The sequence below is a fragment of the Vanacampus margaritifer genome, chromosome 2 (genome assembly GCF_051991255.1).
Source record: "Vanacampus margaritifer isolate UIUO_Vmar chromosome 2, RoL_Vmar_1.0, whole genome shotgun sequence".
NCBI lineage: Eukaryota > Metazoa > Chordata > Actinopteri > Syngnathiformes > Syngnathidae > Vanacampus > Vanacampus margaritifer.
In genome coordinates, this window is record NC_135433.1 from 25,092,450 (window position 1) to 25,163,225 (window position 70,776).

At 42.9% G+C, this 70,776-nt stretch overlaps 3 protein-coding genes and 1 long non-coding RNA gene across 7 annotated transcripts in view; 2 read left to right on the forward strand and 2 right to left on the reverse strand.

Annotated features, from left to right (window-relative positions):
- The first annotated feature begins 5,719 nt into the window (after positions 1-5,719).
- LOC144043183 (myosin heavy chain, skeletal muscle, adult-like) lies at positions 5,720-28,154 on the forward strand. The gene is made up of 38 exons (XM_077556480.1): positions 5,720-6,705; positions 6,921-7,064; positions 7,251-7,407; positions 8,573-8,600; positions 8,694-8,808; positions 8,885-8,977; positions 11,492-11,555; positions 12,523-12,621; positions 12,698-12,801; positions 12,896-13,034; positions 13,120-13,238; positions 13,312-13,461; positions 15,059-15,229; positions 15,543-15,849; positions 15,932-15,999; positions 16,661-16,748; positions 16,807-16,924; positions 17,388-17,511; positions 17,576-17,712; positions 17,935-18,190; positions 18,608-18,850; positions 18,934-19,110; positions 19,179-19,324; positions 19,606-19,696; positions 19,990-20,379; positions 20,449-20,575; positions 20,856-20,974; positions 21,241-21,437; positions 22,016-22,199; positions 22,834-22,999; positions 23,079-23,203; positions 23,310-23,618; positions 24,823-25,026; positions 25,569-25,694; positions 25,763-25,933; positions 26,109-26,213; positions 26,279-26,374; positions 27,308-28,154. Exons 1-38 carry the CDS (start codon positions 6,505-6,507, stop codon positions 27,449-27,451), a joined length of 5,802 nt encoding a protein of 1,933 aa, XP_077412606.1. The 5' UTR covers positions 5,720-6,504; the 3' UTR covers positions 27,452-28,154.
- LOC144043187 (uncharacterized) lies at positions 16,465-35,070 on the reverse strand. 2 transcript variants are annotated; one of them, XR_013291061.1, is made up of 5 exons: positions 34,970-35,070; positions 32,293-32,347; positions 17,574-17,683; positions 16,821-17,467; positions 16,465-16,745 (listed from the first exon to the last, which is right to left on the reverse strand). It is a non-coding gene; the product is annotated as an uncharacterized LOC144043187 (long non-coding RNA). The 2 variants fall into 2 exon arrangements; XR_013291060.1 differs by having other exon boundaries at positions 16,821-17,683.
- Positions 35,071-50,361: 15,291 nt separating this feature from the next.
- Positions 50,362-63,381, forward strand: LOC144043184 (myosin-4-like). Of its 3 annotated transcripts, XM_077556482.1 has the most exons (39): positions 50,362-50,565; positions 50,841-50,984; positions 51,067-51,223; positions 51,314-51,341; positions 51,428-51,542; positions 51,608-51,700; positions 51,930-51,993; positions 52,067-52,165; positions 52,247-52,350; positions 52,432-52,570; positions 52,651-52,769; positions 53,000-53,149; positions 53,225-53,395; positions 53,468-53,777; positions 53,859-53,938; positions 54,028-54,115; positions 54,200-54,317; positions 54,391-54,514; positions 54,583-54,719; positions 54,800-55,055; positions 55,121-55,363; positions 55,449-55,625; positions 55,701-55,846; positions 55,915-56,005; positions 56,083-56,472; positions 56,547-56,673; positions 56,747-56,865; positions 57,268-57,464; positions 57,530-57,713; positions 57,801-57,966; positions 58,034-58,158; positions 58,239-58,547; positions 58,630-58,833; positions 58,912-59,037; positions 61,280-61,450; positions 61,548-61,652; positions 61,731-61,826; positions 61,942-62,076; positions 63,205-63,381. In XM_077556482.1, exons 1-39 carry the CDS (start codon positions 50,362-50,364, stop codon positions 63,226-63,228), a joined length of 5,835 nt encoding a protein of 1,944 aa, XP_077412608.1. In that variant the 3' UTR covers positions 63,229-63,381. The 3 variants fall into 3 exon arrangements, with proteins under 3 accessions (XP_077412608.1, XP_077412607.1, XP_077412609.1); XM_077556481.1 differs by lacking the exon at positions 63,205-63,381 and having other exon boundaries at positions 61,942-62,147; XM_077556483.1 differs by lacking the exon at positions 63,205-63,381 and having other exon boundaries at positions 53,877-53,938; positions 61,942-62,147.
- A 1,914-nt stretch (positions 63,382-65,295) lies between these two features.
- Positions 65,296-70,776, reverse strand: part of LOC144043321 (myosin-1-like) — a 14,918-nt gene continuing 9,437 nt past the window's right edge. The window contains exons 29-39 of the mRNA XM_077556815.1: positions 70,134-70,317; positions 69,888-70,053; positions 69,204-69,328; positions 68,822-69,130; positions 68,542-68,745; positions 68,359-68,484; positions 68,111-68,281; positions 67,733-67,837; positions 67,014-67,109; positions 66,807-66,938; positions 65,296-66,066 (exon numbers count right to left, since the gene is read on the reverse strand). Coding sequence (XP_077412941.1) covers positions 66,046-66,066; positions 66,807-66,938; positions 67,014-67,109; positions 67,733-67,837; positions 68,111-68,281; positions 68,359-68,484; positions 68,542-68,745; positions 68,822-69,130; positions 69,204-69,328; positions 69,888-70,053; positions 70,134-70,317 — 1,639 coding nt within the window. The 3' untranslated portion in view covers positions 65,296-66,045. The remainder of the gene's footprint in view (positions 66,067-66,806; positions 66,939-67,013; positions 67,110-67,732; positions 67,838-68,110; positions 68,282-68,358; positions 68,485-68,541; positions 68,746-68,821; positions 69,131-69,203; positions 69,329-69,887; positions 70,054-70,133; positions 70,318-70,776) is intronic.

Sequence of the window (70,776 nt, forward strand, 5' to 3'; positions counted from 1 at the left end):
GGATGATGTGGTTCAAGCCGTGATCTTCAACTCTCAATAGAGCGGTTCGCAGACGAGTGTGAAACAGTTGGGATGAAAATCAGCACCTCCAAATCCGAGACCATGGTCCTCAGTCGGAAAAGGGTGGTGTGCTCTCTCCGGGTCGGGGAGGAGATGCTGCTCCAAGTGGAGGAGTTCAAGTATCTTGGGGTCTTGTTCATGAGTGAGGGTAGGATGGAGCAGGAGATTGACAGGCGGATCGGTGCAGTAATGCGGACTGTGTATCGGTCTGTTGTGGTGAAGAAGGAGCTGAGTCCAAAGGCAAAGCTCTCGATTTACCGGTCGATCTACGTTCCTACCCTCACCTATGGTCACGAGCTGTGGGTCGTGACCGAAAGAACAAGATTCTGGATACAAGCGACCGAAATGAGTTTCCTCCGCTGGGTGTCTGGGTTCTCCCTTCGAGATAGGGTGAGAAGCTCTGTCATCCGGGAGGGACTCAGTGTCGAGCCGCTACTCCTCCGCATCGAAAGGAACGAGTTGAGGTGGCTCGGGCAGATTCTTCCTGGACGCCTCCCTGGAGAGGTGTTCCGGGCATGGTCCACTGGCGGAAGGCCCCAGGGATGACCCAGGACACACTGGAGAGACTATGTCTCTCGGCTGGCCTGGGAACACCTTGGGATCGCGCCGGAGGAGCTGGTTGAAGTGGCTGGGGAGAGGGAAGTCTGGGCTTCCCTGCTAAAGCTGCTGCCCCGGCGACTCGACCCCGGATAATAGATGATGGATGGATAAACAATTCAGAGTTATTCACAGAGGATGGGGACGGAACCATCTGTGAGAAACTGACGCACCCCCTGAAAATGGTTCATATTTGCCTGTAGGTTGCTACATGCTAAGACATCCTGGGAAGTCTGATTTTCTATGGCTGCCAGATTGGGTGGTTGCTATATTTGCGCGCACACAAGCACACACACAGCTGTTAACATCGATCATTAACGTGTATTATTGTGAAATCTAAAGTATTTGGCGGATTTGCCAACTGATCTAAAACAACAATACCAGCAGAAAGTTACTCTGTGGAGGAATCGACCCATACATGCTGTCCAAGGCTGATTTCTTTGGCGGGGAAGGTTTGGCCAAGTGTGTCTTATTCTGACATTGTTAACTACAGCTTTATTCCATCCAATTTCAGCAGCAAATCGGTTTGCATTTCAGTGGCAATTTGCTATGGAATTTTGGTAGTGGGATAAAATGTCAGATCTTTGCACGTGTAGGTGTGCACCTGCTGCTCACTCACACACTCCTCACTTGCCTTCTCTTTTGCTCCTGCCACATGTCATGTACACATCACATCAATCGTAGATTGCATACTACCAAATAATCTGGTAACGCTTTGTGTTACTGCCTTTACTCCTTGCATCTTATATAAACAGTAGCAATTGGGGTTAGTTGGACTTGTCTGCTAGCTCGCTTGTACTGCTCATGAATCCAAAATATAAGCGGCTTCCAGTTTTGTATTAATATGACACTTTTTTAAATAGTAGTCTAAATAAAATAATTTCTTATATTGTTAATTATTGCGATTCCAAAGGTAAACAAACTTACTGCTCACAAAGTGATCGCTGCACACTCAAACCCAAATTATGGATTGGCCATTGAGGTCTTCAAAGGTCTTCTCTTTCCAGACCCTGGTGCTTTGATTTAGAATAAGAAAGAAATGTCAATCTTTTTCTTTTTTGGCATTGAAAACACTCAATGACATAGCAAGAGTGCATCATATTAACTCATTTGCCCCCCAAAACATATAAATACGTTCTATTTAAATTTTTATTTTATTACCATGCTCCCAAAGACATATTTATGTTTTTTTTTTGAAGACAATGCTTGAAACAATGGTAGTTATTAAAAAACGGCCAGCACGTGACAGCAGAGTAAAAGAGATCAGCCAGGGCCATGTTGCAAAAAGCTCTTTCCCCCACTGTTTTAAACAGATTTGTGAATAATGATGAAACTTTATATAGCTATATTCTAATGCTAATTACTACAAAACGGAAACAGATACAAACAGACTTTTTTTAGGTACCACTTAATATTTATCGATTCATTAAAAATTTCAGGGTTTATTATTTCATGTCAAAGCAAGAATTCTTTCACATTTGAATATGAGGTTATATTGTTAAACTCAGTGAAGATTTGTGTGTGTGTGTGTGTGTGTGTGTGTGTAGGGGGGGGGGGGGTCTTGTTTTTGCTACATAGTGGGGCCAACATTTCGGGATTTCACAGAGTTGTGGGGCCCAGCCGTCCATGTGGGGCCATTTTGCTGGGCCCCACAAGTTTAGACTTCTTTTTGAGGGTTAAGACCTGGTTTTAGAATTTAGGTTCCAAGTGAGTTATGGTTGAGGTTAGGGGAAGGAATAGGGGAAGGGAATCATTTTTGATGGTTGGGGTTAGGGGAGGGGGCTAGGAAATGCATTATGTCAATGAGATGGCCCCACAAAGACAGTAAAACAAACGTGTGTGTGTGCGTGTTGGAAAAGTAATGATGATGTAGTTGTAAAATGCACATTGCAGAGTTGAAAGCAACTGGACATGGTTTGCTTCTGAAAGTCTGAAAAGTGAAGGTGATGTCATAGTTTCTAAAAACCTGTCTGCCAGGAATTCTGATGTAAAAACAAACAAAACAAGAACGTTTTTAGTCCTGTTACTGTTCCACTGTTGAAGTATTAAAATAACCCGACGGGTTGCACAGCTGCTACGTTCCTCTTCTGGAAGGCGGATTAGTAAGGCAAACATTCTCTTTTTCGGCCATGACCCGACACGGAGCGCCTCAACTTCTGAACTAATCACCACCTTTCAAAAAGTCATTCTCACTGTCTGCCGGGCATTCTGCATCTAAGTTGCTTCAGTCATTAGAACAGACGACTCAATGGGTTCACATGCCACTCACTTGCAGTATGGCTGGGAAGTAACCAAGTAGTTTGGTACTGTACTTACGTCCATTTTTCAAGCATCTGTCCTTTATTTTGGGGACGACAAATTCTTCCTTGTTTTTGTTGTTATTCCATGCAAATTAATGTAAAGTTGCAAATTTTAAGATTGAATATTAAAACAGTATAGTGTATGTTTGAGAATAAGCTTACTAGATTTCATGCATTGAGTTACGGGCCTTTTTGTTTTCTCTTGTGAGCCAACTTTGTTGCTGTACTTAAATCCATTTAATCTGTACTTTTTTTGACTATCTATTTTTCAGACAACCTTTTACTAGGGTTGCAAAATTCCAGCAACATTCATATTAATGAACTTGCCAATGAAATTAATGGATTTTTTTTTGGAATAAACCCGGAATTTTCAAAATTTTGGTTGCCTTAATAAAGGGGAAACTGCCACTTATATTTTTAATATGTATTCTTACTCCAACTGGACTTCATGCAATGACTGTGGTATCTTGACTTTAATTTGTTAAGAGCTATTGCTTGGTCCATTTTTGTTTTCAAATCTGTACCTGCAACTTTCAGGAATGTTTTGTTTCTGTTTTGAAACGCTTCATTGTCTCAAGATGACCAATGATGTTCACTTTGAGGTGAAGTGTGTGATCAGGCAGCAGACTGTTGTGTGTTTGTGTGGATGTGGTGGTTGGGGTTGGGGGGGGGGGGGTAGTTCTTGCCTGAGAGCGACACAATCATTGCAGCTGTCATCAGACCTTCAAGTGACATTAGTGACCAGTTGAATGACAGCCACTTAGTGTCTATGACTCCCCTCCTTACACAACATCATGTCACTTTACTTCATGCCATGTCATGTCATGTCATGTCATTGAGGATCATGCCACCTGAAATGGTGACATATAACATGGTGACAGATCTACAGTAACATCATCAGTTGTATTTTCATTTTCATCCTGTTGTCTATAATGATATTTAAGATGGTGTTTTCCAGCATCCTGCCATTTAATGTCATACTATCTAATGTCATTTAACACTCGACTTACTTAAAGTTCCTTGGTAACAAAATTACACCAAAGCACTGCTTTTGTCCAAATGAAGCACCTCAATTGACTTCAACATAGTTATTTTGCACAAGGGGTGCACACAATGGCACCAATGTGCTAATTTCGTTTATATGAAGCTTCTCAATTTACTTCAACACAATATCTTGGTACCAAGACTCCACAAGATGGCATCAAGTCATTACGATTGTCCAAATAAAGCTCCTCAACTCACTCCAACATACTGTAGCTCCTTGACACCAAATGTCAGAAAATCACTACTTTTGTCGAATTCAAGCTCCTCAACTCAAATCAACAGTTTCTTCCTCTGCCAACCTAGTGCTTTTATTGCTTTGGTTCGAACACTCACACATTGGTGTGTTTTTAGCAAATAACAGAGGACATGTTGAAAAAGAAAAAAAACTTTGTATTTTGTTTTTATATAAAATAGAGCTATTTACTTTATTAAGAACACATAACAGAAAAATCTATTTTGGGAGGGCTGCAATGGATGAATGGAATTCCGATTCAATTTAAGAGGCCTGAATTCATTTGATAGACTGTACCATTAAACTGAGTTATGACCTCAGGTATGGAACGCATTAATCTGGTAAATCAAGGCACTAATGTAGCACTAATAATAGTGAACTGATAACAATAAGCATCTGTTTAGGATCTCTCATGGACGACCGTTTGGTGATTGTTAATGTGTGCGTTTGACTTGATGCAGATGACCAACATGTTCAGACGGTCGTCTTTGGGCAGCTTAGGCCAATCAGAAGCCACCGCCATGAGCAATCAGTGAATAACTGCCGACCACCAGCCGAGTCGCTCCGTCTGGCTTTGACAGTGACGCCCCGAACGATGCCCTAATCTTTCGTGAGCCCCCCCAAATGAGGCCTGTAAGCCGGGGCCCTGGAGTGTTCATTGCTTTTTAATGCAGGGTGTAGAGGGTTAAAGTGCTTAAAAGTGACACACGTCGGCTAAACATAGAGAAAATGCACATAGTTGTGCTCCAAATATAGCAGAGGAAGGATGACAAAGAGGCGAGGATCCAGTATAAAAGCGACCCGGTGTCTGATGAGCTGGCGACTGTCGACAGATTGTGGTTACAACCTTCACGACTTCGTAAGGACTTCTTCAGACAGCACTCGCGTGAGTATGACATCATTTGCTTCAGATGCTTGGGAGTGAAGTCAAGTTTCCTGATGATGTGGAAGAAATGACTCGTTTGGATGTACGGTCATTCCTTGCCAAATCGACATTGACTTTTTGCCATCTCACCGTATTGCAGATTCTTAAATCATACATGTATAATTTTATGTTGCAGATTCTTCAGGGATTATTTTTCCACACGGATTAATATGACTTCAGACTCAGGCACCAATTAAGCGCAAGCCAGGAGGAAAGAGTGCAAGACAGAACATCCAGTGTGGATCATTTCATACTTAGCTCATTTGCTCCCAAAAACGTATAAAAACATATTATTTTAAATATTGCCATGGTCCCAGAAACGTATTTATACGTAAAAAAAAAAAAAATAAAAAAATAAAAAAAAAAAAAATAATAATAAAAAATAAATAAATAATAATAATTTTATGCTAGAGCATTCAGAAAGCTTTGATGCAGCCTCTGACCTGAAGCGATCACTTAAAGCAATGGTAGTGATTACGAGAAATGGCCAGCAGGTGGCAGCAGAGTATAAGAGATCAACCAGGGCCATGTTGCAACAAACTATTTTCCCAGTGTTTTCAAAAGGTTTGTGAATAATGATAAAATTTAGCTATATTCTAATGCTGATTGCTGCAAAACAGAAACAGATACAAACATACTTTTTTCCCCCTGTTAAAAGAAGAGACTCTAATCTTTCTTTTGGTAGGTTCCATGTTTTTATAGCAATAGGACACAATATTCTGTGGGGCTTGCAAAATCAGTCAAAATCCAGTAAAACAGTCGGGAGCAAAGGGGGATGCTTCAGTGGAAATGGCTGGGAGTGAATGAGTTAAAAAAAGAAAATAAAGTGCAGCGTGACTACTGCAAAGCAGAACTGTCTTACACAATTGTATGTTTACAGTAAACATTGTGAGCCAGTTTAAAATAGCCTGCCACCACTAGATTGTAACTGAACAAATGGTAAGAAAATAAATACAAAACAAGAACGGTGAGCCAGCCGACAACTTCAAGATTTCACTAGCCGATTCCCACGTTACTCACTAGGCTAGGCCCCACCTTTTCAAGAACACACACATTCAAAGTCATAGACGCAACAGTGTAGAACACGAGGATGTTGATAATACTGCACATGACATTCATATTTTGTCTGGTATGATGCATACAATTTAAAATACAGCATCTAAAAATAATAAAAAATAATATCTAGTCAATACTTCATGGATTAATCATCTATCTGGGGATTCTGGAATGTAACCTCCGCAATAAACGAGGGACATTGTTAAATTTCACCCCAAATCACTCATCTTGTAAGTATAGGGTCTAACGTTTTCTCTCATGTTGAACCCACAGGCATCTAGAGCGAGAAGATGAGCGACGCAGAGATGGAAGTATTCGGGGTGGCCGCCCCCTACCTGCGCAAAACTGAGCGGGAACGAATCGCGGCCCAGAACATGCCGTTTGATGCCAAGGTGGCCGTCTTCGTGCCCGATCCCAAGCACGAGTACGCCAAGGGCAAGATCAAGAGCCAGAATGGCAGCAGTGTCACCGTGGAGACGGACGGCGGCAGGGTGGGAGAATTAACCAGTACTAACCAGTTCGTTGTTCGTCTTTATGTGCCGTGACAGTGACTGGCGACCATTTTATTGTTTGTCTTATATGTGTCATGACGTTGACAGGGGATCAGTCAGTTGTTGTCAATATATGCCCTTGTTATGAAATAAATTCCAGTAAGTTCTAGTTAAACATTGGCAATATCTCAAGAGTGCAACGTTGTTGTGTTCAGGTGCTCACGGTGCACCAGGACGACCTCCGACCCATGAACCCGCCAAAGTTTGACAAGATAGAGGACATGGCTCGTCTGACGCACCTCCATGAGCCGGCCGTGCTCTTCAACCTCAAGGAGCGATATGCCGCCTGGATGATTTATGTGAGGACAAATGCCTTGGGAAAGCCATTTGAGCATTTAGTCAATATTCCGAAAAGTCTTTGTACTCGCACACTTTTATCTTCACTAGTAATGGACCGTGGATATCAAGAAAAGAAAATACAGTATATGCTCATATGAGCCGCTATCAGAGTGCTAATGTTTTGTGTGGTCCTTGTTTTTCCGCAGACATACTCTGGTCTTTTCTGCGTGACCGTCAATCCGTACAAGTGGTTACCCGTCTACAACCCCGAAGTCGTGGCGGCTTATCGTGGGATGAAGCGTCAGGAGGCTCCCCCACACATCTTCTCCATCTCTGACAACGCTTACCAGTACATTCTCACAGGTGAACTCCATCAAAACACATTTAGGAAGAAGGCATACTGTGGACCAGTGATGGGCAACTGGTGGCCTATGGGGCCAAACGGCTCCTCGATTCATTCTTCCCCAATTAAAAAAAACAAAAACATTATTATTATTATTACTATTAATATTTATATATTTAAATTGTATTTATTTATTTATTTTACGTGCCCCCAAAAAACCTTTAAAAAAACACTGAAAAAACAAAATATGAAAAAAAAAAATTAAAACAAAAGAAAATGTGAATATGCAATCTGCGGATGCGGCACTGCGAATATTTAAGGGTCGACCATAGGTTTTACTTGTAATATCACCAATCACCACTAGACAGCAGACATGTCTTTAGCTGTGCTGAGGCTGACACATGGTCTTATACTGCCCTATACTACAACATGAGTATGCCTATATTTTTGGGATATTTTTCTTAAATATTGTTTATATATTTTTTGTGGATTTGGAATGATATGCATGGACAAACATAGTACCTCAATAATAAAATTTTGAGTTAGTTGATAAAAAAAAAAAGAAGTACAAAATAAGATGTTGCACATAATGTTGGTTTCTTGTTTATAGATGTATGTCATCCCTGAATGGTAATTTTTATGCAAGATAGTCCTTTGAACTGGAAAGAAAATGGCAGTATATGGTTATTTTGTTGTTTGTGTTATGCCCTTTGTTGTTGGGTTAAGATAGTGGATTGAAAAATATACTGTATGATCAAAAAGGAGATCTACGTATTTAAGAGCACATATTTTGCACATATGCAGGTATTTTGTCCATATATAAAATAACTGCAAGTGAATCCTTTTAGTTCTTTCCAATATGAGAACAAGCACTAAGAAATATGTTAAGTGTAAATGTGTTTAATAAAGCATGTGGGAGGGCTACAATTATATTAAAATGAAAACACGGATGGGGATGGGTCTCAAATGTGCGTATTCTTAGCAGGGAATTTAGGTCACTGTACCCAAAAATCTTTTAACGGAACAACAGAAGATCAACTACGTGTCTATCTAATTAAACCTAAATTAACTCTGCATGATCAAGCAAATTTCTCCACAGTGATTAAGTTAAAAATCTCTTCTGTCTGGAAGAAACAGACTGCGTGAGTATGCCTCGATTAGTAATCACGTCATTTATTTTTACAGATCGAGAGAATCAATCTATTCTTATCACGTGAGTTGTGAACAACTTTATCAGTCATCTTTTCTAAAAATGTCCCATTTGCCCACTTCTGGTGGCATGCTCATTGTCTCTTCATGATCTTAGAGGCGAGTCCGGCGCAGGCAAGACAGTCAACACTAAGCGAGTGATCCAATACTTTGCAACAATCGCATCAGTGGGAGACTCCAGCAAAAAGGAGCAACTTCCTGACAAAGTGCAGGTGAAGCCCATTCACGTTTACAAATAGAGAAAGCGTGTTCAAAAATGTGGGCTGAGTTTGATGTCTTCACTGCTAGGGAACGCTAGAGGATCAAATCATCCAAGCCAACCCTCTACTGGAAGCTTTTGGGAATGCCAAGACTGTGAGGAATGACAACTCTTCTCGATTTGTGAGCTCCGACTCCACCTGTTTCATATGAATCATGTCAGAATGTGACTCTGATCTTATAATAATAATAATAATTAAACATTCATTCATCTACACTACACATACTCAATACTACAGTATGGAAGCATATCTGTTCCATTAGAGTTTGAATTGGCATTTACAACACCATTGTTTTCACCAACCAAATCTTCAGGGTTTAAAAACAATCAATGGACATGTCAAAAATTTACCACCTTGTGAAAATTGTGTTTGAAAAATCAGAGTCTTAAAAAAAATTGATCTAAAAATAATCAACATTTAAAATTAATTTAAAAAATCTGTCTAAAAATGTCAACATCACTAGAAAATGTAACTAAAAAATGCAATATCCCCCCAGAACATGTAAAAAAAAAAAATCTCTAAATGTAACATCCCAAAACAATTCAACATCTAAAACAATTCTAATAAAATTCCAACATCTCAAATAATCTCCGTATTAAAAACATCTAAAAAAAATCTCAAACACCTCAACATCATCTCAAAGATGTCAAATAAATCTGTTTTAAAGGTGCATTGTGAAGTTTGTCTCCTTTTTACTCACGACTGCCACCTCTGGCCTAAACCGTAACTACAGCCTCTGTGTCAAGCTTGTGCATGGTGCACCCCCAATAAATTGTGGAGTGTTCACCCCAAATACTACATACTGAAGGGAAGATGCAAGCTGAGAGGCGCAGTTGCAGTTAAAACTTCAGGGCCCTTGGTGGAGCAAGCATGAGCTAGAATTTTTTTTTAACTCCACAATGCACCTTTAAACAATTCCAGTTCAGTAAAAACTCTGTCTAGTAAAAAATATCTGTATAGTGTAAAAAATCTATGTAAGTGTTATCTAAAGAAAATCTGTCTTAAAAAAAAAGTATCTGTCTAAAAAATATCAACTTCTTTTTTTTTTTTTTTTTTTTTTCTGGGAGATCTCAGTATTGATCATTTGAAATGTCATCATCATTGTTCTCCCTTTTTTTTTTTTTTTTTTTTTTTGTATGTGTGTTTGTGCGTGTGTGCGTGCGTGTGTGTGTGCGTGCGTGCGTGCGTGCGAAAAAAAATAAAAATAAATAAGAATTCCCATACCGTTCACCTAAACCGAACACTTCAAAATCCAGCCAGAGTCGTGGGGCCGCCAGGAGACCCAAAGGGGGACCAAAGAAAAGAAAGAAAAGCGAAGCCCAGCACCGACCAGACACCACCCACCGGGCCACTAACCTTCACCAACCCCAAAGACATCCCAACTCCAACAAATCAGGGAAACCTCAAGGGCCCAAAGGAGAAACTGAGGAAAGGTAGAAAGGACAGACGAAGCAGAGTGAGATCCACAGACACCAGCCTCCACCGAATCAATGACCTGAGGGAGAAACAAATTGTGTCTGAGTCTCGATAGATGCTGGTGTGGTGGATCTAGCATGCATGAAAATCTCCACCAAAGAGGGGAGCCGTCGACCTCCGCCAGGACAGAGCAAGCGCAACACCTCAGGGCCCCCCAGGCCGCGGCCGCGCCAAAGGACGACCCCCGGGCCCCGCAGGGGCCACCGGCCGGAGAGCAAACCCCGGAGCAGGAGCGCCCCCCACCCCAACGCGGCCCGCGCCCCCAACCCAACGCAGCAGGACGGGGCACTGCAGGCCCACCAGGCACCCCACCGGCCCACAACCCCCGCTCCCCCCGCGACCCCCCCCGCCCCCCACCCCCGCCACCCACCCCAACCCAGCCCCAACCGCCCCCAGGTCCCCAAATCCCCAGACACCCTCCCCACCCCAGCACCCCCCACCCCGGCACCCCCACCACCACCCCCCCACCAACCAAGCCGCCCCCGCCCCCCGCCCCCACCCCCACCAACCGACAGCCCCCCAGCCCCCGACCCCAGACCCCGGGGACACACCGCACCCAGGCATCCGCGCCGAAGAGGGGGCCGGGCAGCGGAGCGGAGAGGGCACCCGCGCCCACCCCACCACGCGGAGGGACGGAACACCAGGGGCAGAAGGGGAGATGGGGGCACCGGAGGACGGGCGGCATCCCCGAACCCCAGGCCCAGCGGGGAGAGGCCCCGGTCGTCACCCCAACGATCAAAGTGAAAAACTAACCCTGTTACTAAGTTCGCCAGCTCGCCGACTGGCGAACTCTACCCCTAAACCGTGTGTGTGACCCCACCCAGTGTATATACATAAGTGTGTGTGTGTGGTGCATTAAAATTGGGGGCAGGTGAACCGGAGCAGAGGGAAATGATATCCCCCCCTGCTCCGATCCATCCGCCCCCCAGGCATGTCAATGAGCGTATGTGGTGCATTAAAATAAATTAATAAAAATATCAACTTCTAAAAAAAAAATCAACATCCCCTCACCCCAACTAAAAAAAAGAAAAGAAAAATAAAGTCTGTTTAAAAATGTAAATTGAAATCCTAAATCAAGTGGCACAGATATGCTTCCATAAATCACAAACAACACCAGCAATTAAACAAAGCTAATTGACAATTTCTAATGTTTCTGCAGGGGAAATTTATCCGCATCCACTTTGGGACAAAGGGCAAGTTGGCATCAGCTGATATCGAAACATGTACGTCTGCGCTTATTGTCCATAAAGTGTAATACAGCAAATCCCCTTTCATTGCTAGCTTAATGCTAACATATAACACAAAACCCCAAAGGAAGGCTAACATAAATTAGCATATATGTCATTGCTAGCTTAATGCTAACATATAGCACAAAACCCCAAAGGAAGCCTAACATAAATTAGCATATATGTTATTGTGATTTGAAAGATATTATAACATTTTTAATACCTAATTTCATATATCAACTATTGTTACACATTATGAACATTCCAATTCTTTATATTTGTCGAAATATTTTGTGTCCTGTGCAGAGCAGATGGTGTTGATTTCGGTATAATCTGACCTTAAACTGGGTCATACTATTTAGTCTAAAAAAGTTCCTTCTCAGCGCTTTGTACACGCACATTTCAGTCTTGAAAACAAAATTTGCTTTGAAATAACACACACACACACTCTTTACTTTCTTCATCAGTCACGGCCACCGTAAATTTGGTTCAACTTGTTTGTGAGATTTTGTTATGGGGAAAATAGAACCTTCAACTATATAACATATTCAGTCCCGAACACACACCCAAATCTGACCTTGTTTACGCCACTGCTCACGGAAAAGTACCAGAGAGTATGTTTAGTCTATAAATGAAAAGGAGGAGGTCTTTTTAACTATAAGAAGCTATTGTACACGTAGAAGAGCACATTTGACGCTCTGAAATCCCACGTTTTTTAAGTGATGTAATCGGAAGCTGTTATCTGTCCAGAGATCTCTGAAAGATTAAAAATCATTTTTGCAAAGGTGTATTTTTCTTGCATTAAACCTATCTTCAATTTTGGAACACGCAAAGAGGACAAAATTCCTTTATTCCTCTTCAGATTCTAACTCAAACAACTGCGGCTATAACACACATACAAACAGAACATGTGGTTCAGTGTACAAAAGGATCACCAAGTGAGTTTGTTGTTTGTTTGATATAGATCTTTTGGAGAAATCCCGGGTGACCTTTCAGCTGCCAGCTGAGAGGAGCTACCACATCTTCTACCAGATCATGTCCAACAAGAAGCCTGATCTCATTGGTAAACAGTAAACACTCACTTTGGATGACGAGCTGTGATTGCGTGAACATTAAGTTGCTCTTGTTCCCTAATTCAGAGATGCTGCTGATCACATCCAATCCTTTTGACTATCCCTTCATTAGCCAAGGCGAGATCAGTGTGCTGAGCATCAACGATGCGGATGAGCTGATGGCTACAGATGTCTGTTTGGAATCTTCGTCACGTGCACTTTTGACAAGTGCTAGATGTTAACTAGTAGAATTGTATGGCCTTAACTCGATGTCATCTTCCCCAGAGTGCCATTGACATCTTGGGCTTCAACGCCGAGGAGAAGCTTGGCATCTACAAGCTGACCGGAGCTGTGATGCACAACGGGAACATGAAGTTCAAGCAGAAGCAGCGTGAAGAACAAGCTGAACCTGATGGCACTGAGGGTAAAGTCTGACATTGTTCTAATGTTTTTCTATCAGAAGAACGGCAAATGACCACGAGACTACATGTAATTTCACATGCCAACAGTGGCTGACAAAGTTGCCTACCTCATGGGGCTGAACTCCGCCGACCTGCTCAAGGCTCTGTGCAATCCCAGAGTGAAGGTCGGCAATGAGTATGTCACCAAAGGCCAGACGCCTCAACAGGTACACTTTTACATGCTCTCCATGTCAAACTACTGCTAACCCACCTAGATTAATTTCCTGCTATGGTTCTCAGGTGAACAACGCTATGGGTGCCCTGTCCAAGGCTGTGTATGAAAAGCTCTTCCTGTGGATGGTCACCAGGATCAACAAACAACTCGATACCAAACTCCCGAGGCAACATTTTATTGGCGTGTTGGATATCGCCGGGTTTGAGATTTTTGAGGTAAGCACATGAAATCCTCTAGGTAACACATCTAATGTCACAATTCACCATGATGTCAGGCATTCTTCCGGGTGGCAAAAGCCAAAGTGTTTCCGATGGCACCACCAATAAACAAACCCTACCATGTCATTTGACCAAGGCTGAGTCATAGAGAAAATGGATGAATTGGCTTGAACAAATGATTTATTTGGTGGTACCGTGTGTATACAAAGGCAAGCCTTTCTGATTTGCTAGTCTTCTTGTCTACAATCATAATTTGAATATAAATCCATCCATTATTTGCACCGCTTATCCTCACGAGGGTCACAGGCGTGCTTTGTTTTTCCGCAATGTGAAACATCCTGCGTTGCCCCACGTTTTGTTCCTTAACATTGACCAATACAATAATTTGACAGTGAGTGAAACGCCTATCACTCTCTGACCAGCACTCTTTTCTGCACTCATTTGTCCTGCGGAGCCAAGCTCTATCCCAAATCCGCACTTGTGTCTCGCCATCCTACATAACGCACAGACATTTTCCCTGCTGCCTGGACTCATTTCTTTTTGTTCCGCTTTCGATCTGTGACGTCAAACCGTGCTCTTGGCGGCAGCGCGCGATGATTGGGTGGAGTTTGGTCAGACTTGTAGCCACCGATTCAAGACAGAGAATGCATTTTTGGCACCATTTCTGGTAATCTGACATAGTGATGAACAACAAAAAAAGTAGTATAGTATGAGCTCGGCACAATTCGACTCCATACTTAAGTATTCAAACTGAACAAATATTTTGGATTTAAAGGTGAAACGTCTTCAACAAACAAGAAGAGTTTAGTTGCCTCTATTCATCTTTGCGTATCACCATGATGATGAAACCATATCTGGTGGGTATATCTGGTGACGCAACCCGCACAACAACCCGTTTTGTCTTGGGATCAGTTTATGATCACCAACAAAGTTTTTGACTCTGATCTCTACAGTAGCCGTCTGGAATTTGAGTAACTCATATTCTACCACCCGGAAGTATATCTATGCCTATTATTTATAAACAGGGTTGGGGAATCCAGGGGTCTATTTCACAACAAACACCAAGACTAACCCTGAACAGCGACTTGACATACACTGAGAGCGGAAACTTAGCGTTTTCGGTTCTAGGACAGCTAATTTGAGATAGTTATATCAACGCAGAGTAGTTTCACCTGGCGTTGCCACTACACTAAAAAGACCACATCAATGGAACCCCGATTCGTCGAGTCACCATAGCAACGGGGAAGCGCAGAGCGCGGCGCCGCCCTCTGCTTCCGTGTTTATTAATTTTTTTACCCCTCTCAACTGAAAATCTTAATGCAGTCATATGGCAAATTTGAACATGTTTTTAGAAAACAAGTGCAACACCGCAGCGGCTTCCCAAAGAGGAAGGCGGTGTGAGATAACGATGCTGCTTGGGTCAGAGCGTAAATTTAAATGTAGTCCTTTGCAATCACAATAATGTTACAGCCAAAAGCTAAAGCCAATCGGTGGCAGGGTTTTTACTTTGTGGACCTGGATTCCCCACCCCTGTTTATGAACGTCATGGATTGGCCTATTCTCACTGTTGATGAAGTACTGCTGTTGAATTCAGATGAACAGTCTGGAGCAGCTATGCATCAACTTCACCAATGAGAAGCTGCAGCAGTTCTTCAATCACCACATGTTTGTGCTGGAACAAGAAGAGTACACGAAGGAAGGCATCGAATGGGAGTTTATTGACTTTGGCCTGGACTTGGCAGCCTGCATTGAGCTCATTGAGAAGGTCCACCATCACATGTTGTCCCATCAGTTGTATATGTAACCCTCATCACATAATAGTTTTTCATTGTTGACTTCCTGACTTACTAAGACTTAGTTGTTCTACTTGTACACTGTAATGTCTTACTAATAAAGACAAAGAGCGTACTAGCACACTGATCTTATTTATAGCCTATTCTAAGAGAGGGAATGCTATTGAACTGTCAAAATAAACCAAATCCCATCTAAAACAGGAGAATCATTCAAGTATTACAGTAACCCTGTTGCATCTACATAATATCAAAATGTCAATGAATCTTCAACTTTCCATCATGCAGCCAATGGGCATCTTCTCCATTCTGGAGGAGGAGTGCATGTTTCCAAAGGCCACGGACATGTCCTTCAAGAACAAACTTTACGACCAACACCAGAGCAAGAGCAGCATCTTCCAGAAGCCCAAACCTTCCAAAGGAAAGTCCGAGGCTCACTTCTCACTGATGCACTACGCCGGCACGGTGGACTACAACCTCAGTGGCTGGCTGGAGAAAAACAAGGACCCACTGAACGACACTGTGGTGCAGCTGTACCAAAAAGCCTCTGTCAAGCTGCTCTCTCAGCTCTTTGCGACATACGCCTCAGCAGATGGTCAGTTCTCTGCCAGTGAATCACAAACATATTCCAACTAAAATATAATCTAAAGTCATCACGTGTTTATTTGTCATCATAGCTGATGGAAGCAAGAAAAGTTCCAAGAAAAAGGCTTCATCTTTCCAGACGGTCTCTGCACTTTTCAGGGTAATAAGAGTTTAGGAGAAAGTGACATCTTGTAGAAGACCCTAATGTAGTGGTACCTACAGGTGCCACAATTGACAAGTTTTTCGAATTACGAGCTGTAGTTTAGGTAATTTGCTTTGTGAGCCAAAGTTTGAGTTCCGAGTGAGCTTCAGATAGATAGGCTGCTGCTCGAGTGAAGTAAAATGAAACTTGGAATAAAAGGTCACAAACGTCACATGGCTAAACCCAGAAAACAGTTTAGGTCAATTACCTAAGCCCCTAGGCACTGTTATGCCATTTTCAATTGACAAGTGGCAAAATGGCAGCACACTGAGATGAAAAAAAACAAGTGATTTTTTTGCGTAATTCATATTCAAGATTGAATATTAAGCAAAATACGGTGTTTGACTAGTGGAGCCACATACAACATTATTGTAAAGAAAAGTTTGGACTTGACTTCCTCTTTACGGCACTGGAATGCCAAAGTCACTGATGCACTTTCAGTTTATTATTAGACAGGGTTCAAACTTGGTCACAGAATGAATTAAACTTGTAAATCAAGGTATGAATGTAATTTGATAAACAGTTTATCAACCTGCTGTACTAAAAAATGTTCATTTTAAATCAATGTTGTTAACACAATCACATCGTAGATGTTTTCTTTGTTTTCGCCTGCCTGCAGGAGAACCTCAACAAGCTGATGGCCAACCTCAGGTCCACACATCCACACTTTGTCAGGTGCATCATCCCCAACGAGACAAAGACTCCTGGTAAGGACAAAAAGATTGTCAGTGTGAAGACAAGCTAATACCAGGATTGTCCTCACAGGGGCAATGGACCACCATTTGGTTCTGCATCAGCTTCGTTGTAATGGTGTACTAGAAGGAATCAGGATCTGTCGTAAGGGATTCCCCAGTAGAATCCTCTATGGAGACTTCAGACAGAGGTAGTAAATCTGTTATGATCATACAGTGAATCTCCGTTTATCATGAGAAATACCTTACCACACATAGGACTGTTTTTGGTGGGCAGAGGCTTCGCTGTAATACATACTTAATGCCTGTCATTTTGCTTCTCAAAACAGTACCTCTAATATGGGGATAAATAGTTGGGTTTTCCCACCAGCCAACAGGCTAGATCCGTCCGATCAATGCTGCATGAACTGAAGAAGCCTGCTCAGATGAGAGGTGAAACCAAATCAGTCCAGTTGCAATCGATCCAATGCTCTGAGAATGGAACCCTGGCAATAAAAAGGCCTTGAATACATCTTTTTAGTGGGGTATCGCCATTGCGGATTTTTGCTATTCACTGTCTGCAAATAGTGGATGAAGACTGTATTGAAAAAGACAATAGAAACAATCACGAAAAATTAAAAGCTTTGATAAAGCGTTACTGTACTTTTACGGCAGGTACAGGATTCTGAATGCCAGCGCTATCCCTGAAGGACAGTTCATGGACAGCAAGAAGGCGTCCGAGAAACTCTTGTCCTCTATTGACGTGGATCATGCCCAATACAGATTTGGACACACAAAGGTATCTGTTAGAAAGCTTGTGGTTGTTCTTTTGCTCCAATGATGATGCTCTTAACTCCCTACAGGTCTTCTTCAAAGCGGGCCTTCTGGGTCTTCTTGAAGAGATGAGGGATGAGCGTCTGGCGGTGTTGATGACCCGCATCCAGGCGGTGGCCAGAGGTTACGTCACCAGGCTGAAAGTCAAGGAGATGGGAAAGAAGAGGTATTTGAGAGACACACTCATTTCATGTCCAAAACATTGTAATCCTATAATGGTCGCAGTGCAATGTGTCTTCAACTGAAACCATGTGTGACTGCTGCCCCAAATGGCCACAATACAAAAACCGTGACCCTCACTGATGTAACAGTGAATTTTCATCTCCATCCATGTAAAAAGTTGCAGTTGTTTGCTACTATAATGATGTTCACGGTTTGCGCGCTCCAGAGATTCAATTTTCATCATCCAGTACAACATCCGCTCGTTCATGAACGTGAAGAACTGGCTTTGGATGAGGCTGTTCTTCAAGATCAAACCTCTGCTGCGGTGCGCCGAGGCTGAGAAGGAGATGCAGAGTGTGAGAGAGGAGCTTTTGCGCTTAAAGGAGGAGCTGGCCAGGACTGAGGCTCGCAGAAAGGAGCTGGAGGAGAAAACTGTGGGGCTTGTCCAGGAAAAGAATGACCTTCATCTTCAAATCCAAGCAGTATGTCAACACATGGGGATCATTTTGGGATACATCTTAAGAGTAAGTCATGAAACTGGTGGAGGTCGACGGCAGAGCTAGAGGACTCCGGTCACATGACTTGACTCAAGCCAGACTTAAGTTGCCAAGACCTGCCTTCAATTCGACTTGATAGCCAGAAGATACCGTTTGCGAAGTACAGTAGCTAATTTGTGAATTTGCGACTGAGCAAGTCTGTATGACTTGCTTTACTTAAGTAATGACTTCACTCAACTTGCTTGACATTTATTGTAATCTCGTCTTGAATTGCTTTAGTTTTGCCACAGTAACTTGGGACTTGCTTAAAACTTACTTAAGTCTTACAGTATTTTGTATGTGACTTACTCTCACCTCTGGTAGAGAGTAACACATTAATTCCAACTAAATCTTGCACTGCAGGAACGAGAGAACCTGTGCGATGCCGAGGAAAGATGTGAAGGTCTGATCAAGAGGAAGATTAATCTGGAGGCTAAAGTCAAAGAATTGTCCGAGAGGTTGGAAGAGGAAGAGGAGATCAATGCGGACATTATAGCTAGGAGGCGAAAGCTGGAGGATGAAAGTTCTGAGCTCAAACGGGACATTGACGATCTGGAATTGATTATCACCAAAGTCGAGAAGGAAAAACATGCTACTGAAAACAAGGTTACCAATCCCTCTGAAAACCCATCTTCCATTAAGCTTGCAGCTCAGTTATTTCTTCTTCTTCAATTTCTTTGGTTCTGTAGGTCAAGAATTTAATGGAGGAGGTAACCATACTGGAGGAAAACCTGATGAAGTCCTCCAAGGAATACAAAGCCCTGCAGGAGGTTCATGAGCGGATGTGTGATGACCTCCAGGCTGAGGAGGATAAAGTCAACGTTCTGATGAAGACAAGGATTAAGTTGGAGCAACAAGTTGACGATGTAAGTTTCAGACAATTTCGTTCCTCGTTAGTGTCTCGATGAGGTGCAGAATGATTTGTCTGTATCAGCTGGAGGGCTCACTGGAGCAGGAGAAGAAAGTGAGAGCTGACTTGGAGAGATCCAGAAGAAAGCTGGAGGGAGACCTGAAACTGAGTCAGGAGACTGTTATGGACTTGGAGAATGAAAGGCAGCAGATTGAAGACAGACTCAATAAGTACAGTGTCTAATGCAATATGTCAATTATTTATTATTAGGACTAACCCCTTGAGATATTAGATTATAGATGTTATCTGACAATTACAACCCTGGACTACAGATGAAAATGAGCATAATGCTAAATCTGGTGCAGCCATATTTTTAATGTTACTGCACATTGTCCGTTAAATAAACTAAATTCAAACTCGAACTGCATGTGCTTCAAGCAAGAATAAATGAGTTGCTAACATGCCAGAGTCAGCTCACCTGAGAAAAATCAACAAGAATGTTATTTTTCAGAAAAGATTTGGAAATCAGAAACCTGCAATTCAAAGTAGAGGATGAGCAAGCCCTCGCCACTCAGCTGCAAAAGCAGATAAAAGAACTTCAGGTTTGCTTGCAGACAGTACACATTCACTACACACAAAAGGTTTGGGATATTTGAGGTGACATTTGGGGTTGGCCCTAAACTAAAATGCACTATATTTAATTGGACCGACTTTTGAATGCACGTTAAAGAGCAACAAGCTCTGAAATATTGAACATTCCAAAGTTAAGAGAAGGTCAAATTCATTTTACATTTTAGCTTTGTTCTGAAATTACTCCCATATCATTTCATGAGTAGTGTATTTTAAAAGTGTTCATCTTCGGTGCAGTGTTTGCTTGTTTTAATATTTTCCACAGGCTCGTATAGAAGAGCTGGAGGAAGAAACAGAATTAGAACGTTCAACCAGGGCCAAAGCAGAGAAGCAGACGTCAAATCTCTGCACAGAGATGGAGGAGATCAGCGAGAGGCTGGAGGAGGCCGGAGGAGCCACCAACACTCAGGTGGAAATTAACAAGAAGCGCGAGACTGAGTTCCAGAGGCTGCGACGTGACCTGGAGGAGGCCACTCTACAGCATGAAGCCGTCACAGCTGCTTTGCGCAAGAAGCATGCGGACAGTGTTGCACAGCTTGGAGAACAAATCGACAATCAGCAGAGAATCAAGCAAAAGCTGGAAAAGGACAAAAGCGAACTGAAGATGGAGATTCAAGACATGGCGAGCCATGTAGAGAGTGTTGTGAAGAGCAAGGTAAGGGATGGTGGTTACTGTGAGAAGTTTCTTGCACTGTAACATGCTTAAAAAGCCAAAACCTTTCAGTCCAACATGGAAAAGACCTGCCGCAACATGGAAGAGCAAAGTAGCGAGTACAAGACCAAAGCGGACGAAGCCCAGAGAGCACTCAGTGACTACGCCACCACCAACGCACGTCTTCAGACGGAGAATGGTCAGTTAATGCACAGGTGGACAGAAATACTACTCAGAAAAGTGCAGAAACATCTTGGTGCCAAGGAACTATGTTGAAGAGAGATGAGGAGTTTCATTTAGCTTTGCCGCCATATTGTGGGATCTATAGGCAATTATAAACCTTTTGGGGGGTATCCATGGAGGATGAACAAAGTAGCAAGCCTATTTTTACTTTTTGAAATGACTGAGTAGAAAGTACGGATAACTGTTCAAATATAGGAAATACAGAATACAAGTGACATTTTTTGTTGTTTTGGTAGGTGAGCTTTCTCGGCTGTTGGAGGAAAAGGAGGCTGCGCTCAACCAGATGAACAGAAGCAAAGCAGCCAGCAGTCAACAGATCCAAGAGCTCAAGAGGCTTCTGGATGAAGAAATTAAAGTCTGTGCCATATTGTGGTTCAGTTGTTCATGGTTATATTTTTTTGGGTGGGCTAAACCAGAATAATGGCATTTCAATTCATTTCAATGGGGAAAATTGATTTGATATACGAGTATAGTGACTTATGAGCTTGGTCACTTAACAACTTAAAACTAGTGCGTCAAGGTACCACTCCATATAAAAATTTAACTGAACTGCATACTGTCATCTGTAGTCCTTTTGGAGAAGAAACACTACTGCGTTGTTTATTTGTTTGTTTTTTTAAGGAGAAAAATGCCTTAGCACAAAGTTGTCAGTCTTCCCGTCATGACTGTGAGCTTCTGAGGGAACAATATGAGGAGGAACAGGAGGCCAAAGCAGAGCTGCAGCGCTACCTCTCCAAGGCCAACAATGACGTGGCCCAATGGAGAAGCAAATACGAGACAGATGCCATACAACGCACCGAGGAACTGGAAGAAGCCAAGTAAGGACTGAGCATTGTTTTTCCTAACCATACTCAATTTTGACTTACATACTGCATCGTCTGCAGTGAATCAGATTCATTTCCAGTCAGTGGACTCAGCCAAGGCTGCCCTTTCTCAACAATTTTGATCATTATGTTTATGGACAGAATTTGGGTGGGTCCGGTTTAATGGCCTCAGTATTAGGTCTCAGCTTTTTTGCGGATTATGTACTTTTGCTGGCTTTATCAAGCCACAATCTTTAACTCTCGCTGGAGTGGTTTGCAGCTGAATGAATTTCAAATCTGAAACCATGGTCAAAAAAGGGTGAAGTGCCCTGTCCAGGTCGGTGATGAGACACTAAGGAGTGGAGGAGCTCAAATATTTGGGAGTTTTGTTTACAAGATTTTACCAGTCGATCTATGTTCCCACCCGCATCTATGGTCACGAGCTGCAGGTTGTAACCACAAAAACAAGATCACGGACACAAACGGCTGAAATTAGTTTCCTTCCGCAGGGTGTCTGGGTGCCCTCTAACCCTGGATAAGAGGACGCAAAACTCTCAGTTGTCATTCTCCAATTATTCCTGTATGATCCACAGGAAAAGGCTAGTCCAGCGGCTGCAGGAGTCGGAAGAGTCGACAGAGATGGCAAATGCAAAAAGTGCGTCCCTGGAGAAGACCAAGCAGAGGCTACAGGTTGAGGTGGAGGACCTGATTGTGGAGTTGGAAAGGGCAAATACATCCAATGCTACCATGGATAAAAAACAGAGAAACTTTGACAAGGTATGCCTTCACAACTGATGACGACGGAATTGACAGGCTTTTTCTCCTCTCTAGTTTGACATAATTGGCTTGTTTGATTCTTTATGATATGCAATAGGGAGACTGATCCATCCATCCATCCATCCATCCATCCATCCATCCATTTTCTTAACCGCTTGTCCTCACAAGGGTCGCAGGAGGCGCTGGAGCCTACCCCAGCTGGCTTCGGGCAGTAGGCGGGGTGCACCCTGAACTGGTTGCCAGCTAATCGCAGGGCACACAGAGACAAACAACCATCCACACTCACAATCATACCTATAGACAATCTAGAGTGTTCAATTAACCTGCCATGCATGTCTTTGGAATGTGGGAGGAAACCGGAGCACCCGGAGAAAACCCACGCAAGCACGGTGAGAACATGCAAACTCTACCCAGGAAGGCCGAAGCCCGGACTCAATCTCACGTCCTCTGGACTGGGAGGCGGACGTGCTAACCAGTCAGCCACCGGCACGCCCAGGGAGACTCATACACATCTAAAATTTAGAACTGACAAAGTCTTTCGGATTAAAAGAGAAACATCTTCAACAAGCAAGAAGAGTCCAGTTGCCTCCTTTCAACCTTTGTGGATAAAGCTGGTTCATTTTTATTGTTGTAGGTGCTGTCTGACTGGAAACAGAAATGTGAGGAGAGTCAGTCGGATTTGGAAGTGTCTCAGAGAGAGTCCAGAGCTCTGAGCACTGAACTCTTCAAACTGAAGAATTCATACGAGGAAGCTTTAGAGCACCTGGAGAGCATGAAGAGAGATAATAAAAACCTTCAACGTAAGAGTGAAACCCATTCACGAAATCATCTTGTTCTCTTGTGTTGTGGAGATCTCGTTACTCCTATTCTATTACTCAGAGGAGATCTCAGACATCAGTGAGAACATCGGACAGTCAGCTAAAATAATGCACGAGCTGGAAAAAGTCGCCAAGCTAGCTGAGCAGGAGAAGAAAGACACTCAGACGACACTCGAAGAGGTTGAGGTAGGTGGCCACGTTTTTTACTTGTTCAAGTTGAATCAGTCATTTAAACCAGTCTTTTTTTTTTACACCAGTATCTGTTCTTCGACTTTATCTATTTTTCCTGCAGTCGTCTCTGGAACAGGAGGAGGCCAAAATTGTTCACCTCCAAATGGAGCTAACCCAGATCAAGTCAGAAGTTGACAGAAAAATGTCCGAGAAAGATGAAGAGATGGACCAGTTAAAGAAGAACCACAAGAGGACCGTGGACAACCTGCAGAGTACGTTGGAAGCTGAGACACAGAGTCGGAACGATGCCATCAGGTTGAAAAAGAAGATGGAGGGGGACATAAACGAGATGGAGATTCAGCTTGGCCATGCTAACCGCCAAGCTTCTGAGGCCACAAAGCAAATGAGGAACCTGCAAACCCAGTTGAAGGTTTGTGTGATAGTTTTGGTCAGAGAAACACAAATGCAGTGGCACCTTGATATAATAGTTGAATCCGTTATACGATCAAGGCCATAACTCATTTTCCCCAGAAACGCATTTACTGTATCTCAAACTATCAGCAGGGAACCAGGACCAAGATCTCACACAGGGAGTTCCACTGATAACCCTGTGATGTTTCAAGGGTTTCATCTAGAACAGGGGTAGACAAGTTTGGTCCTAGAGAGCTGCACTCCTGCATGTTTTTGATGTCTCCCTCCTCGAACACAGCTGAGAGGCTCCTGCAGAAAGTAATTATGAGCTGATGATTTGAAACACCTGGGTTGCAGGCAGGAAACACCGAAAACATGCAGGACTGGGGCTCTATAGGACCGAACTTGCCTATCCCTGATCTAGAACCTTCACAGAAAGTTTCACTGAGAACTCTTTTATATTCTAGATTCTAGAATCTTCACGAGTTTCAGAAAGAACCCTTTTGTGTTTCAAGGGTTTTATCTAGAACCTGCACAAGGAGTTTTGTTTTTCATAAGAGTTTTTATTAAGAATCACACTGTATTCTACTGAACAAAGAGAAACATTCAAAATAATTTAATGAGGATTTTGTTTTTATTATTTAAAAATCTTTGAACAATCAAGCATAAGGACAGCAGACTGTCTAAGGAAAAGCTATTATGTAGGTCCTGAAGGGAGGGCAGGACAAGTGAATGCCATGCATACTTGTCCTCAGCAGGTGGATTCATATCATCTCCAGCAATTGTGACATAGAAAGGGAGGACTAAAAAAAGAAGAAAGTAAGTAAGAAACTAAGCTGGAGTCGGGTTGGCCAGTTAGTCTGCGATTGAACCTCTGGTCATGAATTGTGGCCTACAACAGCTCCTGGCAAGTGGTCTCATTTTGTATTTGTGTTTGACTGTCCCGTTTAATTAATGTACGCTACGGCTCTCCATACCCACCTGTGTGGGCATTATACTAACTTAATTGCTCAATTGTTTTTCACTACCCACACAGCTTTCGCTTATTTAAAGTCCACCCGTAACTCAAGGTTGACTTTATCCCCAGAAATTTTATCTTGCAACACAAAGCAAAAAAATTGACCAAGCGATTATTTGAAAAACTCATAGGTTGGGGGCGCCCATTAGTCAAGGTACCGCCACATTCAATCACCCATCTGAGTAAATTGTTGTGTATACTCAAGGACAAACAAGTCCACCTGGATGAAGCTCTATGCAGTCAAGAGGACATCAAGGAGCAACTGGCCATCACAGAACGCCGTAATGGTCTGATGACAGCCGAGATGGAGGAGGTGAGGGCAGCTTTGGAGCAGGCGGAGCGAAGTCGCAAGCTGGCTGAGCAGGAACTGATGGAAACTATCGAGAGGGCTCAGCTGCTACACTCGCAGGTGAGGGTACCAGACATTTAGCTTCAATACTGCATTTGTGGTCGCATTTTAATTTGTGTCTGCACTCATAATAGAGAAGAAGACTGTTTGAAAACCAATTTCAACTATTCAATAAATGTATTGGTCCAATGATTGTCCTTTACTTACCTTGGGACTAGAAACTTCTCTTGGGACAAGTACATTGTCTCTGGACTAGAATCTTCCCTCTGGACTGGAATCATCTCTTGGGGACTGGAACCTTATCTGGGGATGGGACTAGAACTGTCCTTGCGGACTACTATGTTCTTTTGGAGATAAAAACTTTACTTGGGACAAAAACCTTTTGTTGGAATGAAAATTCATCATTAAGAACTATAAACTTCACTTGGGACTTGACCATACTCTCAAGACTAGAATCTCTCTTAGAAGGACAAGACCCTTGTTTCAAGACTTTTTGATCCATGAAAATTTCCAAGGACAACCACTTAATTTCACCTCCAAGCCAGCATCTATAAGTTGTTGTGAGTAGTGCAAGTACAATTCTTATCAATGTTTTGATGCAGAATGCAGGCCTCCTGAACTCTAAAAGGAAGATGGAAAGTGAGTTGGCTCAGCTGCAGTCAGAGATGGAGGACACAGTCCAGGAGGCGAAGGATGTTGACGAGAAGGCCAAGAAAGCCATCACAGATGTAAATGCCGCCACCTTTCTGTCATTCACGCCAGGATATGATTTACAGCTTGCAATCACTTCACGCAGGCCGCAATGATGGCTGAGGAGCTGAAGAAGGAGCAGGAAACTAGCGCTCACTTGGAGAGGATGAAGAAGAACCTGGAGGTGACCGTCAAGGACCTGCAGCAGCGTCTTGACGAGGCTGAAAGCCTCGCCATGAAGGGTGGGAAGAAGGAGCTCCAAAAGATGGCCACCCGGGTAAGAATATCCACAAACAAATAAACAGAACAAAACAAAAAAACATAGCAGATTGCTGCATTTTCCCTGTTGGACATTCAAAATTTACCTATTCGCTAGTTTTTAGGGGGAAACTAATCCCCCATTATTCACAGCCAAAAAAACAAGCAAAACAGATCAACAACTTTTTCCTCAGGTCCACGAGTTGGAAAAGGAATTGGAGGCGGAGCAGAAACGTGGCAGCGAGGCCATGAAAGGAGTCCGCAAATACGAGCGGAAGATTAAAGAGCTGACTCTTCAGGTCAGAAGGTTATCCTGGTGTCGAATCAAGGAAACATAATCATGCTAATAATCTTCCTTTTCCAGGGAGAAGAGGAGAAGAAGAACGTGGCCAGACTTCAGGATCTGGTAGACAAGCTACAGCTGAAAGTCAAAGCATACAAGCGGCAGAGTGAGGAAGCGGTGAGTGCAGGTCCTACTTCCGTGCTGCACTTAAGTCGATTTTTCAGGTATCTACAGTGTTTTAAGTGGGCCAGAACGCACTGGTACGGAACTCCGGCACTTAACAAAATCCCTTGAGCGTTCAGATACTTCTCAACGTACACAGAACGTACTGTCACTTGACAATGCATGTCTTAATCCTAAAAAGTTGTACTGCCGAGCGCTGCTCATCCACTGACTTGCATATAGTATGTAAGTCTGTGTGCTCAATACTATACTTATACATAGTATGTAAGTTCATGCGCTCATCACATCACCGAGCGCACGCTTACTACGTCATCTTGTCGAGACTCCAGTACCCATATAGCTCTGTGCTTTACGAGAGAAGCACACGTCTCATTCAAGCCGCCCGCTATAAACGTGATGCTAGCCCGATGCTAGCAGACCCAAAGGCATGTGTACAACCATAGCTCTTGAGTTAAGAAAATGCTGTCCTGGCTTAAAGCTTAAAAAAGACCACGGTCAGACTCAGAGGTGGATTCGCAGGCTGACACAGCAAGGACGTAAAAAAATAACCTGGATTGCCGAAGCTCTTTTGGTTTGACTTAAGTACAGGAGTAATCAGTATTAGTTTTCTCTTAGACAAATAGCTGTACTTCTACTTAAAGCAACATTGTGGAGTTGGTCACTTTCTTACTCGCGACTGCCACCTCTGGCATAAAGCGCAACTACAGCCTCTGTGCAAAGCTCGTGCAGCGCACCACTCCCCCCCTCCCCCACACTCCACACTGAAACGAAGATAGAAGCTGATAGGCACAGCCTTTGTTAAAAAGTTATTTCTCTTTGTACTCATCTGGGCATTGGTGTAGAAAAAGTTTTAACAATAACATTTTCAACTCCACAATACACCTTTAAGTACAGAGTGTGAGCACTTTTGCCAACTCTGGTCTTTAGGAGGAACAAACCAGCGTCCATCAGGCCAAGTTCCGGAAGGTGCAACATGAGCTGGAGGCAGCTGAGGAACGAGCGGACGTCGCAGAGTCCCAGTTGAATAAACTACGAGCAAAGAGCCGTGACATTGTGGGGAAAGTTGAGTAAAAAGATGCCTGGTGCGCTACTTCACCCAAGTACAAGTTGCGTTTATACACAAGAATGACATGTAATACAGTGGTAAATTACAAGATGCAGCTTGGTCAACTATTTTTGCAAGCTTAAATATGAGTTGTAAGTGTGCTTCAGATACACAGCTGCATGAGTTAATTGACAAAAATAAATAAATGGGGCTGCCAAATTACTGTGATGCCCTGGCATGTGGGCAAGGAGATCCACAGTCACTGATCACCGCTAGCCGTTTATTGAATGACTTGATAATGTTACACAGGGTGGCCGTGCTTTGAAAATGATGGATCTTCAAATCATACATCTGTGTTTTATTAAGTGTTTGCTCACAGACACAAAATATTTACTTGGTTGTTTATTGTTCACACTTTCACATACAAAGTCACTTTTCCATCATTTGTCTACTTGAAGGCATTGATATTGAAACTGTATATCTGAATTAATTATGTAAACCTGTGAAGTTAGAATTGGAGAGATTGTCAAACATGTAAATGATCATAAACATGTTCAGTTTTGATATGATCATAGTTTGCAGTGGTGTACAATCATGTACTGTGTTGTACTTGTTTCTATTGCAGTACTTTGAAACTTCAAAACTACAATCGCAAACATGTTCACCAACCTTGTACTATCCACACTGAACAGGCTCCACAAAGATGGAGACATTTTGCTGATGTTTATCTCCAATAAAGACTTTTCCAAGTACTGTACCAAGAATGTTGATATAACCACTACTAGATTGTTCTCGCCAGTTCTCCCAATAAGTATGCTTGTGTAGCCACCCAAAGTGGAGCTACTCATATGTGTCACCCTTCTACTAACAAGTAATCAGGAAAAATAAGTAAAAATAGATTAGTCAATGTCTTGCAGATGTATCAAACTATTCAAATCTATTCAATTTAGGATTGATTTATCTTAGGTTACGAGGAGATTGGCGAGAGAGAGAAAGAGAAACCTCCAATGGAAATAAGACACACTGACGAGCAAACAGTTCAAAATGTATAATGTTTATGGGAGGAAAAAAAACTTCAAAAAGTGTGAATTAACAGAATTTTCTCAAACCCAATTATGAACAAAAGATGTGCAAGTTCAATACCAGTTTACAATTCAATATACAGTAATCTGGTTTTCTTTATATTCTTTTTTTTGGTACAATGTTTTTCTCTGTCCATTCCAGTTGAAAATGCTCTCAAAGTTCCCGTGCAGCGCCATTACTCAATGTGAAAACCATCTTCTGCTAAAAAACCAACAACTTGGCATCGCTTCAATTGGGTATATGCCACGGAGGAGGCGGGACTTCCGACTTCCGCAAGTCACACACCTACGCTGTTTCCGGTTACTGTTGCAACATAATAGGTCGCTTCCCATTACTCGCACTTCCACTCTTGGCCCCTCAATTGCGCGTTCCTATTAAAGGGTGCGAGTGTGTAGGCTGTCTCAGTTCTCCTGAATGCGTCCAAGTGCTTCGGAGAACTGAGACACCCTATGCACTGAGTGAGCCCTGGATGCAGAGCGCAGTTCAAGGTGACCTGAAGCGCATTCTTTCTTTCTTGTTAAACCTAACCCTAACCATAACCTTACCACATAATGATTACAGTATGTTTTGAACGCTTTATTGAACAACGAAAATTTAAATCTGACCAAGACCCGAATAATAACCTCAACCGTCCAGGTATGCGCTCTCTTCTGGGGACATGTAGTACTGCACTTCCGCCTCTTTCTCAAACTGTTTAGTTAGCTCCGCCCCGGCTGACTGAGGCTTGAGTGTTTGTAATTTTCGATGCTCCATAATGTGTTTAAATAAACAACAACTTTATGTCACAAGACGGTGCATCATTAAATCTGGAAATTTAGTTGGAAAATAAATTGTTTAAACCATTTTGAAAAATCCATGTGGGTGGCCGTATGGGTGGAGTCAAACGTTAAAGTCCACCCGGCGTTGAGGCACGCCTTGAACTGCACTCTGCATCCAGGGCTACTTGTACACATTCGCATCCATCACCGGGAACACACAATTGAGAGAAACAATGATGGAAATGCGAGTATTGAGACGCGGCCTATATGTCGCAACAGTAACCGGAAACAGCGTAGGTGTGTGACTTACGGAAGTCGGAAGTCCGTGGAATCGACCCCATAGACCAGCAAAGAAAAAGTAAATTGTATACCTAACTCACATGGAGTCAACAACGAAATTCCAACCACAAGTCTGTTAGGTTAGCTCGCGTGCTAATGCACCTGCTAGGATTTCATGTGGAAATACACTCGTTCACTTTTTACCTCTGCTGCTAACAGTAGCATTTCAATAGCAGCTAATAACAATTCTAGTAGTCCCAAACATCATATCCTGACATCGAGCAATACATTGAAATAGGAAAGCTAACTTTGCACATTCAAATAAAAATAAAAAACTCACCAGGATTCAATTCTACTCAACATTTGAAATGTTACATTTCACTCTCCTTGGTAAAAACACCACAGGATTCGACTCTAATGCTTAATGTGAAGTTGCTTAAAACAGTAGTCTTAACATTATGTGTATTTTAAAGAATATCCTGTATATATTTTTGTGTTTTTATATTATCAACTGTCGTTTAGAGGCGCCGCTCAACTTTCTCTAATGTTTTGTATTTTTCCATGACGTATGAAACGAAACTGAAACTTAACTGTAATAAAAGCGACGAGGTGGCCGGGGGAGGAGAGAGAGTCGGAAGGAGCCGAGCGTGAGTTAAGGTCTCGCGCCTCCTCTCCTCTCCCAGCCGCGGTTGCAATAAAACAAAGCAACAGCTTCTGCCTCCTTTTTCCTTGGTGCACGGTCAGTAACTAAGGGGATCTGTAATATCAGACCCAACATTTAATTGGTGCCGAAACCCGGGACCTGCATCTGGACGGACGACCGCCGCCGAACCGAGGACACCGAGAATCTGTCGACAGCGTCTCCCCTTGCGTGACGGGTCTCGTCGCTCCGGCCTCGGCCGTTCGCCCGGACACCGGGTCCTGCGAACCAGACCGGCACCGAGGACTAACAGGTATTATGCTGTTTAATTATCACGATTTACACAGAAGTTTGAAAAAGGAACACTAAATATACTGAAGAAGTAAGAGAAAAATAGAAAAGTGGGGAGTAAAAGAGAAGCGCTTGGGCGTTGGCCCGTGAAGAAGAGAAAAAAAACCCATGGTATATATGATCCGGGCATCAAAGGGATCACGGTTTTATTAGATGAGATCCAAAATACTTTTATTGACTAGTTTTTAACTTGTTAAAAAAAAGTGTCGTTTTCGGGTGCCCGGGTAGAGGAAATTAAACGTTGCCGTAAATACGTAATAATTTACACCTCCCCACTCATTGGTTACCAAAATATCTGTGTTCAATATAACTAAGATTTATTAGGTCAGAACAGAACTGACTGCGATTAAAAATAATCGCCTAAAACACAAATCATGGTTTTAAATTAGAAAGTGGTGCACCACAGAAAAGACTAAGTGTGTGTGTATTTGTGTGTGAGTTTTTGTGTGTGTGTGTTTGTGTGTGTGTGTTTGTGTGCGTGTGTTTTTTTTGTGTGTGTGTGTGTGTGTGTGTTTTTGAGATAAGGAAAAAAGGGAGTAACTGCTGCCCGCTCGGCAATAGATACAATGGGCCAGTCATTGAGAAAAGAAATAGAACAACACCAGGATGTTAAATTTATTGCAAGCTTTGACGCTAATGCGTGCAAGTATCTGGAATCCTGGGTGACCAAGTATGATTTTAACCCGTCTTTGAGAGATGTCAGGAACAAAGAGGAAGTTAAGAAAAGTTTAGTGGAGAAAAGAGCAAAGAAGATTAAAAAGGGAAAGAATGTAGAAAAATTGGAAGCACAACTACGTGCTGTTGAAGTGTGGATAAAACAGTGTAAAATGAGGGCAGAAAGCATTTTGGAAAGTGAGAAAAGAAAAAAGGAAAAGACAGAAAGAAAAATGTATCAGATGAAGATAAGACCAACGGAAGAAACCGGCGCCAGACGAAGAGACAACGGAAATGCACCGGCTGAAGTGCGACAGCAAAATGATCCAGAAGAGGAAGTAAACGTCAACCAACAGCGGGAACCGCCTACCCCGTCTACCTCCTCCCCAAATTCCACCTCCACGAGTTTTGGGGACGGAGCCTCCCCTCCTATTGGAAGCCGTACAAGATCAAACAAACCAACAGCAGACGTCCTGGCTGCAACAACAAAATTATACCCAGACATTCAGCAGGTGGCAGCATATCCCATGGTAGCTGTAGCCAACCCAGCTTATGGAATGCCAAATCCTGGTCAACCTGCTCATCCACAGACCTTGCTGCTCTATCGCCCATGGACCGAAGAAGAAAAAGTAGCCGCATGCGCATCAGTTCCTCCCATTGAAGACAACGTTGAAAAATGGGCAGCTGCAATTAGAGAACTACATGGATCCTATCACCTCAATGGCAATGAATTACTAAGCGTCCTACGTCTGACCGCAGGACATCGAGTTGGAAGATTCCAAGGAGCCTTTGCTCCAGCCAACCAACGAGGCCAAGTCTACCAACCAGGCCAAGAACTAGACAACGCCCTAAATACTCTTTTAGAAAGAGCCATCGCAGTGTTCAAGAAACCACCTGATTTAACTAAAGTCCGCCAATGCCGCCAAGAACCTGAAGAAAGCGCACAAAAATATGTGGACCGCCTCCAAGACGTACTGAAACTACATGGTGGCATCGAAGAAAGCACTGAGGCACAAAGCACATACCAAACATTACTGCGGGCAACATTCCTGGATGGACTAGTGGACGGTACAGTCAATTTTATCAAGAAACATTACCACACCTGGAGAACTGCCCCGGTGAATGATCTCGTAGCTTGGGCCTCACACGCTGAAGACCTAAAAAGACAAAAAGCGCAATCATCAGTCTTCAATGCCATGCACACATTTTTTCAACATGCCTCTCCTCCACCTTCTGGACCAATTTACTACCAAAACCAACCCAATCGGGGTAGAGGACGTGGACGCGGAAGAGGAAGAGGCCGACCAGCCACCAGACAGGATGTGTGCTACAATTGTGGCAAGTACGGCCACTTCGCCCGAGATTGCCGCTCCAAACAAAAAATTGAGACCCCAAGATCTGACCACTGGGATCCAACCGAATGACGCGAGCAGGAAAGGTCAAGTGATGAAAACCCTGATGACACCAGAACGATCGTCGAGGTGCTTGACCTGACAGTCCTGTTTAGCCAGATGTCCTCTATTGACCCAGCAGTAAGAAAACTAGGCTTAGGGCCATTTACTACAACATTGAAATTCATTGTGGATTCAGGAGCACAATCCTCCGTGATCACTGATCTACCAACAGGTGTCAAATTGTCAAAAAGCACAATAATGGTCATAGGAGTGGGAGGTAGACCAGCCATCCATTACTTTACCGAACCACTGACCATTATTGATGAAGACGGAACAGAATACCCAGATCAAACTTTCGTTTACGTGCCTCGTTGTCCTGAAAACCTCATCGGACGAGATTTGATAAAAGCCATGAGCCATGGTCGTGACAAAAAGAGGACAAGAAACACCAATGCAGATGTTAGTACTAGAAGGAAAAGACAAACCACGCCCATTCTACAGTCTGGATCCGATCCAAAAAGGTCCAACATCAGTAACAAACAATCTGCAACAGATGCCAGAACAAATCCTACCAAATTCAAATTGGGTGCCCCAAACCACGTACCCACTTCACTCCACCATCCGCTTCGCCCCGAACAAAGAGGACAGAGACTTCTTTGATCAATGGTCCCGATTGACAACCATGCGGGCCCAAATAAAGGACCTAATTTGGGACGAACAGGCAGGATGGATGGCAGCCACAGTAATCTTTCCAGATTACATATATGCATTAACCACATATGAAGGCTTTGGCATTCCCTTCCACATTTCACTGGCAAAACCAACAGGCTGGAGATGGAAGGACATAGGATCAAAAATAAGAGATGTAACATGGTCCGAACAACGACTTCCGTGGACCCCATGTCAAGATGGAAGATTTAAACGCATCATGTCATCAGGAAACGTGGTCTGGAGGAAAAAACTAAACTGGGTGACAACATTTGTCCCCAGCACCCACCTAAGTACATGACATCCGGAGGAAACCACGATCCTGGCACTAAAAGACGCCATGGATCAAATACCACCTCAGCTGTGGTCAGCGTCAAAAACCGATGTGGGCCTAATGACCACAGCCACAGAAGTAACAATTGAACCAAGAACAAACTATCGCCCACGAATCAATCAATACCCACTCAAACCTGATGCCAAAGAAGGAATCACACCAGTAATCATGAACATGGTAAAAGCTGGAGTGCTCATAGAAGCCCCCAAGGTAACTTGTAACACTCCAATCTTTCCAGTAAAGAAAGCAGACACCACGACCTGGCGAATGGTCCACGATTTAAGAGCCGTAAATCAGGCAGTAAAACAGAGAGCCCCCTGCGTCCCCGACCCCCACACTCTACTCAATGCGCTGAAGCCAGAACAGAAATGGTTCACAGTAATTGATCTAAGCAACGCCTTCTTTTCCATCCCATTGCACGAGTCTGCCCGTCATTGGTTTGGTTTCACCTTTAATCAAAAGAAATACACCTATACGAGACTACCCCAAGGCTATGCAGAGAGCCCCACCATTTTCTCTCAAGAAATCAACAACTGTCTGAGCCTCCATGAACACAGTGAAACCACTCAAATCTTGATTTACGTAGATGACATTCTCATCGCCAGTCCAACCAAAGAAGAAAATCAAGAAGAAGCAGTGAAACTGTGTCAACACCTGGCAAAGACAGGAAACAAAGCCTCACTGACCAAACTACAGTGGACTCAGACCGAAGTAGTTTTCTTAGGTCACATCATATCGGCAGAAGGAAGAAAACTAACCCCTGATCGGAAACAAGCTATCCTTGATGCCCCCAAACCAAAGACCAAAAGACAGATGATGGCCTTCCTAGGCCTAGTGAACTTTTGCCGTCTATGGGTTCTGGACTTCGCCGAAATAACGCAACCACTGGTGGATTTAATTTACCAAGAAGACATCGCCCTGGCCGATCCCATCACATGGACGAAAATAGCTAATGACAAGTTCAATCAGATAAAACAGACCATCACAAGCACAGGCCCTTTGGGCCTACCCGACTACAAGAAACTGTTTACCCAAACAGTGGACTGCAAAGACGGATTCATGACATCCGTCCTACTCCAACAACATGGTACACAAATGCGACCAGTGGCCTACTACTCAAAGAAACTTGATGCTGTCGCCAGAGCCCTGCCCCAGTGTGTCCAAGCAGTGTGTGCCGCAGCAATGGCTGTCCAAGCATCCGCCGAATTGGTGTTGTTCCATCCCACCACTCTACTAGTAACACACTCAGTAGATGTTCTTTTGACTCAAACAAAGATGTCATTTCTCTCACCAGCAAGACATCTTGGCCTAACAGCTGTACTGTTGTCCCAACCCCATCTTACCATCAAGAGATGCAGCACTCTCAATCCTGCAAGTCTCCTCCCAGTGGAGACAGATGGGACACCACACAGTTGCACAGAAGCCACCGAGGAAATCTGCAAACCAAGAAGAGATTTGTTAGACACACCCTTACAAGAAGGAGAAGCAGTGTTTGTAGATGGTTCCTCAAGCAAAGATGAACTAGGCAACACCAACACAGGCTATGCAGTGGTCACACAACAAAAGACACTGAAGAGCGGACGATTAATAGGAAATCTGTCAGCACAAGCAGCAGAACTCATCGCGCTAACAGAAGCATGTAAATTATTCAAAGACAAAGCAGTAACAATTTGGACCGACAGCCAATATGCCCACTCGACATTGCACATCTTTGCCGCCATGTGGGCTCGACGAGGAATGAAAACATCAACAGGAAAACCTGTTCAACACGCCAAATTACTCACTGACCTTTTGGCCGCTGTACTGCTACCCTCCAAAATAGCAGTATGCAAATGCAAAGCTCACACCTCAGCAAAAGACGCCGTTTCTGTAGGAAATGCAAAAGCAGATTTGGCAGCCAAGCAAGCAGGCCAAGACAAAACAAAGATCGTCATGCTCGCCAACCACAAAGAAACACAACAACACAACAACATTCCAAAACAAGTACTAATTGACATGCAAAACAACGCTCCAGACAAAGAAAAAACACTATGGAAAATGATGAACATTGAACTCACCCCAGAAGGCCTCTACCACAAAGAAGACCGACCAGTCATCCCCCGCAGTCTGTTCCACGCAGTAGCCACATTGAGTCATGGCAAGTCCCATGTCTCAACAGGAGGGATGGTATCTATGGTAGAACAGACAATGACAATACCACAGGGCTTACAAACCTATTTTAAAACTTTTTGTAGGTCATGTATGGTGTGTTGTCGTCACAATGCTCAGGGAAACTTAAGACCACAGAGAGGGAAATGCCCAGTGGGCTCCTACCCATTTGAAGTTTTACACATGGACTTTATTGAACTACACAAAAGTGGTCAGCACAAGTACTGTTTAGTGTTAGTAGACTCACTAACTAAATGGGTTGAACTTGTTCCTTCAAAACATCCAAACGCCCTCACAGTAGCTAAAGCTATTTGTAAACACATAATACCAGAACATGGCATTCCACGAGTCTTGTGGAGTGATAACGGTAGCCATTTTGTAAATACCATCGTTGACAATATGGCCATCCATTTAAAATCAGCCATGGTCAGACAAAACAGGAGAGGCAGATCCACTGACTAAATGGTTATGTGACTTGTTTAAAGAACGGACTGTGTCAAGAGCAAATGATCTGCCCTCTACCTCTCTTCCTCCTGCACAGGAAACGGTGACCCCGGGTGACCTGGTGTTGGTGAAGGTGATAAAAAGGAAAACATGGTCGAGCCCACGCTGGGACGGCCCATTCGTTGTTCTCCTGACCACACCCACCGCTCTCAAAATCGCTGAGAGAGAGACGTGGATCCACCAGAGTCACTGCAAAAAGGTCACCGAACTCAGATAAGGGATTACCCCCGGATTCTTGTCAAAAAGAAGAAGAAACAAAGGAGAAGATGACCCTTTTTCAGACATTGTTTGGACTTTGATCATTATAATGTTTATCTTATGATGTGTTATTTGTTCCTGCTGTATTGTCCCAATGTCTAAGAGATTAGTCGCCCGTATGTTCGTGGCCCAGATGTATCAATATAACTTACTACGCGTAGAGGATTATGTTGACACTGTGGAGACCGACACAAAAGTGTGACCCTCATCTTATTGTGTTTTCCTAACTTCAAATCCAGTTCCATTCTCAGACCAAGAGGTTCTCGTCACCGTGCGGTGGGGGAGTTATGGAATTTTTCCCTTTAAGTTAAGGGTTTTCGCCATTTCCTGAGAATGGTTCAAATGTTGTGAATCTATTAATGAAGTAATACTGAGAAAACTTAATTGTTTTAGTATTTACTGATATCCTTTTAAATCCACAACAGGAGGGAATGTGAAGTTGCTTAAAACAGTAGTCTTAACATTATGTGTATTTTAAAGAATATCCTGTATATATTTTTGTGTTTTTATATTATCAACTGTCGTTTAGAGGCGCCGCTCAACTTTCTCTAATGTTTTGTATTTTTCCATGACGTATGAAACGAAACTGAAACTTAACTGTAATAAAAGCGACGAGGTGGCCGGGGGAGGAGAGAGAGTCGGAAGGAGCCGAGCGTGAGTTAAGGTCTCGCGCCTCCTCTCCTCTCCCAGCCGCGGTTGCAATAAAACAAAGCAACAGCTTCTGCCTCCTTTTTCCTTGGTGCACGGTCAGTAACTAAGGGGATCTGTAATATCAGACCCAACAGCTTACCAGCTTATAAAAGAAAGGTTTCCAATCTTAAACTTCAGGTTTTTGTTGATAATTGTGATTCACTCAAGGGAGTTCTCCACAATATCCGTGTGGGACTGCTTCACGGTGATTTGCTAGGGAAAAGCGGGACATTCTGTACAATGCTTCGAGCTGATTGGACAATGCGGCATTGTGCACGTTTGTTTTGACCAATCACGGCCACGGATGAAAATGTTGTCTTCGATCTTGTGGTTCTCGTTGAAGGGGGGGAAAAATCACGAATATCTTTACCAGCTAAAAATACACGAAGCGCCTCTCAGTGTTCAACATTCAACAAGAAAATGGTGAGTAATTCTGCAGGAACAGAATTAATTGCAGCGTCCATTCGTTCATGTTAGGTTGTGTTTTTTGCCCCGGCGTCGGCACTGGCTTCCTGGTTTCGTCACAGCTGCATATCACGCCCAAAACACATTGTCGCTCTATGATTGGTGATCGGTAGAAGTCAACGCGCTCGGTACAAGATGTATTCTCGAGAGTTTGTGAACTGACAAATACTGCGAGAATTCAGCTTGCAGAACATGGTTAAGAAAGTTACCTCTCTCGGCTGAACGAAGGATGATGCAATCTCACGCACAATGTGTTCACTCCACATGGGGAAAAACAGTATCAATTGCAATACATCACGTTAAATAAAAAATAAAGATTTTTTTAAAAAAAAAGTCTTGTCAAAACCTGGGTTACACTTGCTTCAAGCTTTTTATTTGCTTTGTTACTCTTAGTTGAAGTTTACTGTAAAACTAACACATATAACAAAAGAGTACTACACGTGAGCTGGCACCTTACCGTGCTGGAGGAGTTTGTGTGTGCCAGTGATCCTAGGAGCTATGTTGTCTGGGGTTTTATGCCCCTGGCAGGGTCACCCATGGTGAACAGGTCCTAGGTGAGGGGCCAGACAAAGCACGGCTCAAAGACCCCTAATGATGAACACAATATATGGACAGACGTTTCCCTTGCCCGGACGTGGGTCACCGGGGCATAGTGGGCTGGGTGTCCATATGTGCACTTGGCACCAGGACACACTTGGCCGCAGTTCGGTGATTGACTTTGTAGTCGTGTCATCGTATTTGTGGCCACATGTTTTGGACACTCGGGTAAAGAGAGGGGGGAACTGTCAACTGATTACCACCTGGTGGTGTGTTGGCTCCGATGGCAGGGGAAGATGCCGGTCAGACCTAGTAAACCCAAACGTATTGTGAGGGTTTGCTGGGAACGTCTGGCAGAATCCCGTCAGTAAGAGTTTCAACGCCCACCTCCGGCAGAACTTCTCTCTTGTCCCAGAGGAGGTGGGGCACATTGAGTCCGAGTGAACCATGTTCCGCGCCTCCATTGTCGAGGCAGCCGATCAGAGCTGTGGCCGTAAGGTGGTTGATGCCTGTCGTGGCGGTAATCCTCGAATCCTCGCTGGTGGACACCAGCGGTAAGGGATGCCATCAAGCTGAAGAAGGAGTCCTATCGGGCCTTTTTGAACTGTGGGACTCCGGAGGCAAAAACTCGGACATGGGAGGAGTTCGGTGAGGCCATGGAAATCGACTTCCGGACGGCTTAGAGAGAAAATTCTGGTCCACCATCCGGCGTCCCAGGAGAGGAAAGCAGTGCACCATTAACACTGTGTATAGTGGAGATGCGGTGCTGCTGACCTCAACTCGGGACATTGTGAATAGGTGGGGACAATAATTCGAAGACCGCCTCAATTCCACCGACATGTATTCCTTTGAGGAAGCAGAGTCTGGGGACTCCGAGGGGGGCTCTCCTATCTCTGGGGACGAAGTCACTGAGGTGGTTGGAAAGCTCCTCAGTGGCAAGATTCCGGGGGTGGATGAGATCTGCCCGGAGGAGCACTGTGGTTTTCATCCCGGCCGTGGAACAGTGGACCAGCTCTACACCCTCGGCAGGATCCTCGAGGGTGCATGGGAGTTTGCCCAACCAGTCCACATGTGTTTTCTGGATTTAGAGAAGCCGTTTGACCGTGTCCCTCTGGGAGTTTTGTGGGGGGTACTTTGGTAGTACGGGGTACCGAGCCCCCTGATACGGGCTGATTGATCCCTGTACGACCTATGTTAAAGTTTGGTCCACATTGCCAGCAGTAAGTCGGATTCGTTCCCAGTGAGGGTTGGACTCCGCCAAGGCTGAACTTTATCACCGATTCTGTTCATAGCTTTTATGGACAGAATTTCAAGGCGCAGCCGAAACATTGAGGGGGTCCGGTTTGGTGGCCTCACTATAGCTTCTCTGCTTTTTGCAGATGATGTGGTGCTGTTGGCTTCATCAAGCTATGATCTCCAACTCTCACTGGAGCGGTTCTTAGCCGAGTGTGAAGCGGTTGTGATGAGAATCAGCACCTCCAAATCCGGGACCATGGTCCTCAGTCGGAAAAGGGTGGTCTGCTCTCTCCGGGTCGGGGAGGAGATGCCCTAAGTGGAGGAGTTCAAGTATCTCGGGGTCTTGTTTATAAGTGAGGACAGGAGGGAGCGGGTGATCGACAGGCGGATCGGTGCAGCGTTTGCAGTGATGCGAGATCTGTAACGGTCTGTGGTGGTGAAGAAGGAGCTGAGCCAAAAGGCGGCGCTCTCGATTTACCGGTCGATCTATGCTTCTACCCTCACCTATGGTCACGAGCTGTGGGTTGTGACCGAAAGAACAAGATTCCGGATACAAGCGGCCAAAATGAGCTTCCTCCGTAGGGTGTCCGTGCTCTCCCTTAGAGGAAGGGGGAGAACCTCAGTCATCTGGGAGGAACTCAGGGTCTCCGCATGGAGAGGAGACAGTTGAGGTGGCTCGGGCATCTGGTTCTGATGCCTCCTGGACGCCTCCCTGGAGAGGTGTTCCGGGCATGTCCTACCGGCGGGAGGCCCCAGGGACGACACAGGACACGCTGGAGAGACTATGTCTTTCGGCTGGCCTGGGAACGCCTTTGGATCCCGCCGGAGGAACTGGTTGAAGTGGCTGGACTCTCCACCTGAAGCTGCTGCCCCCGCGACCCAACCCCGGTGCTAGCAAATGGACGGATGAATGGGTGCTACACATTTTGTAGTTAAAGAGTAACTCAACAGGAAGTCAGTCTCTTGCTCCTCCCTTCACCAAGATTTGAAATCGGTGCTCCAAGGGGGTGTTGCATGATTGACAGCAGCCACTCACTAAGAGGGCGTTTAAGAATGAGCCGGTGGGTGGCGGCGGCGACTACGTCATGCTCCACAAGTGTCATAATGTGTATCTTCTCGTATAATGAGAGGACAAACTGCTCCTATCGCGAGATGCTGTGACTATCGCGAGACCTACAGCGAGACCGGGAATACCCAACATGGCGGTGCCCTGCTGCTAAGATAGAACTAGCTCTATTTTGCTAAACCAACTATTCTGGAACCCCAACTCCACTCCCTGGCTGTTTTAATTGGCATTGGTAGAACTGAACTTTGTTTGATTATTAGATGTATACATATACTGTATATGTGGTTATAAAACCTAAAATATGAATACTTATTATGTATAGGCTATATTAAAAATATATTAATACATAACTATATCTAAAATATATTTAAACAAAAAAAACTTGCTTAGGTTACCATTTACTGGTGTATTGTTACATGTTTAATCCCCAAACAATTTCCTTCACATCCACCTCCCCTTTTTTTCACTATTATATTCACTTACACGTTACCTCCTATTTCACACAAATCACATAAACCACCTAACCACTTTAATCCCATCCTATAACATGCCAATATTAACAAGTAGGCTATACAGATATATACACAGGACTGAGTTTATATTGTTTGTATGCATAAATTAGTTCTGGTCTCCTGGAATGTTTGTGGCGCTCACTCACAGGCAAAAATAATTTAAAAAATTAGACCATCTCTTAAAATTAAAAGCAGATATTTGTCTCCTCCAGGAAACCCACCAACAAAAATCTGAAGAAAAATTACCTATTGATAATAATTTTAGTAATTAGTAATTAGAGGTAAAATTAGATCGTATTCATCTTATAAAAAGGAACTGGGTAAAAAATTAGAAAAAGTATTGGAAGATAAGATTAAACAACTGACGGATGAGTACGCAATAAACCCAAATAACCAAATATGGACTGACTTACAAAATACTAAAATAGTTAGACAATATGTTGTTTAAAAAGACAGAGTTTATAATACAACAATTGAGATACAACAACTTTGAATATAATAACAAATCAGGTAAATTTCTTTCAAACCAACTTCAACGCAATCGGGAAAAATCTCTTATAACAGCTATTAAAGGGACAACTGGTGAATGCACACAATCACCAGAAGAAATTAATCACATTTTTTATAACTCTTATCGCAACCTTTACTCAGAAACTAACAAGCCTAACCCTGAGCATATAGAGGCATTCCTCAATAGCTTAAATATACCTCAATTAACTACTGAATATAAAGATATGTTAGGTGCGCCACTTACTATAAACGAGCTGTACAGTGCTCTAGATAGTATGCCTAATGTTAGAGCACATGGCCCGGATGGTTATCCGGACATATTTTTTAAGCACTTTTGGTTAATGCTTGCTCCATTATTCTTAAGAGTAGTAACAGATAATTAAAAATTATGGTTACATACGTCCACACATGAATACAGCAGTAATTAAACTTTTATTAAAGCCAGAAAAAGACCCCACCCTTCCATCAAGTAACCGTCCGATTTCACTAATTAACACTATTAAAATTATCGCTAAGGCTTTCGCATCTAGACTAGAAACAGTAATCTCGACAATCATTCATAGCGACCAAACAAGCTTTATTAAAGGTCGTCACTCTACTAATAATATTAGGAGGCTTTTTAACCTTATTAGCATGTTATAGCGGCATGATAAAAAGGCAGTTATTATATCGCTGGATGCAGAAAAAGCTTTCGAGAAAGTTAACTGGTTCTTCTTCTTTGCTGTTTTAAATAAATTTGGCTTTGGGAAGTAATTTTATTCACTGGGTGTCAGTATTATATGATTCTCCTAAAGCTACAGTTACTACTAATGGAATTATATCTCAGAGTTTTACTCTACAGAGAGGCACAAGACAGGGATGCCCACTGTCCCCTTTATTATTTGCAATATTTATTGAGCCGCTTGCATTAGCTATATGCCAGGAAAGAAGGATTCAAGGAATTCACTCTGGGGTAACAGAACACAAAATTAATCTATATGCCGATGATATTTTACTTTATTTAGAAAAGCCTGCTATTCCGTTAGCGGAAGTATTTAACTTAATAACTAAATTCTCACATTTTTCAGATTATTCTATTAACTGGACAAAATCAATACGACTACCGATTACAGAAAATTCATGGAACCCTGCAAGCCAGGACCTACACTACTCATTTCCTATAGGTAATTTAAAATACTTAGGCATAAAAATCTCACCTAAATTAACTGATTTAACTCATTTAAACTTTACTCCACTTCTGGATAGCATTTACAGTGTAACGAATATTGCCCGACACTGTGTTTTTACTTCAAAAGGACTCTTTGAGTTTCCCTCCAGCAGGGACTGGACTTTGTTTTATAACCCTCAGGAAACGCATATCACAGCTCCGACAGACCTGAAATCCTGTCTGATAAGCAGTCCCCAGACCCTCTTTTATGGTCTGCCCTATCCACAGGAATTAGCCATGTGTTTTTTGGGGGAAAAACAATGCTCCTTGGAAGTTGTATGGTACAACAGTGCCCTCCAACGGTCACTATCGGTTATCCTCAAGAATCCTGCCGCTCCTAATTAATCTGAAGTCTACATAATTCGGGACATACACGGACTCTATGTACTTGACTGACTTTGTACACAACCTGTATGTCTATCTCAAACGAATGATGTGTGTAATGTCTGTAGTCACCTAAGTTTAGCTAATTAGTAAGTTTAGCTAATTAGTAAGCTTAGCGGATTCAATAACTTTATGATCGCGGTAATGCTTGAAATGTGTTCAGTATGATAAATGAAGCATCTGGCTTGTCAATTCTGATCCAAAATGTATCAAATACGATCCGAAAAGCTTGGTCTCAGTCGACCAAGTCTACTTCATGCGCACGGAAGGGCCGTGACTCCGCCCCAGCCCGTGACTCCGCCCCAGCCCGTGACTACGGCCCGCCCCCCCTGCTGATACAGTTTTAAAACTAGCGCGCGAAGGAACTTCTCTCTCTTTTCCTGAGGTCTCTTTTCCTGAACTCTCTTCCCCATGAACTGCTAAAGCGCTCTCTTTTCCTAAACTCTCCTTCGCCCTATGAACTGCTCAAGGACTCTCCCGTTCCCGCATCTCCGCCCTCTCTCAACCTAATGTCTGGCCCCATGAACTTTTCCTGATCATCACGAGAGACGTGGTCGCTGAGGGTGACTACGCGGCTTCTTCCTTTGAGCCACAGCGCGTGTCTCAAGGCGCGCATCAAGCAAGGACTCGCAGGCATCCTGCGCATCCCCCAGGGCGTGCGTGTCTGTAACAGCTGTGAGTCCGAGGCGCCCACACAAGGACCTGCCGACCTCCACACCGCGCGTGTTTCACCGACCAGCAGCCAGAGACTCCCGGGCAGCAAAGTCGAGGGCAAACACAAGAAAACACAAAATCACGCCGGAAGGCGGATAAAACAGAAAGGAGTGTAGCATACAAAGTTGATTAAAGAAAAACGCTACTAGTCTAATTACTAGTGGTGTCCACAACACCAAGAAAGATTGCCGCTAGAAAGGTAGCAGTATTGAAACGTTAGGTATGGTAAGTAGCGTCGCGGAGCAATAACCCGACACTCCTCTCTATTGCTGCCAGGCTTTTATTTCGGCCTGATGACCTAATGGGCAGCAGGTGTGTTTGGCAGGATCTGCCCTCCAGCTGTTTCCCCAGCAACTGCAAGGGAGAAATCAGAAACAGGAAACATCAGAAAACCAAAACGTGACATTTAGATTTACTCTTTATTACACCACAATTGTTTTAAAAACCCAATGATTTCCACCACCCTGACCGCCTGGTGGAAGGCACTAGAATTTATAAAAGCCCAATTGGAGCCCTGCGGGCTTTCTCTTAACAACCAATCTGTTTTATTTAGGTGTGTGGGAGCAGAAAGGAACTACACATCTCCACCATCTTTTCTCAGATAATATGTTTATATCATATACATCCTTGCTCCAAAAATACAAAAACAAATTTGACATTTTTTACATTATCTGCAAGTTAAAAATATAATAAAGAAACAAATTCCAACACTTCGGGGTACGCTCCAACTGCCTGTTTTCAGCTTTCAGAATATATGTTACTTTCGTATACTAACAAAATGTATTTATTTACCCATCTCGAAATGGGAGACAAACTTGTCTATAGCTCTGGAATCTGACTTTTGGATTCAAGTTTGTGAAAACGTATTTAGAATGACAAACACACAAATTTACAACTTATCCAATATAAAATTATTCATAGAGCATATATTACTCAATATATGATAAAGAAAATGGGACTCTCAGACTCTGACATTTGTCTCCAGTGTTTACAAAACACTACAGACACTTATTTTCATGCTTAATGGTTATGCACTCCGGTTATGTATTTCTGGACTAAAGTCTTAGAAAAACTTTCCGCTATCTTGGACTGTAGGATACCTTTATCTCCAAACTTGTGTTTGCTAGGTGACCTAACAACAACTGACTTACCACGTAAACCATTTCAATCTTCACTTGTAACCCTTACAATATAAAAAAAAACAAATCTTGTTAAGTGGAAAAATAAACAAACTCTGGATATCGACCAATGGTCTAACCATCCCTGGCCCGGGTCTCGGGGGCTCCGGGGGCCGGGCTGGCAGTTGAAGGTGTAGTGCCTGCCCCGCTCCAGTGAGCCTTCTGGCACCTCGGGCGGGCCTCAGTATCCAGGGGGCGAGCCCTATCGCCCCGCCGTGCTGTTCCCATATGCTCGCCGAGGACCTGTTGGGCGGTTGGGTGGAGGTGTGGTGGGCGGGTGCGCCTCCTGCCCCCGCCGGGTTGGGAGAGGCCCCGCTCATCGCTCCTCTTAACTCACTGCACTAGTTTTGCACAATAAACTTTGTTAATAGACACATAGGGCACATAACACACACTTTTGGGGGAGGGTGGAGACACCACATACACTCACTGACACGTCTGGGAAGTGAGGGGATATAATTTCCCTCTGTTCCATCTCACCTGCTCCCAATTTTAATGCACCACACACACGGGGGCTGTGGGCCAGTGGGGTGCCTGGCACCAGTTTATACAGTTTATCAACAAAAAAAGTTGATTTAGTGTTGAGTTGCGCTTTAAACACCAATGTAAGATACACTAGCTTAATGCTAACATAATGTGAAACATCATAGACAGGCTAATGTAAATTAGTATAACTGTTACGGTGATTATACACTTTTAAACAATGGCTACTTTAACTAGCAATGGAACAAGAAGCCAGCATCTTCTAAAAAATATATATTTTTAAAGAAATAAAAAAAGGTAAAATAAAAATAAAATAATGAGGACAACAAACAGATACATTCACGAAAAACAAAAACAAATAATTGTTGCCTAAAGTAAGCGAGCGGTACTCGTCTAATGAATAATATTGCATTTATGCTATTTCAGTTGAGTTTTTTGGCCAAGTGACAACATTTGAAACGTTGCAGAAATTTTAATGTGTCAACTTGAAGAACGCATATCTATCTATCTATCTATCTATCTATCTATCTATCTATCTATCTATCTATCTATCTATCTATCTATCTATCTAGCTATCTAGCTATCTATCTATCTATCTATCAGTCCATCCATCCATCTATCTATATTTTATTATATCCATTTTTATTTTCACTTTTAGTCATTTATTTATTCATTTAGTCATTTACTTATTTGAATTTTGGTAGTTTTGGTCCTCGATAGTAGACGAAACACAAGGGTCATTTTAAAGTTTGATTTTCTTTTATTTATTTATTTTTTACCAGATTTTCTATAGGCGATATCACAAAAAAACATCCGCTAATAATGATATTTTTTCTGACGTAAAAAAAAACAAAAACCCTCCATTCCTCTTGAACCCATCATCCGATCTTCTAAATTATTGGTGTGTTAAACTCAGATTGAAATGTCCATTCCAACCAGACACAGCATTTTGACTGACTATCATCAAACGGAGAGTACAATAATACATAGCGAACGGTAGCTTAAAAAAGGGGTTCACTTTGGGTGAATTTGTGAATATGTGCCATCACAGCATCATTAACACTACGTCTCAAGTAGCAAAGTGAAAACGTGTGAGGAATGCCTAAAGAAGAGTTAAAGTTACGGCCGAGCACCTGCGTCTGTCAGCAGTGGGTTGACGAGCGAGCGGCAAAGTTTGTTAACGTCCAAGATGAACAAGTATAGGACAAATGCCATCTGGCGACCTGTCAGCATGCTTGCTGGCATCGGCTGGCCAGGATCAAGAGCAGGCTGACCGGCCTGGTGAACTCAAGAGTAAGCACAAGTTGTTGATTCAATTGTGAACGTTAGATTTTTTCCTGTCTTTCAGCCACAATGTGTTGCCATGTTAATCTAATCTGCAGCGGGCCTTCACAATCAGTAGTGCTGGCCCATGGAACGTCAAAACTATATTAGCAATGGGACTGTTTCTTGAACCTTTCAGACATCAGATTCGTCCTCAGAGCCAGAGCGCTGGCCTTCAATGACATAATCATTTTTACATCCTTTGATAAGTTAATCAGAGCAAAACTTGTTCTATCCAAATTTGATGATAAGAACACATCTGTTGTGCACTTTAACGCATTTAACAATTGTGGCTTCTATAATTGCGATCTGATGATGGTGCTATTAAGAGTTGGATTAAGGTGAGTAAAGCCTCATTAAAATCCCAGGAACCAAATGCAGGCCTGCCACTGTTGTTCACACTCACAGTCCGCACTTTGTGCTACTTGTGCCATGAGCTTAAATTGCCTGGCTAAAAGCAGCCTGCATGTGTTCCCAGCTGACACGGTGTCGCCCTCTAACTTGAAAACAAGGTGGGCCGCTAACTTTGGCTCAGGGTTGCTGCAATAAGTCTTTCAAGTGGACTTAATGAAATGTTTCCCAAACTTTATTAATCCAAAGCGCCTATTTGTCATAGGAAGAATTCAACAACATAATATAAACTAAAAATAAAAAATGCCACAGAAGTATATTCGAAGGTTACAATATGTTGTTTTTTTTCTGAAAGTGGGGAGCCAACCTTCATTGTTCATGGAAAACTCTTACTGGCAGTTTATCAGCGTATATCAAATCAAATTTTCCCATTGTAATAAATCAAAGTGCTGTTAATCCATTCCAGACCCTCCACAAAAAAAAGGGTTTGTTTTTTAAGAAATAAAGGTACTATGTTGTTTAAACATCTTAAAGAAACATTATAAAAGAGAATGTAAAGAACGAAACTGGTTTAATAAATTGTTATTACTATAGATGCTATGTATTATTAGTGTGTTGAATGTGTGCCTTTAAGGGTGTGGCCTAACGAGTAACATTAAAAACTGGAGTCTGACTGACCGACTAGTCTTAATGTGAGTTGTGGCCAGGACGTCTCGTGCATTGGCAACAGTGACTCTCCATCTGAAACTCACTCATTATTCAAATTTTGACTCGCAACACAAAGTAAATGCAATCAAGCAAGCAGCAACAATATTTAATGAAGGATATCCAGGCTTATCCAACATCCTGTTTGTCTTTTTAGGCGGCCATCATCCTTCTTGCCTGGGGCCGACAGGGGGTCTCGAAATGCCCCTGACCTTGGTTTTTGCCCTGGATTCAAGAACCACCTGCTTCGTCTCCTCCAAGGCACCTTTCTTGGATTTAGAGGCCTTAGCTTTCGGCAACGGTCACAATATCAGTGATGTGTCCTCCCAAAACTAACACCACAAAGTCAAACATTTGAGTGAATAATATGAATAAATAAAGATTAAAAATCTACCAATTAAGTATAAATACTTTTAAATCCAGGTTAAAAACTATGCAATTTCCCCATACCTACAATTAAGGCCTTTTAAAGTATGTTTTAAAACAAAAAATATATTGTTCTTGCACTGTACACTCTTTTAATAATTTTAGTAATCTATTTGTTATTTCTTTATTTTGCTTTTAAATATATTTTACTCAGTAAGTGATTTTAAATGCACTTTTAATTACGCTATGTTAAGTAAATTGTCTATGAAATGTGCTATGAATCAGTGATTCTATTTCATTTTTTACAGAACCTAGGTACTGCCTATACGTACTGGTTAATGTCTAAAATATGTGAACAATTTTCATTTCTCATTCAGCCCCTGTATAATACCCTTTCTTGATTTGGGATCATTAAAAAAGTGTTATTTACAGGATTTTATAGTATGTTTTTATTTTGTTTATCATTAACATTGATTGTTGTTTATTATCCTCCGTAGGAGTGGTCGTGATGTGTGTTTTACCTACCAGTAATGCATTTCACTGCCATTTTGTTTTGACCAACCATGGGTTACCATGAGTGGACATAAAAATAGAGTTGAAGGATCATCGCCTGTCGCCAAAGACATCTTGCCGTTAAGACCCCAGAAGAGCCATTTTAAGACAGCCAAGATCGATAATGCGGGCGGATTGACATTAGAAAAGTCACATTGCCTAATTTGGAATGTCTGCTTTGCGTGTCCAGCACATGATGCTGATAAAAGAAAGCTCCTGCTGTCTGCTCATTGACTCACGCTGAAGCTTCTCATTCAGACCATTGACCCAAAGCACACCACCCGGACTCTTAGGTGAGTTGATTGAAAACCTCAGTTCGGGGAAATCCATCTGTATTTGACTTGGTTATTTATTTTTCTGACAACTTTTTATTTTTACTTACTCTTCAAAACAAAAATGAGTACTTTGTACTCCGGCTTATTTTGTCAACTAGGCTACTTTTACGAACAAGACGTAAAAGATGTTAACTGAGAGAGGTTAAGTCAATCCACGTAACATCCATGTAACCCATGTTAGTTCTTTCTTTCCGTTTTCAATTAGCAATTGAAAAATAAGAAAGTGACTCATTATTTTGTAACTTGTTTTTAAATCTAACCAAAAACAAGAACAATTGCTTGATTTTCAGTTTTTGAAATAACATAACTACTGATGTTTGTTAACAAACACAACAAACTGAATACTACAGTCTAATCCCATTTTTTATTTCATATTTTCATCAAAGCCAAATGAATGAAATAAGAAAAATCTGTCAATTGTTTGATTTTCTGGGGTGTTGGATTTAAAAAATATTAAAATAATAAGTCACTGTTCCACTTTTAGTTTTTCCACTGCCTGTTGAAAATGGAAAGAATGAATGATACACGGATTAAAGTCAAACAAGGTTGAAATTTTGTTTAATTGGCTGAGATCTTGGGGTCTTGTGAAAAAACATCAGCAACATGTTGTTATGAATGTTAATTAGAGAAGATTAACGACCAAGACGCAACAAGTTCAGAAAAGCAAGACATTTCAAAACCATGGCCTTATTTAAGACAATTGTCTGCCCAAAGCCAGCTGGGATAGGCTCCGGCGCCCCCCGCGACCCTTGTAAGGACAAGTGGTTAAGAAAATGGATGGATGGATGGCTGGATGAATGGATGTTTAATTGGTGCGGAATGCGCTCGGCTTTTTTGCCAGCCTAAAAGTAATCAGTTCACAGCATTAGCAAAGTTATAGGAACCCATTTTGATAGCATAAAAGCCTCAGTTAATAAAAAACAAAGTTTTCTTTTTTCATTGTGCCATCCTTTCTATACAGGCAATTGTATCATCAATGCATTCATTCATTATTACTTCGGAGTCTGTACTGTTTTAAAACTTTTATGTTAAAATAAAAGTTGAATCAGTACTTACAGCGGAGTATTATTTTTTAACAAATAAATTTATACTCCTAGTTAAAGTATAGAGTGTGAGTTTTTGTCACCTATGCACAACTTTACTGTTTATTTCTGTGCTGTGATATGCTTTTGTCTTTTGACAACCCGACGTTTTTATCTGCAGGTATCGTCATGAGCAGTGATGTCGAGATGGCCCAGTATGGGCCGGCCTCCATCTATCTACGCAAACCTGAGAAGGAGCGCATTGAGGCGCAGAACCGGCCCTTTGACGCCAAGACAGCCTGCTTTGTGCCAGACACCAAGGACCTGTACATCCGAGGTGTTGTCCAGAAGAAAGAAGGTGGCAAAGCCACTGTGAAGACAGACGCAAATGAGGTGAGGAGAAAGGACAAATGATTCAGTTTGAAAGACATCCAGAAATGTTCTATATACAACCAATTCATTATTACTGAAGAGTAAACATTCCTGTATCTAACACCTGTTGAGAAATTTTCCATTCAGCTCCTTTTAGAGAACAGCAAGTTGTGCAAAAAGTATTGAAACTGAACTGTTAGATATTAAGTTCACCAATTTGGGTTCAACTTAAAATTTCACCCCAAAGCCCAATATCCAGAATGTTTTATTTAGTCATTGTATTTTACTCATTGTAGACGGTAACCGTCACAGAAGAAGACTGCCACCCCATGAACCCGCCAAAGTACGACAAGATCGAGGACATGGCCATGATGACGCACCTCAACGAGCCGTCTGTGCTGTTTAACCTCAAAGATCGTTATGCAGCGTGGATGATATACGTGAGTTTGTAGCCAGGCCTGAAGTCTTTGTAGAATTTCCAGCAATTGCCTCTAAATTAAAACACCTTGTCACCCTGCACAGACGTATTCTGGACTCTTCTGCGTGACGGTAAATCCGTACAAGTGGCTGCCGGTGTATGACCCGCAAGTGGTGTCGGCCTACAGGGGCAAGAAGCGTATGGAGGCTCCTCCTCACATCTTCTCGGTGTCTGATAACGCTTATCAGAACATGCTCACAGGTGAATGTTCAGAATCAGGATGAGGGCAAGTACATTTTTACGGCGCTGTATGCTTTGTGGACTGACTGAAACTGTCTCGTGTCCTGCCAGATCGTGAGAACCAGTCTGTCTTGATCACGTGAGTCACTTGCATGAACTCCAAATTTGAGCTCTTGGGCATCTGGAGCTCCCTTTGTGCATAAATGTGTTGCTCTGTTTCTACAGCGGAGAATCTGGTGCAGGCAAGACTGTCAACACCAAGCGTGTCATCCAGTACTTTGCGACAATCGCAGTGTCTGGCGGCAGTGAAAAGAAGGAACAGACATCTGGAAAGATACAGGTACGAGAGTCAAACTCACCAACGTCAGGGAGAAAAGTTGAAGATCTAATGCCTGTGTTTTCTAGGGAACTCTGGAGGATCAAATCATCTCAGCGAACCCTTTGCTGGAGGCATTTGGGAATGCCAAGACCGTGAGAAATGACAACTCCTCACGTTTTGTAAGTATTTTACTTAACTATAAATGTTGCGTCAAAAACAACCGCAGTTAGATACTGTAGCCCTGAATGAGCAATGATGTTCCTACAGTATATGTACAGAGTGATCAGAGAATGGTCTTCATCAGTCTATCTTCCGTGTCAGTGCTTCACTGGGACAACACAGTGTAGTTGTATTGGTATATTGCTAGTGTATTTTTCTCTATTGTTAGATGATTCTTTAATTTTCCAGGGTAAATTCATCAGAATTCATTTTGGAACAACGGGGAAACTGGCTTCAGCTGATATTGAAACATGTAAGTTTATCTTTCCTAACCGAAATGTTCATCCCATGCGGAGTTATCAAGTCTCACATGTTCTTCGGTCCAGATTTGCTGGAGAAGTCGAGAGTAACGTTCCAGTTGTTGCAAGAAAGAAGCTACCACATCTTTTACCAGATAATGACTGGACACAAAGCAGAGCTCATAGGTGAATGATGGTGATGATGAGTATGGCAATGATGATGAATGATATTTAAAGAAATGTAGTTCTCTTCTTTTGTCTCTGCAGAAATGTTGCTTATATCTACGAACCCGTACGACTTCCCCATGATAAGTCAGGGGCAAATAACTGTGGCCAGCATTGACGACAAAGAAGAGCTTGTGGCGACAGATGTGAGCTAGCTCTCCATTCAATGGTGCACAAATGCCTTTCACCATCCCCTCTGAACTCCATTTTTTTTAAAATATAATTAGACTGCCATTGATATCCTGGGCTTTACTAATGAAGAGAAAATGGCCATCTACAAACTGACTGGAGCTGTGCTGCATTACGGGAATATGAAGTTCAAGCAGAAGCAGCGAGAGGAACAGGCGGAGCCCGATGGCACTGAGGGTAAGGCTGCATGATCTTTGCATTAACAGTGAAGCAAGACAGATAGACACACGGTTGCTGTTTGTTGTTTTGTCATTCAGTGGCTGACAAAGTGGCCTTCCTCATGGGGATGAATTCCGCTGACCTGCTGAAAGGCCTCTGCTACCCCCGTGTCAAAGTGGGGAACGAGTACGTTACAAAGGGCCAGACACTCCCCCAGGTACCGCTTGTGTCATCTCAGATTAATGATTCTCATAGTGAATGCAAACTAACCAGTCAGTTAACTGTTCAGTCAATGTTATTGGGGACAAGTTGCCTCACCAGAGCAAATGCTATGTCCCCTGTTGGTCACATCTGATCTTAATGCTTTTATCTGATTTTGTTAAGAACAAAAATAGCTACAAACAGCTGAATCTGGTTAAAGTACTGAAATAAGCAATTCTTACCTAGGTGGCCAATTCAGTTGGTGCCCTGGCCAAGTCGGTCTATGAGAAGATGTTCATGTGGATGGTGATACGCATCAATGAGATGCTGGACACCAAGCAGCCACGGCAGTTCTTCATCGGAGTGTTGGACATCGCAGGATTTGAAATCTTTGACGTGAGTTGGGACAGTAAGCTGATTTTGATCTATTAATGTTGTGGCTCCGATGCTCATGTTAACCTGCCCATGCAGTTCAACAGCATGGAGCAGCTGTGCATCAACTTCACCAACGAGAAGTTGCAGCAGTTTTTCAACCACCACATGTTTGTGCTGGAGCAAGAAGAGTACAAGAAAGAAGGCATAGACTGGGAGTTCATCGACTTTGGCATGGATCTGGCAGCTTGCATAGAGCTTATTGAAAAGGTGGGATGCATATGCTAAGTGAAATGAATGGCTTCTGGTAAGCAGCATTCCAATTCTTTCTCCAATCATCAGCCGATGGGCATCTTCTCCATCCTTGAAGAAGAGTGTATGTTCCCCAAGGCGTCAGACACCTCCTTCAAGAACAAACTCTATGACCAACATCTTGGGAAAAACAATGCTTTCCAAAAGCCCAAAGTGGTCAAAGGCAAGCCAGAGGCTCACTTTTCCCTGGTGCACTATGCCGGAACGGTGGACTACAACATTAGTGGCTGGCTGGAGAAAAACAAGGACCCACTCAATGAGTCTGTGGTGCAACTATACCAGAAGTCCTCTTTGAAATTACTGTCTTTCCTCTATGCCTCCTTTGCTGGGGGTGATGCAGGTACAAAACCTGTTCAGTGACATGCATGTTCCAGCTGAGTGTCCTTAAAACAAAACAGAACACTTCATTTCTGTCTTCTAGACTCCGGTGGTGACAAAGGTGGGAAAAAAGGGGGAAAGAAGAAGGGTGGCTCTTTCCAGACAGTTTCTGCAGTTTTCAGGGTACCAATTATATATATTAGCATAACAAGCCACAATATATATTACATGGCCCACTGCCATTAAGAGGATGTGTACTCTACTATTTTCAGGAAAATCTAGGAAAGCTGATGACTAATTTGAGGAGCACCCACCCTCACTTTGTACGTTGTCTGATTCCCAATGAGGTCAAAACACCAGGTATCATTCATATGCAATGAAGGATTAAAATAAAAATACATTCAGAATTCATTTAGCCGTTAGGTTAACAATTCTTTCCTGCAGGTATCATGGACAATTTCTTGGTCATCCATCAGCTGCGCTGTAACGGTGTGCTGGAGGGGATCCGCATCTGTAGAAAGGGATTTCCCAGCAGGATAATCTATGCTGATTTCAAGCAGAGGTTACTAATGAGACAAAATTTGTGTCATGTTAAATCAATGCAGCTTGTAATGGTCTCCATCCAACACGAGCAGATACCGAATCTTGAATGCCAGCGCCATTCCAGAGGGACAGTTCATCGATGGCAAGAAAGCTTCTGAGAAACTTCTAGGTTCCATTGATGTTGATCACACTCAATATCGCTTTGGCTCTACAAAAGTAAGAATACTGGCTTATTGGAGTTATCGTTTCTAACATTTATTTGTTATATAACATGTTTTTTGCAGGTCTTTTTCAAAGCTGGTCTACTGGGAAATCTGGAGGAGCTGCGAGATGAAAAACTAGCTTCTCTTGTGACGCAGACACAAGCTGTTTGTCGAGGTTATCTCATGAGGAAGGAATATTCCAACTTAATTGCCCAAAAGTATAATGATAAATCCCTTTTCAGTATGAAAATGAACTGATTGAACATGGACCAAAATGTGTGATATGCATATCTGACAGAGATTGTGTGTGGATTCTACAATACAACCTACGCTCCTTCATGAATGTCAAACACTGGCCATGGATGAAGCTCTTCTTCAAGATAAAGCCTCTACTCAAGAGCGCAGAGACAGAAAAGGAGATGGCCAACATGAAAGAAGACTTCATCAAATGCAAGGAGGACCTGGCCAAGTCAGAGTCCAAAAGGAAGGAGATGGAGGAGAAAATGGTTTCTCTGCTGCAGGAGAAGAATAACCTTCAACTTCAAGTGCAAGCTGTGAGTTTCGCTGTAGACCAAATCTAATGAAACCGTTGCTATTCACTGAATTCTCTCCTCCTCAGGACTCGGAGAACCTCTGCGATGCAGAGGAACGATGCGAGGGTTTGATTAAAAGCAAAATCCAGCTGGAGGCCAAACTCAAAGAGGTGTCAGAGAGGCTGGAGGATGAGGAGGAAATCAATGCCGATTTAACCGCCAAGAAGAGAAAGCTTGAGGACGAATGCTCCGAGCTTAAGAAGGACATTGACGACCTTGAGATCACTTTGGCTAAAGTGGAGAAAGAGAAGCATGCCACTGAAAACAAGGTTTTGACATTGCACTGCATGATGTGTTATGACGAGGTCATTCAAACTATGCTCAGAACAAAGCTGCAAGTGATCCATTTTGCAGGTTAAAAATCTGGTAGAGGAGCTGGCAGGCCAGGAGGAAAGCATCAGCAAGCTGAGCAAAGAGAAGAAGGCCCTTCAAGAAGCCCACCAGCAGACCATGGACGACCTTCAAGCCGAGGAAGACAAAGTCAACTCGTTGACGAAGGCCAAGTCAAAGCTGGAGCAGCAAGTGGATGATGTGAGTGGTGGCTAAATGTGTTAATGTTCAAGTGCTCCCAAACAAACTGGTCTGCTCCGTCTGACTGCTCTACAGCTTGAAGGTTCCCTTGAGCAAGAAAAGAAGAGCCGCATGGACCTGGAAAGGATGAAGCGCAAGTTAGAGGGAGACATTAAACTTACACAAGAATCCCTGATGGATGCAGAAAATGATAAACAGCAGTCAGAGGAGAGGATGAAGAAGTAAGTGGATGTAGGAGAGGACGAGGGAGAGTTTGCACACAACACCTGACATTTTCTCGTCACTCTAGAAAAGAGTTTGAAAACACCCAGCTGGTTGGCAAGATTGCAGACGAGCAAACAATCAACAACCAGCTCCAGAAGAAGCTGAAGGAGCTCCATGTAAAGTCGCTTTAAGTCACACATGAATCATACTAACAGTGACTCCTCAGTCATGCTCCATCTCTTCCTGTTTTAAGGCTCGAATTGAAGAACTGGAGGAAGAAGCAGAAGCTGAGCGATCGATGAGGGCCAAGGTGGAGAAGCAGAGGTCCGACCTTTCCCGGGAGATCGAGGAGGTCAGCGAGAGACTGGAGGAGGCTGGAGGAGCCACTGCCTCTCAGATTGAAATGAATAAGAAACGCGAGACGGAGTTCCTGAAAATCAGACGCGATCTGGAGGAGGCCACACTGCATCACGAGGCCACGTCCGCTGCATTGCGCAAGAAGCACGCGGACAGCATGGCTGAGCTTGGGGAGCAGATTGACAACCTGCAGAGAATCAAGCAGAAACTTGAGAAGGAGAAAAGTGAGCTGAAGATGGAGATTGACGATTTGGCCACCAACATGGAATCTGTGGCTAAAACCAAGGTTAGAGACGTGTAAGATATCAAAATCTTGAGGCCACATTGTATCCTGATGTGTTGTTAATTGCACTTGAACAGGTCAACCTGGAAAAGAACTGCCGCTCTCTTGAAGATCAGCTAGTAGAGTTTAAGACCAAGAATGACGAAAACAGTCGGAACATTGCAGATCTCACCAATCAAAGGGCCCGTTTTCAAAATGAGAATGGTACATGAACTCCACTCAGCAGCCAAATGAACTGCATATTGTCAAACTAATTCAAAATCGTTGTCTTTTGTAGCTGAGTTATCCCGACATCTGGAAGAACGAGAGAGTGTCATATCTCAGCTGACCAGAGGAAAGCAGGGATTCACCTCACAAATTGATGATCTTAAAAGACTCATGGAGGAGGAAACAAAGGTGATTAAAGATCACAACTGCTGTCCATGTCTATGTTTAAATCAACTTTACTGTTCGAATATACATATATATATATGACCCATGTTTACATTGTTTAGTCTATCTTCCAACCTACCTTTGGTAGCATTTTTTCTTCTTCTGACTGACACTTTGCACATTAAAGTTACGGCTTTAGTGAAGAAGGCTTGTTAGTCAGAGGCGTGTTCTCTTCTGAATATGAGACTTTACATACCACCCCACAAGAAGAAAATAACTTATTAAACCCATTTCCTCTGTTCTCTCAATGGCTCTGCCTTGGTCAAATGACATAGAAAGGGTTTGTTTTGTCGTGGTGCAATCTCCTTTTGCTACTCAGAAGAATGTGTGACACCATGGTGAATTGTCCTATATATACCTCCACAGGCCAAGAATGCTCTGGCACACAGCCTGCAATCATCTCGTCATGACTGCGACCTCCTCCGCGAACAATACGAGGAGGAGCAGGAGGCAAAGGCAGAGCTGCAGCGTGCTTTGTCCAAAGCCAACACTGATGTTGCTCTTTGGAGGAACAAATATGAGACGGATGCCATCCAACGCACTGAAGAGCTGGAGGAGGCCAAGTAAGCTCAGACTCACGCTTGGAATGATTCAGCTAACTGAGCATCGACAATGTTGTCTTCCACAGGAAAAAACTGGCGCAGCGTCTCCAAGAGGCAGAGGAACAAATTGAGGCGGTGAACTCAAAGTGTGCCTCGCTGGAGAAAACTAAACAGCGACTTCACAATGAAATGGAGGATCTAATGGTGGACGTGGAAAAGTCCAACAGCGTAGCAGCCACACTGGACAAGAAGCAGAGAAACTTTGACAAGGTATTACTATGTGGATCATAAGGTGGAGGTCAATGTCTACATTTCTTGTCACTATTGAAGAGGATGATCATGTTTTGTTGAGTTCAGATTCTAGCAGAGTGGAAGCAAAAGTATGAAGAGTCTCAGGCTGAGCTGGAAGGTGCTCAGAAGGAATCTCGATCGTTGAGCACGGAGCTCTTCAAGCTGAAGAACTTGTACGAGGAGGCCCTTGATCACCTGGAGACAATGAAGAGGGAAAACAAGAACCTGCATCGTAAGCCTATTAAATAAGAATCAATATTTGAGATCACTTAATGAATCTTCTCTACTGTCAAACATAGAGGAGATCACAGACCTGACAGAACAGCTAGGAGAAAGTGGGAAAACCATCCATGAAATGGAGAAATTCAAGAAGAGTGTGGAAACTGAAAAATATGACATGCAAACTGCGCTGGAAGAAGCGGAGGTGAGCATTATACATAATGCCATCAAATGTTTGAAACAAGACAATCTACAAAGTATTATGACAATGATCACTTGGCTCAGGCCTCCCTGGAACAAGAGGAATCCAAGATACTCTGCATCCAAATGGAGCTCAACCAACTCAAAGCCGATGTGGACCGGAAGGTGGCGGAGAAAGATGAGGAGATTGACCAGCTGAGGAAGAATCATCAACGAGTGATAGAATCCATGCAGTCCACTCTGGACGCCGAGATCCGTAGCAGGAACGATGCCATGAGAGTGAAGAAGAAAATGGATGGAGACCTGAACGAAATGGAGATCCAACTGGGCCATGCTAACAGGCAGGCTTCTGAAGCCCTGAAACAACTGAGGAACCTGCAAACGCAACTGAAGGTTAGAAAATACAGGGAGTTTCCTGGCCCAAATTTAGGCTGAGGTAATACCATTCTGATCAAAAACTCCAATGTGTCGTCAGGATGCCCAAATCCACCTAGATGACTCCCTTCGAGTTCAAGATGACATGAAGGAGCAGGTGGCCATGATGGAGCGCAGGACGAGCTTGATGCAGGCTGAGATTGAGGAGCTTCGAGCAGTCGTGGATCAGACGGAGCGGAGCCGTAAATTGGCCGAACAGGAGCTGATTGATGTCAGCGAGCGTGCAGGACTACTTCATTCTCAGGTGTTTTTCATAGCAAGTCTTGAATCACTCAAATATAGTCTCCTATGAGTATTTTCACCACCAGTTTGGCTTCAACAGAACACCAGTCTCCTGAACACCAAGAAGAAGCTGGAGACGGATGTTTCCCAGCTTCATGGTGAGATCGAGGAAGCAAGTCAGGAGGCCAGGAATGCGGAAGAGAAGGCCAAGAAAGCCATCACCGACGTAAGTAAATAGATTATTTATCCACAAGGGATATTCACTTCTTTTTGACGTGATTTTAAGTACCCAGAAAATAAAACCAAGCTTCAGGGTGCTGTATTTGTAGTTTAATGACATGCTGCTTCCACTGTGGCATGAGGAGAGATGTAAACAACGACCAATACAGCATGTATAAAGATTTGCTAATGAAAATAAAAGCCAAACTAAAATTGCATCTGAAAAGTAAAACACAAACTAAACTAAAACAGACACAATGCAACGAGTTTTGGTTTTGTCAGGGTACGTAAAAGCTTGCGAACATTTACAAACAGTAAAGTTACCGCGATATTTTTTCTTGTCGCAAGGACATTTTGAACATGTTCAATCCTTTACTTCGCTAACGGTTGCAAGTGTTTGCTAAACAGTTGTACATATTTGTAAACTGTCGAAAGACATGCCGCCAAAGTTCTTTTTTATTTGCTAATGGTATTAGCCTAATGCTAGAGACCATGAGACCAACATATGTCATCCCATTCGTGCGTAGCATTCACAAGCATTCGCTGCTCATATCAGCACCCATTCTTCATATTGATCATCATGCCAGGAGAACGAAGGCACAAGGAGGAAGTCAATAAGGAGTACCCAATGATTTACAGAGCCTGTTCGGATTAGTTTGTTAGATTAGCCCATATCTCACACTTGTGAGGGTGCGTGCACATAGTGATTGTTTTTTTCCATATAACTTTGAATATTGTTCAAAAATTCTTTGCAACAGGAAAATGATTTGAGAGTATAAAGAGGGTTTCAGCATGTCTAACGAGTGTCTTTGTAATGTTTTGCAACAGTGAACGAAGCTTGCCGAAAAAGTGACACATTATTGCACGCGCATTTGCAAGACTGCGCTGCTCAGTGAGATATGGGCTTATGGACACAAATAGCAAGAGTGGTCCTGAAACAGTATAGATTCCATAGATTCGCTTGCTATTGTTGGAGTTGGCAAAAGGTCCCAGGGGTCCATTTCACAAAGTATGTTCAACAAACACAGAGACTTACCCTGAACAGCAAGTTGACATGCCCTGAGAGTGGAAACTCTGCGTTTTGGTTCCAGGACAGCTGATTTGAGGAAGTTATATCAACGCAGAGTAGTTTCACATAGTGTTGCCATTACACCAAAAAGACAATGGAGCCCCGATTCGTCGAGTTACCATGGCAACGGGGAAGTACAGAGCGCCGGGCGGCGCCCTCTGTTTCAGTTTTTTTTTCCCCTCTCAACTTAAAATCTTAATGCGATCATATGGCAAATTTGAACATGTCTTTATAAAGAGGAGAAGCAAAATGAAATATAAAAACATTATTCAAACGGCTATGAGAGAAAAAAAAGCGCAACACAATATATGCTGTGACGTGAGCGCATGACTACGGCGCCGGTAATGTTGCATATGAAAGGGCGGATTAAGTTATGTATGTAGATGATGGACTGTGATGTAAAACGGTACCGATCAAAAAGATGACTGTCCGGAAATGCCAGCATATCTACGCGCGGTCTGATAACAATCTCACAACGAATATTTACTTCCCTGCGCAATAATGCGGCACTTTCATCAATAGGGTCATTGTCAAAAGAACATGCCATGTTTGTGACAAAAGTGGACTTTACGCTCGTCGCGGCGGACTTTATGAACGAGGAAATGTGGCTGAAAGGAGGCGGGGACAGAGAAAACATTGAGGTTCATTGTGGTAAACCTGCAACCGACCAGGTTTGGTTCATGGAACATGTTACTACGGTAACTGATCGAGAGCTTAAATGACCTCTTTTTATGAAACAGGCTAGAGTTACCTCTTTTACTCTGGTTTCAATGACCTCCCTTTCTGAAACGGAAAACGCAGTTTCCCACATTTCAGGGTTTCTTGACCCAGAGTTCTCACTAAATCTGCTTTGTGAAATAGACCCCAGTAGTGCCAAAACAGTGGCAAAGTGGCAAGTAGTTGCTAATCTTCACAGTACTGTGCCAAACAGTCCCATTAGTCACCATCTTTCTTTCGCAAACACTTACCCAGTCATTTCGCGTGTTGTCTCTAAGCATTGCTAAAAGTTATTAAATGTCACTAATGACAGGGACAACCCCCTTGATTTTTGCCAACATTTATTCGAATAATTGTCAAATCCAACTTTCGCTACCATTTGCCGCTCAGTGAGATCCAACCTTAAAGGATGCTGTAGGGCTTCATGCTTGAAATTAGAACACTGCTGCTGTGGTAATTGCAGGCCGCCATGATGGCTGAGGAGTTGAGGAAGGAGCAAGACACCAGCGCCCACCTGGAGAGGATGAAGAAGAACCTGGAGGTGTCGGTCAAAGACCTGCAGCACCGTCTGGATGAGGCGGAGAATTTAGCCATGAAGGGCGGAAAGAAACAGATGCAGAAGCTGGAGGCCAGGGTACAACCATGTGTATCAAATCAACCGGACAGTTTATTTGCCACAAAAGCGGTGATCAGTTTAGCTTATTTGTCTTCACTAAAATGTGCTTAATCAGGTACGTGAGTTGGAGACAGAACTGGAAGCCGAGCAAAAGCGTTCGAGTGAGTCCATCAAGGGAGTCCGCAAATATGAGAGGAAGGTCAAAGAGATAAGCTATCAGGTACACCGAAACTTTACAAATTCTAGTGGCTTTATTCTGCTCATAGAAGGTCTTTGCTGAATGAAACGTCTCTTTTAGGCTGATGAAGACAAGAAAACCAACACTCGACTGCAGGACTTGGTGGACAAGCTGCAAATCAAAATGAAAGCCTACAAACGTCACGCAGAAGAAGCTGTAAGTACAACGCCATCTCATCTTAGCCATCACAAGTAACAATTTTTTTCTCATCATTCAAGGTACCACTTTACAACCTTGCTTCTGCTCTCTTGTCTTTTCATACGTCCACCAGGAGGAGCAGGCCAACATGCACATGGCCAGGTTCAGGAAGTCTCAGCACGAGTTGGAAGAGGCCGAAGAGAGAGCTGATGTGGCCGAATCCCTTGCCAACAAGATGCGTGCCAAGACCCGTGACATTGGGGTGAAGGTAGCAGACAAGTTTGATAATCCAACACCATCACTTCATATTTTTTCATAAACTGGCAGTGGTGGGCTCTGTATTTGGTACCTAGGACATTATTAGAGGCTTGCCTGACTTAATACCACCACTATCATGTTGCAAAACACACACACACACACACACGCACACACACACACACACACACGCACACGCACACACACACACACACACACACACAAACAGACACACACACACACAATGTAGCAGGATGCATCTGTACAATTTATACCATCCAGAGCAGTTCACAATTAAAACAGTTGCTAAATCATACTCACCAAAGATGCTTGTTGTAAAATGTATTGAGTGGAGATCGCTGCAGAGTTCAATCGCTTTTTTGAGTCAAAGTTGGCTATAACAAGTTTTGCTCTGAACAACCAATCAGAGTTCATAAAAAATGCGGAAGTTGTCAGGGCCATCTATGCCGCTGTAAATACGATCTGATAGGCAAACAGTTGCTAAATGTAGCAGACAATATTTTTATATTAGAAATGGCTTTGGCCTGAGCACAAAAATGGAAAATAGGTGAGTTTATCTCCCCAAAATCCGTGTAAGTCAAATTCGCAAATGCCGAACAGAGAATATATCGCTGACGTCGGGCCTCGTAAGTCACAATTTGGCAAATGTAATATTTTTAAAATAATCTATACTTAAGGTCAGTCCACACGTGTGGTGTTGGTATCACTTTTACGAATTATTGGCCAATCTAAATGGTTGAAAATGGCTTGCTCGCTTTGATGATGCAATGTTAATGGTTGAACAAACATGCTGTTCTTGGGGTCGCCTGAAAAGTGACAACTGCAGGCGATTAGATTTTTGGCCCAACGGCAGCAATATATATGAAATTACATGGGCCAGCACAATTTATAGTGTAAAAAACATGAGCAGATTAGATTGACATGGTTTGCAAAGTGAAGAGGCTAGAGAGTAAATTAGGCCTACTACAATTTTATGGAACAAATATCAGAATTTCGGTTCTAAATGTATCTCACTGCTTCCGATTATTGTTTATGACAGCAGAGAAGGCCTTGCTGGCTCTGTCCCCCCCCACCACAGTAAGTTTGATTAACATTTCCCCTTCTAATGTTGTTGTTTCAGCCACCTGAAGTACAAGGAGAGTAACTGAATTGGACCCAGATGGCAACCACGGCTGCCGAAACGTTATCACATTATTGCATGCTTAGTCAGTTAATAGTGAATTAAAATGGTGAATTAATAATAAAAACAAAATCCCAAACACTGTCACACATTTAACACACTCACACACAAGCACGCGCGCTCACACATACTACAGAAGCAACAGTAGAAACTATATACAGTAATTATTTATTAAATTAGAAACATTTAATACTCACAAAATCTGTTGGATTTGAACTTTTCCTTCAGATCCCCTACCTTAAGAGCCCCAAATGACTATTGTAGTGTATGCCTCTCTTCCAACAAGTTTTGGGTTGTTGTTGTTTTTATTACTGTGCGGTGCTAACTTGAAAGTAAAGTTTGTCCACAATTTGTCATACTGGTAGGCACAATAATCATCCAATCAGAAGGCGCGAAAATGCATACGTCATAGACACCGGCAACTGATGTCATCAGCTCCAAATCTGATTGGTCAAATTATCGTTTATTTGGCAGATTTTGTATGACCTAGCAATACAGTGCTTACATCTGATTGGCTAACACTTCTACGTAGCTTGCCTTAAAGAGATAGTTTTTTTTTTTTTTTACATCTGTATGGCATCCTCACCTAAAGTGGTGTGCAATCAGCACTGACTTACCACTGACAGCGTCCTGTGAGCCGAGACCCGGTCCAGTTTTGGGCGAGACGAAAGCAGTCCGGCCAAATGTTGGCTGGGGTCACGGAAATAAAGCATTTTTCTTTTAAAAACAATTTGTGTTCAAAAGAGTGAAAAGAGTATCACAAAACTGCACATAAAAAAAACTCAGACTCCATTACCGCCGGGCACTATTTTTCTGTTCGTATCACTGCATATCCAGCTGACAGACATCCGTTCCACCGTAATTATAACTTTGAAAAATCACAATAACATGTCTGACTACGACGACAATGTCTTTAGCACTGAGCCAAGGGGGGTATTATTTTATTCATTTTTTTCCTTTCGGACACATTATTACAGGTTACATCGATCACATCATCTCATTTGCAATATTGACATCCGAAAGAAGGGCTGACGGGTAAAAGCCATGGCTTATTAGCAACTCGTCCCCATCGCTTCTTACTATACTGTACGCATCAGTCATATACATTGATTCATATCGTTATCAATCCCAGACTTAAGTCTGCACACTCTTTGCTCAGTTCATCTTAAGTAACGTCTGTGTGTAAGTTGCAGCTAGTACCAATCTTTTGGAATTGGTAAATCGGTTCCCGGACGCCACCAACACGCCCACCCAACCAGGCGAGCAGCCAAGGCGAGCGCATGCTCGTTCACCAGTAGCGTCTTCGCTGACCTTGGATCAGCTTTCACATATGTTGTGGCTTCCAGAAGACTAGATGGGCTTGCATTCTGCCCATTGCGTCCACAGCAATGTTCACTCCATTCTGGTCAGTTCAGCCACCACTGTTGCCAGCATCCGATGATGCCTAGATCTTGATACTCTTGATACTGAGCGCTCACCAAGGCCAGCCCACCCGGAGTAGCCCCCGCTACGGAACCATGTTCACGTATATCTCATATTTATTTGTAATTTACCTGTAATTGTTCGTTCATGTAGTTGCTTTTTGTGCATGTTTAGAAAAATAAACATTGTAGAACTTTTGTTGTTTTTGTCCCTCTGTTGTGCTATGATCCCCACACTGTAGTTACTGACTGGACTCATATTTTTTCCCTTATATAACAGATTGGAGTTTATTTAGCAGGGAAATAATAGGCAATATGTATTTTTGCACAAATGCTTTATTGCAATTAGAGCAACATCCATCCACTACAGAATTAAAGCATTGTATTTAAATTCATTCTTTGAGGAATCGGAACCTTAAATTTCCATCCTAGTGTTCAAAATAGCAGGAAGCTAATCACCTGGAGCAGCAACATTTTGAAGAACTTTTCCATTTACTGTGGGAACTTGAGTTGGCCCAGTGTTTGCACCAAAAATAATTAGGTCTACAGATTCCCAGGGGGCTTTCTTAGTACCTCAGAGTCAGTCGGATCTTTTGATTTGATGGGCACATAGTGTATCATCACATAAATCTTGATATCTCAACAGCATTTCTAGTTGGTGAAACATAATGAATATCTAGGTTGAAACATTCCAAAAACAAACTGTTTCTTTGGCATTTAATCACATGGTAGTTATCACTGCCATGTATAATAATAATAATAATAATAATAATAATAATAGTGGGCGACACGGTGGCTGTCTGGTTAGCACGTCAACATCCCAGTGCAGAGGATGTGAGATCGAGTCCGGGCTTCGGCCTTCCTGGGTGGAGTTTGCATGTTCTACCCGTGCTTGCGTGGGTTTTCTCCGGGTACTCCGGTTTCCTCCCACATTCCAAATACATGCATGGCAGGTTAATTGAACACTCCAAATTGTCCATAGGTGTGATTGTGAGTGTGGATGGTTGTTCGTCTCTGTGTGCCCTGCGATTGGCTGGCAACCAGTTCAGGGTGTACCCCACCTACTGCCCGAAGCCAGCTGGAATAGGCTCCAGAGCCCCGCGACCCTTGTGAGGACAAGCGGTTAAGAAGATGGCTGGATGGATGGATAATAATAATAATAACGTTTAAAAATTCACTGCATTTTTCTCTGTGTTCTAGATGAAGTCACAATTTTAACTGATTAAATGTAGAAGACCTTTGCACACAGCGGCTTCAAATGTGTATCTATCTACATAAATATTATTTTAAGAATATGCTGCAGGCTATTACAGTGGTTCACAGGCCCATCACATGCCTTCAAGATGGTTGTCAGAGATGATTACTCCCCGCTGTCTTTGCTCTGTGAAAAAACAAAGAACTGTCAGCTAGACACTAACACGGACAGTCCCGCTACTGTAAATTAGGGACCCGAAAAAAATAAAAATAATGATGTTGTCATACCTATGGTGTGCCAATAATACACACATTATAAACCAATTGCAATAGTTAGCTTTGGGCCAATTAAAAGCTTAAAGGATTGTGACCTATCATCACTAGTATTTAGTTCAATTCAACTGAATTTGGTTAAGTTTCTTTATGTTTAACATAGAATTAATATTTGATTCACATGGCATTTAGGCGTCATAATATTGCGACAAAATATGACTTTGTGCTAGCAAAGATTATGACTTTTGTTCTTGAAAAAAAGCCCCTTTTTATTCATGTAAGATTACAACATTTTATGCCAACAAAATATTCCTTTGTTCATATTCTGGAAAAGATAACAGGTATTTTCCTTGAGAAAACAAAAACATAAGACAAAAAAATTTTGTCTCAGGAAAATTATACTTTTTTGTGACCTTTATTCTTTAAAAAAAAAAGTAACTTTAGTTGTTTAAAAACATTTTTTTAAATCTTGTTTTCTTTTCGTAAATAGGCATTTTATACTTCTTGCGACCTTTACAGGTACATATGGTAGTTTAATTGGACTAGGTTCATGAGGGGATCCTTGGATAAAATTATCTCCTATGAAGTTTTTCTTGGACCCAAAGAGTTTAAGAACCTTTTGTGGTAACAACTAGAACACCACAATTGTCACACCTTGGCCATGTCCCGACTCTTGACTTTCATCTTGTTGACCTGGGACTCTGCTATGTCAGCTCTCTCCTCGGCCTCCTCCAACTCATGCTGCACCTTCCTCAGTTTGGTCATGTGGGCGTTGGCTTGCTCCTCCTGTGCAAAATCAAGAGAGCAAGTCACCAACCAGACCAAGAACATGGCTGTCGTGGTGAGAGACCAAGTACTCACCGCTTCTTCAGCCTGCCGCTTGTACACTTTGACCTTCATCTGGAGTTTATCCACCAACTCCTGTAGCCTCATGGCCGTTTTCTTTTCCTCATCAGTCTGTGAGGAGGTATGACACGTTAGATTAGTTCCTTGAAGAGAAATATGTTATGGTATGGTGATTAGGCTACCCACAAATTCGCCAGTCGTTATGAACAAATTCAACTGTAGTGCGGTTTATCATTCGTGACAGTCATTGGCTGAAAAACTTTTTATCTCTACTATCGGTGTATTTTTGTGTTCATTCTGTCGCTGTGTCGGCAAAAAATATGATTGGCTTGTGTTGGTAGTGGATGTTGCGGAGTCTTGACTGCATGTGTACGTTTTTGCTATGCTTAGTGGCTATTAAAAAGCTAACGAAATGAGAAATCTCGTTTTTGCTTTCCAATTCTTAGTTTTATGGACTGCGATTGTGACATACACTTCTAGTGCATTTTATCTCAATAAAATCACCTGCACGTCATTTATTTGTTGATGTTAGATGAGTTGGAAATTGTATTGAAGTGTGTTTATTATAATTTTTTTTTTTTTTTAATGTAGGCAATCATAAAAAAAAAATCATCTATATTTTGAGGGGAGGGTGGGGTGGGGCGACCCTTACTCACAGCTTTTCGCCGTTTGTAGCGTGTCCCTAATTGCTGTGAATACCGAGGGGTCACAGTATGTTATTCCTTCTACTTGACCTGATAGGTGAGTTCTTTAATCTTGCGTTCCAGCTTCCGTGCCCCTTTCACAGTGTCTGAGCTGTGTCTTTGCTCCGCTTCCAGCTCATTTTCCAGCTCTCGCACCTGAAAGTGTGCCGATGGAGTCATGAGAATATTTCTCTGAAACTGATCATAGAAAGTCCGCAACAGTTGAATGGTGGCAAATTGGCAACGTAACTCTTCCTTGTTGTTAAAGACATTTCACCTTAAATCCAAAAGGCTTCTTCAGGTCTAAATCTTTAGAGTGGAATTCTCTTATCCGTGTATTTTTTTGAAAAACCTTGGATGACTGACAATCTACAAAGACTGACTCCACACAATTATTTCTTTCAGCAGGTTAACAAGCAATTTGCTCACCCTGGCTTCAAGTTTCTGGAGCTGCTTCTTCCCACCCTTCATGGCGAGACTCTCTGCCTCGTCCAGACGCTGCTGCAGGTCCTTGACGGTGGTCTCCAGGTTCTTTTTCATCCTCTCCAGGTGAGCGCTGGTGTCCTGCTCCTTCTTCAGCTCTTCAGCCATGATGGCGGCCTGCGCAATGAAACCATGCTGCATGTTACATCATCGCCGCCTTCATTGGGAAAGTTTGAAGCTGGTGTTGAACGTACATCAGTGATGGCCTTCTTGGCCTTGTCCTCGGCATTTCTGGCTGTTTGGACGCTATCGTCCATCTCGCCTTGAATCTGAGACAGGTCGGCCTCCAATTTTTTGCGGCTATTGAGCAGACTGGTGTTCTGTAAAAGAAAGATTTGTTACTTGTCCAAGGCCAGCAGATGTTTAGAGGTTCAAACCTGAGAGTGAAGCAGCTGAACTCTCTCGCCAGCGTCCAGCAGCTCCTGCTCGGCCAATTTGCGGCTCCGCTCTGTTTGTTCCAGGGCAGCTCGGACTTCCTCCATTTCTGCCTGCATCAGGTTGCTCCTGCGTTCGGCCATAGTGACCTGGTCCTTCATGTCCTCATTACTCCTCAGGACATCATCCAGCTGAATCTGGATATCCTGATGGGGGATGCAAAGATCACATTGAGCGAGTTGACGCGTTGATGTTTGTGCACATTTCACAGATGTTGCTCACTTTCAGCTGAACTTGCACGTTCCTCAGCTGTTTCTGAGCCTCGGCCGCCTGCCTGTTGGCATGGCTCAGCTGGATTTCCATCTCGTTGAGGTCTCCTTCCATTTTCTTCTTAACTCTCAGTGCATCATTTCTGCTCCTCACCTCAGCTTCCAGGTTGCTTTGAATGGAGTCGATAATTCGTTGGCTGTTTCTCTTCATCTGATCGAGCTCTTCGTCCTTCTCAGCTATCTTCTTGTCCACTTCACTCTTCACCTGATTGAGCTCGAGTTGGACTCGCAAAATCTTGGACTCCTCATGTTCCAGGGAGGCCTACATGGACACAAGGGTGGTCACAAGGAACAGAGATTGACTACACTACTGAGTTGCAGCTTTCTGTCAATACCTCAGCCTCCTCCAGAGATGTCTGGGCTTCCAACTTTTCCTGCTCAGCTTGTTTCTTGGATTTTTCCAACTCATGGATGTTTTTTCCCATTTCTCCCAGCTGCTCAGTGAGATCCACTATCTCCTCTGGAATGAGAAAGTTGACCTTGCTCCAAATAGGTACAAGTTTAATAAGGTTTTGCACGAAATATAACAAAATAAAGGAAATACGTTGAACCACAAATTTTGAATTGAGGCAACAAAAGTCTTTACTTTATGCCCCTCCACTCCCAACCTTGAACTGCAGGACATCAACACCAAGCACTGCAGATTAAGAGTCAGGATTATTGCCCAGGACCTCGGTCATCAAGGCCATCAAGGATACGACACTTGACATTCAGGACCAACATGGGAAGGCGTAGCAGTGACCTGCCCTAGGCAATGAGGTAGCAGTCTTTCGGAAGGAGATGTTAGGACGTTAGGCGATAACAGATATTGTAAACCTCCTCTGTTTAGAGAGGACTTTTTTAGTTTGGCATGAATGGCTTCTCTCACATCTCTTACAAAATGTCAGTCCTCTCAATGTACTCCCAAAATATTGTCCAATGGACTGAAGGTGAGACTTTGTCACTAACAAGAAGAGTCAAGTTGCCTCAATTCAACATTACCATGACCTGCATGACTGAGAATCTACACAGAGGCATACGTTGAAGGTTCTTATTTTCCCGCTTGAAAGTCTCCAGCTGTTCCAGGCACTCTTCAAAAGCATTCTTAATCCTGAAGTTCTCAGTGCCTAAAGATCGTACTTCTTTGAGCGCTGACTCCAGTTCTGTCTGACCCTCCTCATACTTCTGCTTCCACTCAGCAAGAACCTGCAGGAACATTTTGCACAGCTTGATGGTATGAAATATGAATCTTCATCATGTATCAAGGAAGGTCTTAGAAGAGTAACCTTATCAAAGGTCCTCTGCTTCTTGTCCACGATGGTGGCAGCAGCGTTGGACCTCTCCATGTCCATCATCAGGTCCTCCACTTCTCCCTGAAGCCGCTGCTTTGTCTTCTCCAGAGATGAACACTTGGAGTTGACGGCCTCCACAGCTTCTTCTGCTTCCTGTAGCCGCAGCGCCAGCTTCTTCCTACCAGAAAGAAAAACATGTACACTAGATCAAGGATGATTTAGACAGTGTTACACTAACTATGTGAAAAGAAAAAAATATTTAGGGGTCCTGACCAAAAGGCTCTAGGTTTCATTTACCCCCTAGTGAAATTTATTAATGTAAACTAGCCCTTAGGTTGCTCAGGTTCTCAGCTACCATTGCTTATTTATCAAATCTGCGCATTGCACTTTGTGCAACAACTGATAATAATGATATATTTATGCTGTTAGTTCTGGACTGAATATGTTAGCAATCTTGTGTACGAGTATGATGTTTCTTTTTATTTATTTACTAAGTCTGTGTGTTTTAGTTTAGAATTTGCCTCATCTTCACTGTTGATATTGTCATATGTCTTGTGCTTTATGTGCTGCTGCTGCCAAAAAGGTGTCTTTATGACCTAGCTCTCCCCTAAGATAATATCCCCGTAAAGTAATGGGA

Bases quoted from the DNA above. Each gene is read 5' to 3' on its own strand.
- LOC144043183 (XM_077556480.1), top strand. From the start codon at position 6,505: ATGAGCGACGCAGAGATGGAAGTATTCGGGGTGGCCGCCCCCTACCTG. The intron at 11,556-12,522 runs GTACGTCTGCGC...TGTTTGATATAG, and splicing joins ATCAGCTGATATCGAAACAT to ATCTTTTGGAGAAATCCCGG. The intron at 12,802-12,895 runs GTCTGTTTGGAA...CATCTTCCCCAG, and splicing joins ATGAGCTGATGGCTACAGAT to AGTGCCATTGACATCTTGGG.
- LOC144043184 (XM_077556481.1), top strand. From the start codon at position 50,362: ATGAGCAGTGATGTCGAGATGGCCCAGTATGGGCCGGCCTCCATCTAT. The intron at 52,351-52,431 runs GTGAGCTAGCTC...AAATATAATTAG, and splicing joins AAGAGCTTGTGGCGACAGAT to ACTGCCATTGATATCCTGGG. The intron at 55,056-55,120 runs GTGAGTTTCGCT...TCTCCTCCTCAG, and splicing joins TTCAACTTCAAGTGCAAGCT to GACTCGGAGAACCTCTGCGA.